A 69,640-nucleotide genomic window follows, 5' to 3' on the forward strand; every position below is an offset into this window, starting at 1 on the left:
TGGAGTGTTTTTTGGCACGCCACTCGTGTTAATGCAAATTGTGCTTGCCAAATATCTCCAAGGTTGCATGGGGACACTAATGGCTGTAGTTTACAATTCAAACACACAACTTTCCAAGGTGTAACTATGGTAAAATTGTCTTTGAGCTACAGCGGAGTACAGCATGTCCAAGCAGGCATCAATCTGCCTATCAAGTAGCAGCGTTTGTATTGAGTAGTGCAAGGCTCTGTTTTCCATTCTCCTCGTGCACTAAATACAGTATGAGGTCGGCTGTAGTGAGTGAGTCAGACACAATGTGGGTGTCATTACGGGCGGCAAAAGGTCTGATGAGACTTTGTTCCCAAGATAATGAATCATTTGATGTTTGGCTGCAGTGTCAGAAGTGGAGCTTACGTTTATCTTTACATAAAGATAACTCATCGAGGATTAGAAAGGTCTTGAAATCATGGTTAGAAGTGGCTTAGGTGTTGGTTTTCACTGTTGCTTACATGGGAAAAACTGACACAAGGGATCAAACTTAAGGATTGTGGAGCCCCATCACCTTGAGGTTTTCTACCTGGAGTAAGATTAAAAAAAAAAACTGTATATAAAACTTTCAAAAGTCATTGTATTTCAGCTTTAAAAATATGGAGAGGCAAAGGCAGGGAGGAAGAGAGAGCTGAGGGAAACAAACTGTGGGGGAAAAGACTGACGGCGACTGACGGAGTGTCAGTGAGTTCATTTGAAGGCATTTCTGCTTTATCAGAACAGAACGTACAGCTGAGAGAGAGCGAGAGACAGGAGAGATGGGAGAGGGGGTGACATGCAGGAAAGGTCGCGATCCGGAGTCAAACTGACAACATCACAAGTACGCTGTATGTGTGTTAGCCTGTTGAGCCACCAGACATAATGAATGGATTACAGTTAACCCCAATCAGAGCATACACTGGCTCTGATACCATGACCTCAGAATCAAAGGTCATGGAATTTCCCACCAGCTCAATGTGAGATCGTTCCATGTTTTCCTTGGTTTCACTGTTACTCAGATCAGTGCAAACATGCATGAGCTGCGTCTCCTCCAGTGATATAACTGTGAACGATCTGAGTGGGCATATTTTCGATCGAGCCTGTCTGAATCTGTGTGTGTCGCAAAGACATCCTTATTCCCTGCGACAGATTCAATCCGATGAAAAAAACAACAAAAAAAAACTCATACATCACCTCATTAACAGTGACTGGTTTATTTATATCCTCCACTCCTCCCGCCTTCTCTCCTATTTCTGTCATTGTGCAATCTTTTATTTTTAAAATGCCGATGACACTGGGCTGTGATCATCGATGACGCAGATGCAAGGGAAGAACCTGTCACCACGCACGTGGGCACACGTGCGCGCGCGCACACACACACACACACACACACACGCTTGATGCGATAGACTTGGTGGGCTTGCATGAAGTTTTCTGGGCTCGCTGTGGGTCACGATTTGTCGCAGCGCAGACACACAGTGAACCTGAGAGAGGCTGTTTGTGCCCAGGGTGGAGAACGGTTGAGTCCGCCGCCTCCGAAGCCAATAATTTGTCCCTGCTGGCTCAGGTTTAAACTGAGCCAGAACAACACAGTGACCGACTCCTGTCCAAACTGCCAAGAATCTCAGTATGACTCGAGACACCAGGCTGTCATTCGAGGCCCACACTGCAGCCACAAGCCTCAATCCTGCAGGTCTGCACTCTACAGCAGTGGTTCTCAACGTGGGGTCCGGGGACCACTTGAGGGGGTTCCAGGGGGTCCCTGGAAAATTGATGATTTGTTAAACTTCACCATTATTTCAGTTACAAGAAGTTAACACAATTAGAGAATGTAGTAGGATGACTATTTTGATCATAGTTCCACTGTTATCCTCTACCTACAGTACAGATAGTCATGGAATTCTGGACAAAATCATAACTAACAATAAAAATATTCTCAGATTTGGGTCCGAGAGACAAGATCTCATCAAATGGGGGTCTGTGGCCTTGATGTGTACTACATTTGGGGTCCTTGATATGAAAAAGGTTGAGAATCACTGCTCTACAGCATCCATCGAATCAGACGGACCCTTCCTCCTCTAACGCTCCCTCCAGCCCATCCAGAACGCTGATCAATTAACAACATGGACTCAGTTCCATAAACCAAAATGCAAACAAAATGAGCAGTGGGACAACAGCGGCTCAACAGGCGACATCAAATGCAAACTCTGAATCAGGCCTTTAAATATTACTTTCATGTTTATTGTACTTGGACATTTGCTATTGTGGGCCCCAACTTTCACAATACATGCATCCTCTTTAGCATTGTGCAGTAATTCAATGTAAAATACTTGATATTTTCAACTTAATATTTGCATGTTGTTTCTTAGAACATTTTCAAACCTTCATCTTTAATTGTAGAGATTATTGGACAAATGAAATAGTGAGCAGAATATAGTCCAGTATCTGATTAATTTGCAGTTTATAATACTGTAAAAAAAAAATGTTTATAATAAAAAATAGTCTATTGTGATTATAAAACACCATTTCTTTCTTTCACGGACAGGTTTAAAGCACATAGCTTGTATGCTAATGAAGAAAAAATGTCAAAGATAACACAAAAATCCTGGACTTATTGTGGTCTTTTTAGGTTAGGTTACTAAATTTCAAATGTATTTGCTAAACAAGTTTCCTGCAAGTAAATTACTTGATATATCACTGTCTTTCTCACAATAGTTGAAATATAAAAAAGGTTATTCAATTTGTACGGGCAAAAATAAAAACCAAGACCTTTAGTGAGTTAATTCCGTTCACTACACTACCCAAGTTGATATCAAAAGTTAATTTAATTTGGTGTGGGCCACTGCAACACTTGCATATTTCTATTTACAACTTTGCAAAAACCTTACAAAGTCATCACATTTGAGACTTGGCACTTCAGAAAAATACACAATTAACATAAAACCTAAATCTACCAGTAAAAAACACAGTGTGGGTAAGACATCTCCCTTTATAATCAAGTACATATAAACATTATATATGATACATTTCCACTGAAATACTGTTTTCTTTTTTATGGCACCAGATCCTGTTATTCAGCTACACAAGTACACTGAACACCTGAGGCTGCATATGCTGGCTACAACCAAAACAATCTAACAAGATGAGTTGACTGTTTGATAATGTTTGGCACAACGGAGAGATTAGCGGCTGACAGCTTCACTGTGAAGCCAGCAGATGGCAGAGCTGTACTGTCTGCTTTGACAGTGACATTGAACTGTGGATCTGAGCCAGCTCACAAAGAATTGTAGCGTCATGTTGGTTAAGCACACAAGACCTTTATACTGACAGTAGGGTTTCATAGGCCTGGTTTTGCTCAGTGCAAACCGCTGATAGTTCCTACTGAAACAAAATGGATTGATTATGGCATTATGGCATGATTCTGATCATTTCTGCTCCAAAACCTCCCTTATACTATTACTATACTATGTCAGTCCCTATACTGTTGGTCCTTTGTTCTCTTTGGTCAATAAGTTAAATGGAGATAACTGGCAGAGCTCCATAGTATCTGTCTATGATATTCAGGCTTGTACCATAAAGTCTGTTATCACTGACTGACCGCACTCTTCTTTGAACAACACAGGGCATTGGACCGCATAAACCACAGTACAATGGGTGGCGAATTGCACAAAACATACAAACTGCATAGCTACATGGCTTAAATTATGGCAAGAGATTACATAAAACAAGCTACATGAGGCATATTACAGGTAGAGTACAATTACAGCAGGCAGCATATGGAATTTCAGCTGTAAAAGACACTAGCCACAACTCATACTGGTCATTGCTTAAGCTGGGTTTCCCCAAAAGCATATAAGCACTGCGTCAATGTGTTTGGTTGTAATTCAGCCTTAGTGCTGAGATGCTTTAGGGAAAAGCTCAACTCCAGCTGAGACTCAGCACTTAGCAGAGTGTAAACAGGCTTGAACTCCATCGGATTATATATATATATATATATATATATATATATATATATATATATATTTGGTAAAAACGCATGTAAAACAAACAGATATATCCTGATAATAAACTGATGTATCCTTGTTGGAAATTGTATATTATGAACACATTCCATTTGGCAGTAAATATGTTTCCAGGGCAAAAAAATGTCAGGTGAACTCAAACTTAATTTGCAACAGGCGCTGAGTGTGGCAAATATGCTACAAGTGTACCGGACACAACCACACTGAACTGCGATCTGAAATGCGTTCACCAACATTTCACACTACAACAACTTCCCAATAAGGATACATCTGGCAACATATTCATATACCAGCATTTCTCAAAACTTTAGAGGTAATAATGTGCCTGGTGTTTTTTTTTTTGGCTTTTAAGTGTACTTTGTTGCTTCCCTTTACAGACTGTGGCTTTTAAGCGGAGGCAGTGGAGGCAGTGGAGGCAGCGGAGGCAGCGATGGCGTCCTTGCTCTTGGCTCGCTGCGCGGCCAGGCTTCGACAGTGCAGGTAGACGGAGAGGGGATGGATGAAGGCCAGCAGGCTGAGCAGCGTCAGGGCTACGTTCACCTGCAGACAGAGAGAGAGAGAGAGAGAGAGAGAGAGAGAGAGAGAGAGAGAGATGGAGGGAGAATGAAGCATTGAGAGGACAGTATGTGAATAGAGATGGTGAGAGAGGGAGGGAGCGGGGAGAGAAAGGAGAAAGAGTAGTGGTAAAAAAGGTTAAAAATGACCTTATGTGGGGTAAATGGCAGATTTGCAGTTGTATCGATCATATGATGTCCTCCTCCAGGAGTGGTAACAAAGGAAGGTCTGTGTACTCACGTATAGCGGGTCTCCTCCCAGCGCTCCTTTGACCAGGGCAAAGCAGGGGTACTGCAGCACAGAAAACACTGCAGACAGAGCCATGACCATGCCATACAGCTTCCCGAAGTGACATGATGGGAAACTACACACACACACACACACACACACACACACACACACAGACACATGCATACACATACACACACACACACACACACACACGCATACACAAAGGGAAGGGGAAAGGGAAAGCAAGAGGACAAAGGAGGTGAGGAGAAAGGAGAAAGGAGGAGGGATGATTAGATTACATTTAATATATTCAAATTGTTTCAAACGAAAGTCTCTTCATCAGGAAAATCAACAATTTAGTTGATCAAACACATCTTTTAACACTCTATTATAGTTTGGGTTAGGGTTTACCCTTATCTCACAATATTGTTTGGGCTTCCCCATTTACTTCCTCAAAATCCATACTCTTTTGATTTGTTAGATTAGCTGTAAATATCAGCCTTAAACATAAATGTATATCAAATATTAATTTTTGTTTCATCAACCAATCCCTTCCCAATCCAGACTATTTCTCTATTAAATACAGAGGATCTCAACAGAGACATAAACATTGCTACTGAATTAAGTTTTTCCCTGCAAGAACACAACATACATTCTTCTCTCCCTCTCTTTATCTCTTTGAATACACACACACACACACACACACACACACACACACATACACACACAGTTCCACTTGCTACCACACTCTCACTTCTGTTATTTCCCCTTACATGTTAATTATTTATTTGTTTTTGTGCCATTCTTCTCCCTGTTGAGTTTTAAAGTATTTTTTGTCATTGTCATTTCAATTTTTTTCTTTTGGTGTGAGACATTTTTACAGTATAAGCCCCTCTGTTTTTTGACTCCTCTGGACAGTTTGTATTTCTTTTCATTTTTTCTAGTGTTTTCATCATTTGTACAAATGAACTAGAAAACAAAGTGCTGTCTGTCTGCTGTGCTGTCATGTGTTGTCATGTGTCGTGTATGTTTGTCTGGTTGTTCGCTACTCACGCCACGCTGATGAAGGCCGCGTTGCCGCCGTAGAGGAAGGAGCGGTTGAGCACCTGCAGGATGAAGGTCAGGTACTGAAGGGGCAGCAAGGGGGTGGAGGCGCAAATGGAGAACAACACGCACTGCAGCGCCGTCAGGAACAGGGAAAGCACTGAGGCCCGCAGGTCTGCCTCGCGCTCGGTCTCTCCTACGTACACACAAATGCAAACACACAGATGTTCACCCACAGATAAGATAAGAAATAATGGTCAAGCGTGCAGCAGAGCCCTCTTCTCAGCCATGTGCCATCGAGGACCAAGAGGACTAATGTCGTACCTGGGGCACGGGGCTTCCCCTTGTGTCTGTCCATGATGAGGCCGTTCCAGGGAGCGCACAGCACCCCACACAGCTGGGTTATAGCAAATGCATTGGTGTACTGGCTCACTGCAGGGACACACACACACAAGCGTGGATGAGACGGTTAGAGCAAACAGAATATGGCACCAGCACCAGTTTAAACAAGTCTGCCACAACATTAGACAGTAGACTGTTGTTGTCAATGACTGACTTCATCACAAAGGCAGACAGATGGCTATTCTCTGTAGAGAAAATGAAAAGATTTTTCATTTTCATGCCTGCCACAGCCTGCGTTAAAAATAGGCATCATCATGTTAGATATTTTGGTTAGCCTCCAAGGAACTTTCCTTGCCAAGGGAGTGAAACCAGTGGCATTGGAAAGCTTATCTGGCACATAAAGCCAGCAGAGAGGACTAGTGGATACCCTTATATAGACGTCATGTAGCGTGCGTGTGTTTACCCAGCGAGGGCTCTCCCTGCGTCAGCCTCTGCAGCATGGGGTTGAGGGTGCCGATAAACAAGTAGTGTCTGAGCTGCATGACCGACAGCCACAGCAGGTGCCACAGAAAGAACCAGGACAGGAAACACTCGCGGAAACTTTTCTCTGAGGGTGCGCCGGGACGAAAAAAGAGAGGAGAGCGAAAAATGAGGGTAGAGAAACCTAGAAATTGAGTTGATAGCTCTCTAAATGGTATCTTTTAACATTATGTTTCAATCTGTGCCATAGTAAGTTATACACACACATGCAAACACACACACACACACACACACACACACGCACACACACACACACACACACACCTTGCTTTGGGGGGCTCTCCTTGTCGAGAGGTGTTTCCTCTGTAGTGTCGTCCTTCTGTGCGCTACCATTAGCCGCCACCTGTCCTGGACTGAATGTCTTTGATTTGCCACAGGTCATCCTGACGGGGCAAAGGTCACAGTGGGGTCAGACACAGATTGAGGGCATTGTGGGATCTATAGTCCAAGTTCTTTGATGATAATTTGCTTTATTATTGAGGTTTTAAAGCTCCAAGACTCTACAGTTTTATAGGATATGCCAAGAGAAATTGTCCTACATCATCCCTTTATTTGCTACTTTCGGCATGTTTTTGATCTCTGTGTGGTGGTGGTGTTTCCTACCCATATGTGTATCCGTCAGGCAGAGGGTAGGGGATGGTGGTTTTGGGCAGCAGGAAGAAGGTCCTGAACAGGTGAATGACGCCACAGGCGGACAGAAAGAGGAAGGAGGCGCGCAGAGAGACGCCCGACTCAAATAACAACTGCAGAGGAAGACGGGGAGGAGGCGGAGAGTGTCACCGTTAAACCAGGAAGTATCAATGTAACCTGTTGTTTTCATTCATCACCGCTGTGCTGAGGTGTGACTGTGTGTGTGTGTGTGTGTGTGTGTGTGTGAGTGTTTCTTACCTTGATGACGAGGAAGAGTGCCGAGGAGGAGTCAAAGGCTCCATTATACAGCGTGATGATGGTGGAGCGGCGTGAGCCAAACAGGTTCCCCACCTACAAGAGTGGCAAAATGAGAAAGTGTGTGTGCTTGTGTGTGTGTGTGCGGCTTTTCTTGCAATTCTGACTGGGCGATAATCTCTTCTGCATCCATCTTTCTGTCTATGGTAATATTTCTCTGCTGACGCATCCTTGCCAGGCCTTCAGTGTAAATAATGTTTTTGCTGAATTTACTTTTCTGGTGGGATAAAGGTTAAAACCACAAGTACGAACGCATTAAAACATCACAACATCGCCACAAGGTCTTTGTGTTTTCCTACCACAGGGTCATGAGCTTGGCCGGAGCCCAGCCCTGCAGTCAATACATGTGTGTTGAGTCCCAAGTGCTGACTCTTTGTCAGTGTGCATCTTGGTTGTGAAAAGGCCTGCGAGGACCCAAGGACAGCCCCGAACCTTTATCTGGTGGCCAGTAAAGTCACCAGTCTGATTTCAAAAGAGCAGTCCTGTTCTGCGGTGTACTTAGAAAAACTCTTGGAGCGGTGGTTCTAAAACAGTGTTCTCCAAATTTGAGTCATGGGACTGTTAAAACCTACTGGCTGACAGAGGTGGAAGGTGAGTAAGTACATTTGCTCAAGTACTGTACTGGTGTAACAGGTCCAAACCATGCATCACAAAACTTAAACAAAACTGACAGAATTTGACTGACACATTTCCTTAATTGGTTGTTTTTGCATGAAGAAAATCCATGTCAATATTTAACAGTTTAATCCAAATGGGTCACAACGTCATGTTCAAACTTGCGTGATGAAGTGAAGCCATTTTAAAGCCATTCCAATAGAAAGATGGAAAAGAAACTAATGGGATGATCATTTGCACTGCAGGAATTTCTCCACTGCAACTACGTGCTGCAAGCATCAGCTTGCAACTGATTTCCCAACATATGAACACGTGATAAATGTGTGTGTGTCTTTGTGTGCGTATGACTGCTTCGATACCTGCATGTTGGTGATCAGGAACAAGATGCCGCCCACTGCCAAGAAGGAGAGAGCAGGGAAGAGGAGGATGGACAGAGCTGATGGAGAAAGACAAAAAAGTGAGAAGAATGAGCATCAGTGGCTATGAGATTAATGTCTAGGACAATATAGGTCTGAGGCAGGACAAAAGGAACAGAGGGAGGAAGAGTTTTCACCTGCATTTGAGAAGGCCACAAACAAGGTACCCGTGGTGTAAAGGAATCTGGTGAGAGAGAGAAATTACAATCTTATCATGTCATCTCATCTTGGCATATTCTGAGCTAAACAATACCAAGCGCAAGAATGACGGTGAAGGCTTTGAAAGAGGACATGCTTGTCCTGTGCTTCCACTTCCCTCTGATTGACATTCCTCAAATTCCCTGAGTCGAGCTTGAACTTCATCCTCCCTCCTCCTCTCGTTCCTTCCCATGACCGGTGCCTGCCTGGCACTGTTTGGAAAGCCTTTAGCCTACTTTGAGTCCCTCTTCTTGGCCCTTCCCGTGCCAGAGGCTCCATCGCACCTCTCCACCCCTTATCTATTTGCATTCCTTGGCTTTCAATTTCCCCTCCACCCTCTCTTACTGGAAACATGTGGATGAGCTTAAGACCAGAGGCCGAATTTTGTTTTCGTGGATTAGGAAATCTCTGGGGATACAGACTGGGGAGGTGTGTGTGTGTGTGTGTGTGTGTGTGTGTGTGTGCTGTATATATCTGTGTGTGTTGGGGGGGTTGTGTTATGAAAGATAATAAATGTGAGGCGTAGGGAGGGCTAGTTAGTGACTGGATGTGAGCCATGTTGACCTTAGCTGACACTGCTAACCTCAACAACCCCAGACTCAGTACAACCCTTAATTCCCTGCCAAACACACACACACACACACCTCAACTTACCATAAGTGACCAGAAAGAAACAGTAGCATAAGCTTAAGTTATATTGTTGACATTACAAGCAGGCAACAGTAAGGAATGCAAACACTTTCTCTCAAACACTTTCTCTCTGCCCTTCTCCCACCCCCTGCCCTCTTTGTTTCTGACATTTCTTGTTTCTGTTGTCTGCATTGCTAAGTGTCAGTCCTTGGCAAATGATAAAACATAATGCGTCTCCATTCCTATGGTCTGCTGCCTCCCAGCTCTCAGCAACCGTTGCCTGGCCTCCTCTGTTCCTCTGGAAACCTCAGTAGCACGACACCCTCCAACAGAGCTGTCCTGACCTCGCTCTTCATGTTCTGTCTCTTCTCTTTGTCCTTGTCTAGTTGTCCTACTCGATTCACTGGAGCATACCACACATACTGTATGTATCCACACACACCCCACACGCACACACAGAACAGTTTTCTCCATTTTTTTTCCATGACACCTCTCTCCCTCCTCATGTGACTAAACATCTGTTACTGTGAGCCGGCAGACATGGGAACCCCTCGGAGGGAAATACCAGAATGGGACTGAGAGAAAACCGCAGGTGTATTGGAAAAAAGAAGACAAGATACTGAGCTACGATACAGCTGATGCCTCTTGGAATTTTAGTTTAGCCGCCGCAGGCAGGCAGAGCAGCGGTCCTGCAGGGAGAGGACAGAGGCTCATCTGTCTTCAGCTAAACTGTATTTGGTTTAGTAATAACTGCTGGCTGCTGCCTTCTACGACTCTTTGACACTTAATTCAGTTTCATTGCCATGAAATAGCATTACAAAACTGGAAGTTTCGGCCAAGCAATCCGACTGGTACTGTATAGCTGGTATTGCTATAACAAGGGAGCTAGTTAGCAAGTTTTCATGCTTTGTTTTTATTGTTATGAATGTATAGTACTTTGAGGAAAAGTTTTCAGTTAGTACACGTATTGCAACCACTGTATGACCACCCACAGAAATGGGTTATTATTGATAGATCAATCCTTGATCAAACCAGACTGGCTGCTTTAACACTTACTAATTAACTTGTTGATGAGAATGACTCACTTTTATAGACTTTTATGTAAATGTTTCATGTTTAGCCTTTTTATTACTTGTGCCTTTTTTTCTCTTTTTAATTCTTTTGGACCCTTCTGTTATTTATTTTTTTTGTTTTTGTCCTATTCATTCTCTTTTTATGTAAAGCATTTTGTAAACTTTGTTTTTAGATAAGTGCTATATAAATAAAGTTTATAGTAGTAAGCAATAACTTAGTATTTTTTTTGCGCATTTTAATTCATACATCCATGCACCCAAACATATATCCATCCATCCATCCATCCATCCATCCAGGGTGAGAACAGTAACTTTTCAATTTGTCAGCCACAGTAGCTGGTGGTTGAATATTTAAATCCCAAACAATGTCAGCTGGGAACTCCTGTCCCACAATGAATGGAAGTACTACCATGACCTTTATTCTAATGAAATCTTCCCACCCCCAGCTCTACTGAACACTGCACCGCATCTCTCCAGCCACGGCTTTACTCAAATTCTCTTTTATGTTTTTCCTTTGTTTTCTTCAGTGCTTATTTATGCATGTTGTATTAATGTGCAAGTTCCTGTGAGATTACAGATGCTGACGTCAGTGACATATAATCTCAGTTATATCATTATCGTTATATCATTATGTATCATCATAACAATATCATCGTTATATCACAAGTGTGTCATACCCCATCCTGCCCACTGGTCTAGTGTGAACATATTTACAAGTGAGACAAAAAATCTGTGAAATCCGTCGTTATGTGTGTGATCTGGGGATGTTTCCGCATCTGAATACCATGTTCGGCAAAGCACAAATAATACTTTTGACCCAAATATTTATTCCTTCAGAATTTTTTCAATATTATTTGGATGTTTTAATAGTAATCGCAGAGAAAGCATATTCAACCGAATATAACTTGACAGGTTTCTCTCACTGAACTCAGAAGAGAAGGAGGCAGAGTTTGAGAGAGACAGAGAGAGAGAAACAGAGACAGAGAGAGAGAGAGAGAGAGAGGGAGAGAGAGAGAGAGAGAGAGAGAGAGAGAGAGAGAGAGAGAGAGAGAGGGGCAGGTTGTTCACTTTATAGCATAAACTAGTTCATAATAAACTTCATGCAGTTCTTCCTAGCATACAGTATAAGTTCAGGATGGAGTTTTTTATAATTGTTTATGACAATGGTTGTATGGCTGTTTACGGATACATAACATCTAGGTTGTTGTTTTTATACTTCATCATTATTGATGTCATTGTAAAACCAAGACTTCAATGCTTTAATATCTCAACAAGAACAACGGAAATGATTACAAGAATGTGGGGGATTTTTAACATTTGAAATTTCTCCACCACATCCGCTTCTGGTTTAACTTCCTCCCACTCGAAAATTTACCCGAATACAAATACGAACAGTAGAAATGGTAGCATCTCTTAACACTCCTAGGGTGATTCAATGCGTTTTCAAAGAATATACAACTTAAACCGGATTTCCAGCCTGGACTGGTCCAGCCAGCTTTTCAACAACCAAGTAATCAAGGTGTGATCAGACTCACATTCCAAACAGCCGAGCCACAGTAGTGCCAAATCGGTCATACAGAAAACCATTAGGCAGCGTCAGGAAATTGTTCATGAAGGAGGCGATGGTGAAGACCAACGAGAACTGCTCATCCTGTCCACTGCAGTCTGTCAGAGAGAGAGAGAGAGAGAGACAGAGAGAGAGATTAAAAGAGGGGGCGATGGGGTAGAAAACGTGTGGTCAGTGAGGTGATGCTGAAGATCAGAGAGCTCCTCCTGCTCCCTCCTCGTCACCACTGGGGTCAACAAAGAGACAGCAGCAGGTGTGTGTGTGTGTGTGTGTGCGTGTGTGTTGTGTGCGTGCTCATGAGCATGAGAGAACTGTGTGTTTCAACAATTTCTGTGCTTTGAAAAATAACAAGCCTTCTGGATAATGAATGACTGTAAAATGTGACCAAGGCATGTGATGAACTCAGGCTCATTTATTTTACAGACGACCAATTTTACACCTGAAAAAGTTTGATGAAAGTGCACTTTTTTGAAAATAATTCATTGACCACTGTTATGTAATACGCCATTTTAAAGCTCTGAATACAAAGATCAGAAATATATGAAAAAACAAAAAATGTATCTCACTAGGTGCCTGATTTTTCATGTTGGCTCACAAATATGGACACTGCAGACCTTCGCTGGAGCCCAGAGGCCAGGTCAGAAGGTCCAGCATAAGGAATATGAGTATGTACATGTGTGTGTGTGGGCGTGTGTGTGTGTGTGTGTGTGTGTGTGAGCCCAAAAACAGATGTCTGTGATATCCTACCAGGGCTGAAATACATCTTCATTCCTCTCACATTCTCAGCGACCTGAGCTGAGTTTGATTTTAGAAACCAGGTGCTCAGAAAGACGCTGTTAAACATTTTGCTGCGTCTAAATAACTCTCTACAGACATTCGGAATGGGGGGTGAGGATGCCAAACTGACCTGTGATCAGCGTTCCATTGAGCTCCGTAGCGTTGACACACAGCGAGCTGAAGTAGCCCTCCGTCTTGAGGACGAAAACGAGCGAAGCCCATCCGAACACGGCCCCGGCAAAACACAGGCACTCCACCAGGCCCGTAGCAAAGGTGAGGCAGCGACGCAAGCCCAGCATGGTTCCACACACACACACACACACACACACACGCAAACACACACACAGACAATTCACAAACACTCTACGGATGATACTACTCCACACCTGCACACACACACATGCACACAGCTGGCTTTCCTCACTTTACCTGAAAAAAAAAAAGAAAATCTTAATGACTTTTGGAGAGGCTTTAGTGGCAACCATCCATCTTCCAGCCCAAAAGCAAAGAGATACTCATGTACATAAACCAAGAAAATGTTCTGTATGCTAGGGTTCACATTTTCCCCAACACACTCCGGTGGAAAATCTTAGAGTTGTACATTCAAGGCGGGAGCAAAACATGGAAACATCTGGGCAAAAAATGCACTGCTTGAATCCAAGCCACTCTTGGACTCTCTTGGACTCCTGGGTGAATTCAGAAGTTGCATAACACAGTAGTATTATCTTTGTTGAGATGACCCACTGGTCAGCTGTAAACTGATTTAAATGATTGTGTTGACTCCCATTTAGCCAACAGCAGAAGACAGTGAGCGTTAACAAAACAATGTCTTTGGTAAGCCGCAAAGAGAAGTGATACTGCAAGACAAAATGGACTGCAGTTAAGTTGCAGCATCTGCTAGATAAGAAGCCGTGGTTGAGACCCACCCTGAAATACTCACAGCTCAGCCTCTGACCAGTCTCCCCAGCTGCTCTCACCAACCACTCCACTCTCTCTCCTTTCACCCACTCTCCCTTTCTTTATATAGACCAGCTCTTCCTTCCTCTTCTCCTCCAGTTCCCTCCCCCTGATCCCTGTTTTTCTCCTGTCTCTCTCTCTCCAGTGTGCGGCGGAGAAAAACCCTCTCCTCGGGGTGGCAGTGGCTGCGGAGAGTAAACAATCCTGCGTTCCCCAGCTAGCCAGACACCAGCACAGCTAGAGCGGCAATTAACTTGAAAGCTATGGGATGTACTCCAGATGTGGGTGTTGGGAGTGCTGGCTAGCCTGGCTTAGCCAGAAATCACGTGTCATGTGACTCACTTAAGAAAAAAAGCACAGCATTTTGTAGAAGAGGAAAAATAATCTGCATTTTTATGTTTAGGGGGCTGCTCCGGGGTCAGATCAGATGCTATTGGCCTCATAATTCTTCTATAAACTATGTGAGGCAGATCAGCACAGAAACCCATGACTAACCACACTGCTGCAGGCTCTGTCTCTTGACATGATCAAATGCGAGGTCTGACTCTGTGGAGATCAATGAAAACACTAGCAGCAACCATGATCCCTTTCGCTTCTCTAATCAATGGCGACTTGATAAACTACACTAATCAGCAGGAGAGCCACAATAAAAACAAACAAGCCCAAGTCAAAATGAAGTACAACTGAATACAGCATCTCTGATTCATTTGAATGAGTTTGTTTGACTCTTCTAATTGTACTGTTTTATTTTATCTTACACAAATACAGATACACAGATACAAACACACTTTGCTGCTGCTGCAGTATCTTCGATTTTTGAAGATTTCTGTCAGTTTTCAGTATGAGTATGTTAGTAGTGGCTGGGAAATATTGCTGACATATTCTTCCGCTATGATATATATTCCTCACAACAAATATCATATATGTGCCAGTGCATCAAAAAAACACACATTTACGCACCCATTCACAAAATAGTTACAACAGCCATCCACAACAAAACAGCAACACTACAAGAGTAATTACAGAGGAACGGAATCAACAGAATCAGCAAAGAAACAAGATCAATATTCATATTCCCTAAATTGTGCGGGTCTTCCATGACCATAGGAACCATGCAAGGCCAACCATGATGGACTACATTATGGCTCCAGAGAGATTTTGACCAGTAGTCTTCATCTTTTTCACTGGACTACAAGATAAGACGGACCATGAGGGAGACGTGAAAACAATCCAGTGAAACCAAAGATTTAGTCCTATAGATATTTCCGTACTTGTAAGCTGTGTCACTTTGCATTTCATCTGCTGGGTTGTTGCTATGTAACTGTTGCTATGGCAAATGAGCATAGTGATACATCATGGCCCTGATATTCATTAAGGCCCCTAATCGGCATGCTGTTCAAGGATGGTTTGGTGATGATGTTGGTTTTCTTTCAGTGGGATCCAGCAGGCTGCTGGAGGTGGAGGGAGAGGTCGTTGGCGACTGGGGGCAGCGATGGAAGTGGCACCATGACTGGAACACCACAAGACCTCAAGACGGACCCTTTACATCATCACAAGACTCTCTTTACACATGCAGTTCAGCATGCCAACAAATTCATACACACTTCCTAAAAACGATGACTGAGAGTAAGCGCATGCACAGAAGCAACCCACCCACACACCAACCCACACACACGTACACACACATGACAGAGTGGCAGTGAGACTGAGGGTAAGGTGTGTGTGTAACCAGCGGTCAAACAGATTCTGGACTCATGCCAACAAGAAAACTGCCAAAATCAGCGGGTTTTATGACAGCCAACAGTCAGGTGCCATTATCTATCTATATCATTGAGAATAAATAGAGCCAAAATAACGACGAACCACGGGACGCTGTTTCTCCATCACACTTCCTGCTTGCACGCACTACTTCCTCTTTCCAGAGCAGCACAGGAAACAGAGAGGGAGTATGAGTGATGAAATCCCTCACATGGCCTATAGGGTCATTTGATGACAGGGAATCCCAAACAGTCAAAACATTTTTTCTAATGTTAACTGTGCCGACTGTCTTGCTTTTCTCAATGAGAAAGTGTTTTGATATGCATACGGTGATGTCATGCATCTTTCATGCAACTTGGTGTGAGATTAATTGAATTGTACTGGATTTCAATTCGATTCAAATGAACTGAATCGCCTGGCCTGTACCAGAAATCGATGTATCCTCTCAGACAGGGTTAAACACACAGACAGCTGGAGAGACCACCCGGTTAATGTTTAATAATGCAAAGGCAGACAAATTGCAAACTTGGAAAAATATTAGACCTCTGTCAATTGAAGCACTTTCATTAACACTACATGCTAGACAAGATTCCTCCACACACACACCCCCAACCCACCCCAGGTATTCAACCTGCCACTTAGGGTGAAAAAGAACTTTAGTCAAACAGAAAACACATAATTAAACTGCAGTAGGCCACCAAGCCCATAGTATGCACATGATTGCCTAATAATGGTAAGGCTCAGTATCACCAACATGTATGACCAAGTAGGATAGAAGAAAAGAGACAAAAAAAGAGAACTAGGATGATTAACGCCTGTTTGTGTAAGAAGAGATCAATGCTTCAAAACCTGAGGAGTATCATGCCCACTTTACGCAGCATGCATTAAATATTGTCACACGTCACAGCAGGAATAAATGATCATGTGTTCCGCTTGGTGCAATGCTTGGGCAGCCTACTGTATCTATAGTCTACAGATGTGCTGGGCTACTTCCTCCTGTATAACAGTCGTGGATCATGCAGCTGCACATGCAATCAGGAATTCTCCAATAAGCCTCTGATCTATTTTCGTCCTCTCCTATAGCTCGCTGCCTTTCCATAGCAGGATGTACACTTACGTGATGATATGCCCTCCTACCGTGTTCCCATTGTACATGCAGTGCTGTTTTTCAGATGTGATGGTGAAGACCCACCCGCTGCGCTCCGGTCGGCAGTAGCCGTGGTCGCTTCGTCCCCGGGCCGGCCGTCGCCTACCGGGTGGGCGGGGTATAGCGTGTTTTTCTGTACCGGGGGGAAACACACCGGCCTGTCTGGTGCGCTTATCTGTCTCAGCAGCATGTGTCTGCCTGCCGGTTTCTCCCCGCTTCTTGGCTGCAGGTCTCAGTGAGATGAAAGACGTTTCAAGCCTGTTTAATGTCAGAGTGAAATATAAGACCAATTTCGTCATTGTAAAAAATAAATAAATAAAATAAATAATAATAATAATAATAATAATAACAATAATAATAATAATAATAAACTAGTCCTATCAAAATACAATATTTCTCACAAGGAAAACAGTGAGAACAGAGAGAAGCTGACATTTGAGACATTAGACATTGAGTCCTAGTTAGCTCTATAACCCGAACTGAAGACTTGTATTGAGATAATCAAATTCAAGACATTGACCCCAAAGACACTGTTTACTGCAGGCAGGCTTGCTGTGCAAACATGTCTCCCGTGGACGCTTGTCATGTTCAGTGGCCAAAAAGAATAACCTCATGAAGTATTTTCTACACGCTATTTAAAGGGGAAGAGGTCCAAAAGTATATTTAGGTTGTGAATTGCAGTTCAGAAACATAATTCCTGATCTCTAGATTGTTCTAAATAAGACGGATTGTAAAAATGGGTTCGTTTACTGTAATAAGAAAAATCAAAACAATCTAAACAATTCATGACTTTACAAATAGGCTAAGTAGGCCTATATATAGTCCTACACTATCTGACTACCTCATTCTCATTGAGCAAAACTTGGGTCTGAAGCCCAGACCAGCAGGGATAGACCTGCATGTAGACCCAAAGACAGGCGGACTGCCACTACCTCTGGACATGAAAATGTCTGTCTATACTCTAAATGATGAAGGCATAAGAGCAATCATTTTATGACTTTGATTCAATTTACTCTCCAACCAGTAAATTAAGAAAAAACAGTAGAATGGAAGATTGAGGGGAAAAGTACATTAACTTACATTGAAGTTGAACCCTTGATTTTCACCAAACTACACAGGGAGATGAAACACCCGGGGCAAGACAACATATCTGATGGTTATGTTACAGTGAGGTTTGCCGTGTGTAAAGTGTGAGATCACTACTTTTGCACATTTGTGAATGTACAAAATCCACTCAGCTCTAATACTACACAAGCAATGAGAGATCAACCAGGATTGCAATGTGCAAACCAACACCCGCTTGGGTTCAGTCATGCATTGGATTCCCTCACAAAGTGAGAAAGAAAGGAACAATCACAGAGGGTGAAACTAATGAAACACCCCCTTACACAGATTCCACAGTTCAGATCAAAGTTGCTTTTGCTGCAAAATGCATACCTTTAGCCTACATTTAAATCTATCAAAACATGTAGAATGGTGGTTTTTGCTCCTTTTTGTACCCAAAGAACTGGAGAAATGCCATCTACAAATGAACCAAACCTTAACTACAACCTGAAAGCAGATTTGTACTGTTGGCCTACCTTACTCCTTAGAACAGACTGTCCTTTCCACTTCCATAAATTGAACAGCTCTAACCAGATCAACACAGCAAGAATCCAAACCAGCATATTCATGAGCAAATAGTCCAGGGGTGTTGGAGGGTGAACACCTGACTGTTTGAAATTGTATCTCACAGTAGCATACAGCACACCCTCAGCAACAATACATTGCAAACCGTTTGGACTACTTTTGGCTGACAGATTGAATTTCATGCATGTGGTCCTTGGCCTTGGCCTGGCCCAGTATCTTGTCTGCCCAGAGGCCTTTGCCCTTTCTGCCACAAAGGTAATAGAGCTTTCACTATCAGGGCCCCCACATTTTGCAACAGTCTACCTTTACATATTAAACCAGCAGAAGCCTTCCACTCATTGAAGTCTTTTTTAAAAACATACCTTTTATAAGTATGCACTTGATAGCGACTAATAAATATTCATTTTTATTCCATTTTATTGTGAGACTTGTGCATTGTATTTCTTCTATAGCCAACAGTTAACACGTTTTACAATTCATACTTTGTGTAAGTTACTCATAATGTAGGTTATTATGGATGTATTTCCTTTGCTTTTGATCTGCACCTCATAACATACTGTATAATAATAATAATGATAACAACAGTAGCCTAGCGTGTAGGCTTATATGAGAGCATATAGCCTACAGTCTAAATCACTAGCCCCAAGGACATGGCACTGTAAAATACTGACTAAGTATGTCCTAAATCACGTAGTACTAAATCACACGCTATCCATTCACGTGATGAATTAACATTCTAAAAGAGCAATTCTCCTCACACATCATTAAAATGTGAGATAGTTTCCCCTTTCGTTGGCTTGTAATACCTAAACGTATGACTGGGACAGTGGCGTGCGCGCTCCCGCAAGGTGCATGCATGTACAAAAAAGAAAGGTAAAGAAAAAGAAGGTATTGGTTGTTTAATTCATGGAAGGCTTTGGCACAGTTGTTGTTGCTGTTCTGTCAACCACTTGGTTTGTTTATAGTCTGTTTGCGCCCCCGTGTGGCCATTCATCAGTATTGCATGGCCTTGTAGTGAAAGTGCTGCTGCCAATCCTGCAAAACCACTTCAAGTGATAGACTAATTGTTCAGTCCTAACTTCAAGTCTGAAAAACAACTATGTTAGGCCTGTCTGGATGCCTGTCTTGTAACTTGTAACTATCTGCTGGCTCTGATTTCAGAGCCAGCAGATAGATAGATAGACGGAGTTGCTGTAATTTTGTGCATTAAGTAAGTAAGTAATTAACTTTATTTATATAGCACCTTTCGAGAGCAGAGACATCACAAAGTGCTTCACTGAGGAAATAAAGCATAAACATACATACAGACATAAAACACAATAAAAACAGACAAAAAAAAATACAATAAAAACAAAAGTAAATAGAAACTTACACAAAGGCAAGTCTAAACAAATGGGTCTTGAGCTGCTTTTTAAAGGTGTCCACAGTGTCCACAGATCTTAAGTCCAGAGGGAGAGAGTTCCAAAGTTTAGGAGCCACAACCTCAAAAGTACAGTCTCCTTTAGTTTTTAGCCTAGATCAAGGAACAACCAGCAAACCTTGATCAGAGGACCTTAGAGACCTGCTGGTGACATAGGGCTGCAGTAGATCTCTAATGTAGGCAGGTGCCTGACCATGCAGAGCTCTAAATTATTCAAAGTTAATTGGATTAGTTACATGTAGAAATATACCCACTGTAAATTGCTTTTGATCAATAGAAATGACACTCCAAACAATCATCTATCTGATTCATATTATTTCAAACTGTGCCTGTTGTTGTAGCAGAGGGGTTAAGCTGATGGACTGTAACTCCTCTGGGGTTTCCCATCACGGGTTCAGCTGCTAGTGATAGGTTTTTTTTTTTTTTATTGTTCAAGGTTATTTTTCATATGCATAGTACAAACATTGCAATAAAATGCTTACTTGTGGACCATCTTGACAGATAGTAAAAAGAAAAGTAGATAGCAAACATAAAAACACTAATATAAAGTAACAATATTCAAGCAAAATATTTACAATAACAGCAAAGGAAAAATATAGTATAGTATAGTACAAACTAAGTTGAGCAATATCCAGTACTTTTGTAATAATGAACTTTATTTGCGTAGCAGCTTTTCAAAAACATATACAAAGGTCTTTACAGAGGGGCAAAAAATGACAACACATGAAAACAGGAAAATAATAATCAATAATAAATGAATCAATAATAAATAAGAACAAAGAAATAAAAGATGTAAGACTTGCTACGGAAACCAATTTTATAGAAATGGGTCTTAAGGAGAGATTTAAAAGACTGAAGCGATTCAGCACTCATTTCACTCCTTCAACAATTCATGATCCCTCTTCAGTGTCATAACTGGCTGGAACTGTAGACTCTGTGGCGCAACGGTAGCGCGTCTGACTCCAGATCAGAAGGTTGCGTGTTCAAATCACGTCAGGGTCAAGTAACAGTGGCTTTCTCCTTTGGGTGGGCTACTGGTTAGACAAATCCATCCTTAAGCAAGCTACTGCATGATTGTTAATGATCATAGGAACATGAAAAATAATGTAATTATGATGCATTTGCTCTCTGTTTGAACTGGCATGGAAAGTTGCTGAATGCGCACTTCGCTGTGTGGGACAGATGTTAAAAAAATTATGACATCAGACCAGGAACCTGCCAGTTTTATGCATCTGGTCCAATGGTTGGAGCAGGAAACAACAGGGAAGAACAATTCACCACAACACATTATATTAAAGCAAGGCCTCCAAGACAGACTCTGCTGTGCTCATACACACACACACACACACACACACACACACACACACACACACACACACACACATACACACACACACACACACACACACACACATTCAGATAAGCCTAGCGAGGAACACACAATGGCATGGAGCACTTCACTCAAAATAAAGACAAGAATGTGTGATGATCCCTGAACGGTGGCAAAAATAACAACAGAGCTAATCACACAGCGGCCTATCCACGTTATCATTTGTCCCCGCCCTTACACACACACACACACACACACACACACACACACACACACACACACACACACACAGAGTAACGCATGCCTCCAACAACGCACACATTTGATGCTATTCATTAGTATCTTCTCAATAGCAAGCCTAGACCTCTCAGCTTCTCATTTGTTTTCTCATTTATTAGCATCATAAATACAGTCGTGCAACAGACGCACCTTTCAAGAAAGCTCTCTAATAGGGATGAGTGGTCGACTGATAGATGTGCTCCAGCGATTGGGTCGGGGAGGGTGGGAGTGGGAGAGACACACAAGAAGGCGCTGACATATTTATAGCCCCCAAGACTTGGGAGAGGAGGGAGGAGAAGAGAGGGGGGGAGTAGGAGAAGATAATGACAGGGAAGAGAGAGAGAGAGAGAGAGAGAGAGAGAGAGAGAGAGAAAGAGAGGGGGAATAAAGATAGCCATTTATTTTTAAAACCATCTGTTTTGCGTTGAATGAGTAGATACACTCTTTAGCCGGGGCGGCAAAGTTAAGAAGTTGGGGTATTCAAATCAGCAGTGTGTGTGTGTATATATATAGGCTATATAGGATCCAAGCCATTTGGGCACTCTACTCTAGGATATTATCCCAGGACTGTGAGGGGAGAGAGAGAGAGAGCGAGAGAGAGAGAGACAGGTAAAAGTAAAGACAGAGAGAGATAGTGAGAGACAAATGAGAGAGGGGGAGAGTGAAGGAGGAAGACAAATGGGATAGAGAAGAGATGTGAAGTTGTAGTGACTTATTGCACTGAGAGCCAGGGGAAACAGAGGGAAGAAGCCAATCAAAAGAAGACAGACAGGAGAGAGAGAGAGAGCCAGAGAGAGGGAGAGAGGGAGAGAGGACACACATCGACCCCAGAGGACTGAAGAGTGTTTCAGGTCTAAAGGCAGAACTCAAGGTAAGGCCTTTCTCCTCCCCTCCCACTACCTTAATCTGTCAAGGCATTACAAGGTGTGCGTGTGTGTGTGTGTTAACAGTGATTGTGTTATTGTCATTCACATTTAATGGAAAAGTCTCTTTGGTGTTTTGATGACGGACTTCAGAGTTAAGGGGTCCCAACCAATATCTTAAGAAATGCTGGCCTATAGTAAGAGATAAAGGGAGGGGGAGATTTTGTGTGTGTGTGTGTGTGTGTGTCTCGCTGTAGTATGTGAGCATAAGCATGTTCGTTGGACTGCGCACACACGTTGCCCATGTGTGTGTGTGTGTGTGTGTGTGTATAATGTGTATAGCCACGGTTTCCACAGCAGACGCAGCTGTCCGGCCTGTTGGACTGGGCCTGTGTCACTGTGGCTCTATTTCTGGACTCTGTGTTGTTCGAAAGGTCAGATAAAGTAGTTAGGAATCCTCACAAAGTGGACGGGGAGGGTACCCACTAACCAACACACACACTCACTCACACACGGACACCAGGCAGCGCTGACAGAGATACAGAGAGAGAGAGAGAGAGAGAGAGAGAGAGAGAGAGAGAGAGAGAGAGAGAGAGAGAGAGAGAGAGATAGAGAGAGAGAGAGGCAAACTTCTAGTAGTGAGAAGCAGCTGGTGAGTCGAATAGGGCTTCAGACTCTTGAACTGAATGAAAACTTCCTAAAGAAAACATAAGGGATCTTTAAGCGGTCCATGGTGCATTATTATTAAAAAAAGAGGGTGTCATAATTGAAAAGAAGTCTGATTATTAAACCTTTGATCCTGTGGACAGTTGGAGAAACAGACTTAAGACATTGCTGAGGATCATGGACGGAGAATCGCCCAGCCAGGAGCTTTCTGGGTCTATGGAGGCGACCAATCAGACTGACGACAACAACAACAACCAGGTGTGTGTGTGTGTGTGTGTGTGTTTGCATTAACATTAAATTACAGAGTAAAGGTTTTCACACTTGCAAAAACCCACAATGACTGATGTTATTTTCCGTACCAGGAATAGGCAGTAAGAGTATTTGTGGCGATGGCAGGTGTTGTGTTTGGAGCGAACACAGTAGGACAGGAGTCGCGGCTGTGGCTGCATGAGCTGAGCTACACCTGTTCTAGAGGCTGGCTGAAGAATGTAACACATACAGACGCACAAGTTATGAACGCACGCACACACACACACACACACACACACACACACACACACACACACGTGGAGTTCCCTACTATTCCCACTGATGAGTCACTGCTGCGAGGCCTGACCTGGCGTGACTGTTCCTCAAGTACAGTCACCGGTAAACAATCCAAATGGGCAAGAATCACTAGCATTAACTAATAAACATAATTATAATAATCTGTTATTGAGATGAAAATGTAGTATGCTATTTTGTGTATATATTTCAATAAAGGCTCCAAACTAACAGCTATCACTCCAAAAGCATGTGACTGATGACATTGTTTCATCCTCAGATTAATTTATAGAACTCATGATATAAGGACCTACAGTTTGTGATAGATAAATTTAGAGAGCCAAAAGGATTTCATTTTTTGCTTAATGTTGCATTGTTTGACTGGAATGAAGTAGATCTGTATTATAACTTAAGATGGGACTTAAAAATTGCAAAAAGGCTCATTTTCCATCTGAAAGTCCTATAGCCTCCGATCCAAATAAGTGAGATACTCAGCAAATCCCAGACTGAGCTTTAAATCTCACATTACACTCTGCAGTAGAGCACTATATTATCCCTGGAGGAAAGCCTGGTCACTAATTTTAGCGCGTCTTACATAAGTTTACGGTTCAAACAGAAGTTGTGTTCTTAACAGGATTGTCACAAGTTTCATTTCATCTCATTTGTTTGTATCTTTGAACACGTTTAGATTCGATTTGATGAAACTTTATTATCCCCATAGGGCAACAGGGTCATTGGAGCAGCAGAGAGAAGGATATAGATAAGTTGTTTAACTGATATAGGTTCTTTAAGGCCGGTATTGATACCAATCATTTTGGATTGAAGCTGCTGATAGCTGCTATTTTTTCAATATCTTTCAATTTGACCATTATCATGCCAAAACATTATAAGGATTTGTGGCAAAGTGGAAAGCCTGAAACAGCATTTAGACCATGGGACACTAAAACTCTCCATTGAAACCCAGACTAATGAATTAGGGTTAGTGGCCCATTCAGTGGTAGGGGAAACTTTGGGATGCATTACTGCCTTTAAATGAAGAATTCATTTACAAAAATGTATTAGTTAATAAAGTCTGCAAAGAAAATCTAATTTTATTTTAGCTTTTACAGACTGTTTTTATGTGACTGTGTGGTCAGGGAGGACATGACTGGCCAATATCCAATATTTAATAAAAGGCCAATATCATCTTGATATATCAGTCTAACTATTGAATATATACAGAGTACTGAAGATAATACAAGTATAACAAAATAACACAACATAACATAACATAGAAGCAAGTGTGCATCGTTAGCAGTTCACATTATCAGGAATCCAAATGGAATGACATATGTACAGAAATGTGTGCAGATGTGCTGATGTGCACTGTAACCTCTTCACATTATCAGATCATATTTACAGATAGATTTGATTAGCAAAACAAAATGCATAACTAAACTCTATTTCATGTTGCTTGTCCTACAGACAGAGGTGCCAGGGCCAGAGGAGAGTGGAGCCCCAGAGGGAGAGCCCTCGGTGGGGGAGAAGGTGGCAGGTGAGGGGGTGGAGGGGGAGGAGGAGACCAGAGGGGACACAGTACCAGAACAGGGAGAAGAGGAGGCCAGTACTGGAGATACAGACAAGCCCCAGACAGTGTCAAAGCATGATGAGGGCGATGCTGAAGAGGCTGGAAAAGATAAAGACAAAGCACCCACTGATGTCGACATGGCGGATCCCAAGAAGGAGAACGGAGAAAAAGAAGGGGAGGGAGAGAAGGAGGAAGACGAGAAAGGCAAGGTAGAAGAGGTCAAGAGTGGAGAGACTGGGAAAGAAGGAGAGGAGATGAAGGAGGACAATAAAGACAAAGAGGGAAAAGGGGAAAAGACAGAGAAGGGTAAAACAGAGGAGAAGACAAAAGGAGAGGAGAAAGAGAAAGATGCGAATGCAAAAGCTGCCAAGGGGGCAGATAACAAGAAAAAGCAAGCGAAAGAAGGGGGTGGAGAGGGGAAAGACAAAGGAAAGAGTAAAGAGGTAGAAAAGCAAGGGAAGACAAAAAGAAAAAGTGGTGCAAATCCCTCCTCCTCTACACCTCTTGCTGTGTCCCGGCCGAGGATGTCTGCCCGCTCTATTAGAGCGTCCGCTAGAAACGACATTATTGCCAAGTTCCAACAAGGTGCACCTGAGTAAGTTATTAAAAAATACATGCTGTACATCAAGTTTATCAGTCATCAGTTTATACTATATTATATTAGTGTATATAATGAAAATAGAATCTGGTACTATAGGGGTTTCATGAGGAGTTATGGAATATTGTGACATTTTTAGGACACCAATACCCCGCAACTTCAAAGTTCAGAGGTCATCTATGGCTGTGGCCACTGGGGCGTCAATCAAGCAGAAGATGCTCCAGTGGTGCCGCAACAAAACTCGCAACTATGAGGTGAGATCAGTACAGAATTCCTATCCAATTCCTATCCAGACTTGTTCTCTAGATTTGGGAGCAGAGACTTTGAAACTAGGTGTAGATTTGCTCTTAGTATTTCCACAGTTCACATCTTCTTCTTCTTCTCTTACCTTGACCTCTCAGGGCGTCAACATAGAGAACTTCTCGTCATCCTGGTGTGATGGGATGGCGTTCTGCGCCCTGATCCATCGTTTCTTCCCCGATGCCTTCGACTACTGCTCCCTGAATTCAGACGAGAGGGAGAAGAACTTCGCCCTGGCCTTCAAAACTGCAGAGTAAGGAGCACTTGCCTCTCTATCTCTCTCTCTCTATCTCATTCTTTCCCAGGCTTTCTGCATTTAACTAATTGTTATCTATCACTGGTATGTCTGGCTTCAACTTTCCTCATTTCTTTCTTCTGTCCCTCCACTACTTTCACCCCCGTCTATCCCAGGTCCCTGGCCGACTGCTGCCCCCTACTGGAGGTGTCTGATATGATCATGATGGGCGACAAACCGGACCCCATGTGCGTGTTCACCTATGTCCAGTCCCTCTGCCACAGCCTCTCCAAAATAGAGAAAGAACGGAAGGATAAAGAGAAGGAGGAGCAAGAAAAGGCCGCAAAGGAGGGAGGAGAGAAAGGAGAGAAGGCGGCGGGGGAGCTAACGACAGAGGAGGAGGAGGAGGGAGAGGAGGCTGTTGAGAACGGGATGGTAGATAGCCAGGAGGAGAGAGAGGGAGAGGGAGAGGGAGAGGATTCTGCGGAGAGAGAGGGAGCTGGGGAGGAGGAAGAGGCACTGAGGAGCCCCGGGATGGAGGGAGATGGAGACGGAGGAGTGGCAGTCACAGCAGAGGCCTAGAGAGATAATGGCAGCAAACAAAAAAGACTGAAAAGACCAAAAGGGAAAGGTTGCTGATAAGCTACTATAATGAGTAAGTCTTATAGTGTTGGATCATGGGCACAGTGTAAGAGTGTGGCACATTAGGTTGACTGTACTCAGATGCTGGCTGTGTAAAGAGTCAGATTGTCATGTGTGCACTACAATTTGTAAAGTTTGAAAGTGTATCTACTATGCTGTGATTTTTCCATTCACTGTTGTGTTGTTGTATAAGTTTGCTTTAAGCACATGAAATAGAAATGTTTGGTTCTTCCATTTGTTCTGTATTCATAGAGAATAATTAAAAGATGAATGAAAAGGATGCCTGTGTAACAAGTAAATCATTGTGTTTCGTGGGTTTGTCAGGGTATTTTTTTTTTGTCAGAGAGATTAATCTGCTCCCCAGGTTGTGAAGACTTTCATTCAAAACTAAGATATTACATTACATGACGTCATTTAGCAGACGCTTTTGCCCAAAGCGACTTACAAAAAGTTAGATATCCACCTTTTGAAAAAATTGACTTTAAAAAGATCACATGGATCAAAAAATAACTCCTTGTATTAAAGTAAATCTCACTGGAGAATATAACTTTATCAGGTTATCAGGTGTCTGTACCTTTGCCTACGAAAACTTGATACATTTTAGAGGATAGAATCTATTCTCTTCTGTTTCCTCAAAATGAATAAATAGAATCCATGTTGAGGCTATTCTTATTCTTGTTATTACCAACACTATTGCCAGTGTTGGTTTTGCTGTTGTTGCTCTTCTTCTTCTTTTGTACCTCTTATTATTGTTGCTACTAATGAAACAAAGTGAAAAGCCGTAAACCATGAAAACATCAACCCTGAAATCACGATGCTACTTTCTAGGAATTACGGTAATCGACGTCATGTCACCGGAAAGGCCATTGTGTACAGTCAGTAACGTTAGCTCCTTTTGTAAGCTAGCCCCTGGGTGGTGTCGCGCTTTTTTCCCTGCATAATTCTCGCCAAAACATGTCAACAAACATGCCGCCGGGCAGCCTGACCCTGGAGGCGCAGCTGCTGTCCATCATGGACGTCCTGGCGAAAGCGGCGGTTGCCGAAATCAGCCAACTGTTTTCAGAGAGCTCGGCAGCGCTGCGCCTGCAGATATCCCAGAGCCTGAAGGAAAACGAAGCGCTGAGGATGAGGATGAAGGTGATGAGGAGTGAGCTCTTCACCCTGAGGCTTCAAACCAGGACTAACGCATCTCGGCCGGCGAGTCGTTTCTCCCTGGCCAGGGCGAGTATCCCCAAACCTCGGCCTAAATCTCTAGGTAATGCTGAATTCCAGCACAGCACAGCACACAAGTTAATACTGAACTAAACACAGCTAACGCCCTCCCACATATCAGGCCAATTAGCAAACAAGTTACCATTGACACATTACAAATAGTGTAGTCGTATGCTGCCTTCAAGTGCCCCTCGTAAGCTCCTACTTCCGAGATGGGAAGTTGTAAAGACAACGTGTGACGCGTTCAATTGCTTTTGGTCGGAAAAAGTAACAAAATGGACACCATAACAAAAGCAGATTTCTTGGTGGCTAATGTGTAATCATGAATCAAGGGGCACAGTGCTGCTTTGTGCTGTGGTGGCAGAATGGAGAGGAAAGTATCCATGTTAGGCATGTAATTGTAGTAATTTATTAAAAACATTTTATTTCCATCGGGATTTCCGAAAGCACTTGAAGGTAGGGAAAGTACCCAGCTATTCATCTATCACTATCATCCTGACTGTTACATTCTGTCACTTGCTCACTACTAGTTTCTGTAAAGCCACCTGCGGCCCATAAGACTGTCGGGGATGCTGCTTCTATCACTATACCATCGGAGAACAAGACTTCCTCCACTGCTGCCAAAGAGGAGGTAAGTGCAGCACAGACGTTGGATAACAGGTGATTGCAATGTTTTGTGTGTACATGCATGTATACTCTTATCTTTATGTGTTAGTGTGCAGAAGTGGAGACCCCAGATGTCATCCTGATCAAGGATGAAGACGACATTGGAGGATGCAGGACTGTAGTAGGTGAGTCGGGCGTTGTTAATAAGAATAATGAGACAGTTTATTGAACCCGGCTCCTCAGTCAGTCACTGATTAGAGTTCTGTTTGCCTCCAAAATACAAATAAGCCAACATTGACTCATACACAGCTGACTTCATGTGACTTAAATGTGATTTGTGATGCTGTTATATGGTTTGTCTTTGCAGCAGGTCAGGATGACTTTGGGAACCACAGCTCGCAGGGTGGTGTCGCCACAGGGACTCCAAATTTAGAAGCCTCTGGTTCCTCCTGCATGACAAGTGACAATGAGGAGCTGCGAATCGTGAGCGTCCACGGCCGAGGGGAGGGGCCTCTGGAGGAGCATGACACCCTCTTCACTGCCTTTGAATTGCAGGCTCTCAGCTCCCTGTCCCCCGACCCCACCCTCACCCATGACAGTCTCCTGAGTTTCACCAGCGGCGCTAATGAGAGACTGCCGATGAGAGGGATGCAGGATAACGGCGTGGGGCTGGCGAGAAACGGCCACCCGGAAGGAAGAAACCATTCCACCCAAATGGCTTCGACGTCGCTCAACCCTGCGATAAAAACCCAGCTGGGAGCCGATGGTAAAGGGGGCCACCCCAGCCACATGGGCCAGTTTCCCCAGCAGCAGAACCCCATCTTCTCTCACGTCGTCAGCAAATCCCTGGACTGCAGCTTCTGCGGGGAGCGCTTCCTCAGCCGGGAAGACCTGATCGTGCACCGGGCGAGCCACACCGGGGAGTCGCCCGTCCCCTGCGCCTTGTGCGGCAAGTCGTTCGTCAACAAGACCACGCTGAGCATCCACATGCGCATCCACACCGGGGAGAAGCCGTACGTTTGCCCCCAGTGCGGCAAGCGCTTCACGCAGAACGGCAGCCTGAAGATCCACTTGAGGACTCACTCCGGGGAGAAGCCGTACACCTGCTCTCAGTGCACCGCCAGCTTCAACAACCCCAGCAACCTGCGCAGGCACATGATCACACACACCAACGGGCTGCTCTGACACTGTGCTCAGACAGCAATACAGTGATTTTAAGGGAAATCGTGGTATTTTCAATTTTTCAGCATGTTATCCCAACAGGTGTTGCGCCAAAATTTGTAGCCCTGAAAAATGTGCTTCCCCTGGCAGTGTGTCCTCCTTTGGTCCTTGGTGTGTGTTGTTGTTTTGCCACTGCACAAGGAATATTTTTGATTCTTTAAAGTAGCCGCCCTTTGCCTTGATGGAAAGGCAAAGGCTTTGGAAAGAAATTCATACGTAGGCATCAACTTCAGTATTTATATTTGTCTAAAAAACACATTTCAAGCATTTAAGCATACGCCTTTAGGCCAAAATGGCTTTAAGATAATGAAAAACATGGTACATTCAATCAAGTGTGTCCAAACTTTTGACTGGTAGTGTATAGCCTGACAACTTCCTAGTGGAATCAATGGACGCTTGTGGTTTGAGATAACGAGGCAACTTTTGTTCTTTGTTATCCCATGAAATGTTTTTAAAACTCTTTTACCATTTTTAAAAAGCTAGCAATAGGAAAACAATCCACAAAAAAATGCTTGATTTTATTATTGTCTTCCCTGACGTGAGACTGTGGTGAAGACACACTGTTGGGGTAAATACATGTTTCTTTGGTCAACAAATTTTGTCACAGCACCTGGCACTTGCCAAGCTTTTGGTGCAGAAATGTCTGCATCGGCACTTCTGGTAAACAGAAAAAAACCATTTCTCTGTTGAAACCAATGAATGCAGATAGCTTGTTAGCTTTCCATTAGCACTATCCATTTGTTGCAGTGAAGAATGCCAACAAAGCTAACATGTTTCTTAGGGTAGCTGAAGGACAATTATAGAAAAATGTGAAAAATAACAGACTAAAACCATCCATTTTAAAGGTTTTTGATTTGTAGAGCTACAAGCAATAGAGCAGTCTCACATCAAGCAATTAACTGACAGACGCATAGGCTAAACCTCAACCCTGGAATTATCATTCTGACCATTGCAATTGGTTTGAAATTGAAAATGTTTGGCTTATTGTATAGCGTACTCTTTGCTGAATTCTTCATTTCTCCTTATTTTTTTCTTTGTGTGTATGTGTGTGTGTGCGTGCGCACTTGTGAGTGCGTGTTATATTTAAAAAGCAAACTACCTCCTCCATCCTCTCTGTTGTAGTTCTTCTCTTGACCTCCTTTCCCTTTTTGTACTTCCTGGACAATTTCAGACTGGGCAATAATCAATTTTTGGGGAATTTTCTCCATGGATTTCTAGTCTCATCATGCAATTTTGAATAAATATATACTCTCTTTTTCACCAACTGATAATCACTTTGGTTTACTGAAATCTTTCAGGCTCTTACAGTTTGCACCTCTAGAGTGCAGCATTGTTGTTGTTTCCAGTGCTTATTGTGACACAGGTCTAACTTGACTCATGAGCATTGCTGGGGGACTCTTCAGGAAACTGGGGGAAATTCCTTGCATTGTTCCTCTTTCCACCCTCCCTACACTAATCTACTGTTTATCTGGGTTCCACTTGTTTGGCTTTGATTTCACCCAAATGGCTGAAATGCTCTAGAGAAAACGGTATAAAAAAACACAAGGAAACAAGAGGTATTAAAGAATTATATTGATTCCTGTTGTTGTATGTAAAAGCAGAAAAAAGTAAGAAAGAAAACAGGAGACATTCTTAGATGACTTAGATGTGTAGTCATGCAATGACCCGAAATAGGTTTCTGTGGTCATGCATGACTCACTCAAATCAAATGATTATGATGGATGCATTCAGTGCAAAGGGAAACAATACCACCAAATGATATTCTTATTGGGCAGCCACATGTGGAGGATGTGATGGTCACTAGTGGGTTTGTGTCAGTAGATTATCCGGTAGGTTTGAATGCCGTTATACTTCCCCAAGAAATGCTGCTTCCTTTTAGGCTATTGTTCTTAGACAATCAAATAAATGACATCAGTGTGTGTGAGTGAGTGAGAGAGGGAGCGACAGACGGAAATGGGAGGGGAGTAGGGGCGGGGACAGATAGCCCACATATTCTACACCACAGTTTAAAACCCACGACCCCCCTTCATGGGCGTACTTATATCAGTCACTGTATGTTTTAGTACGTTGTGACTACAATCTAGACGGAAGGGGGTTTATTTTCCAGTCCAGTTGATAGTCTTAGTCTGCTCCTGACTACTGAATGACTCACTGGACGTCTCGCAACTTGTGACACACCTGTATGAGAATAGGAATTCTGCTTGCGCCGTATTTACGGTAAAGCGCTTGTTGATCCCGCCCTCTCTTTGATAGAAAACTCGGTGATGTTGCTTCGTCTCTAACGAGCTTGACCGAGAACCCAGGAAAGGAGGGGAAAAGAGAGGAAAAACACACGAAAAGGAATACGTTGGAAGGGGTCGGTGCAGGCTACACAAATAGGTGAGTAAATTCTTACGTATTAGCACAGGGTTAATACAACGGAGCGATGTTTTACTGATAACTGGTGCACTGCAGCGTTGGCAAGGAGTGGTCACATCGACAGCAGTTCAGCACGACTTTCCAAAGCTAACGTTGGCTAAATAGTTAGCGTCGAAGCTAACATTACACTTAAAGTCCAAGCCCGGACTCCCGGTCTTGTTGCCTTCGGTAGGAAATCTGATAATTGATACATATACCCAACAGAGTACTTTACCCAGAGGGATAACTATTGCTGAAGCAGAAAACACCATGTAAATTAGCTAGAAAAGGCCGCTTAGCTGAATACACGCTATCACGCTAGCCCTCACAGCTAATCTGTGTGTTTGCTTTGCCTGGCAGCGCCACGGCAATGCTAACGTTAGCCTGGCGGTTCGCACTGTTTTCAGTCGGCTATATGGGTTATTGTGATGCTAGCTAGACAGCTAAAACAGGTCATACGGCTGCTGAGCAAGCAAGCCTGCTTGGTTGATTTGATCTCAAATAATTTAATTCATTTGAGCAGAGCGTACGCGCTACCCTAGGGTAACTTAATGCCCCATGTGTGAGTCTTTTGTTCTCATTTTTATACTAATGTCTTTTCTTGGCTGCTTCTATGTTGTCTAATGATGCTGTAGTGCCAACTCTGCTCGTCGCTACTGCCCCAGATAGCTATCTTACGTTAGCTAATCAATACACGAAAGTCTGTCTGGTTTTGCTAGATCAGGGAAATGCTAGCCCAGGTGGTAACGTTAGGCAGCTCCTGATGGTTCATCGCAGGGCTTGCCTGGAAATGTTTTGAATAAAGAGGGAATCAGCATTCATGACAAACTGGCAGGCGTGCTCTTTTACAATGAGGCTGCTGTACAACACTGAAATAGACCGTGTTTATTTCTCCATGTACATTTTTGTGCGTTGACCTAATTAGCGTTGCTGTGGTTTCATTTCGCTTTCTTAGTTTCTTTCCTTTGGGGAAAGTCTTTGTTTTCAGAACCGGAGAGGACAAGCACCTTATTGCGACGGCAGATAGAGGGTCAGATGAGATAACTGTTATCCAAAGTAATCAAAGTAATTGGAAACCTTTCCACTCGTTTGACAAGCTGGTCATAGCTTGTTTGTGTATTTGAGTCTGTTTGAGGGTGGTGGTCTTTAAGCTGTATTCTGTCAGACAGACAGGGTTGTCTGTCAGCTTGTGAACCTGTTGGGTAGGTCCTGTGTGAACTTGTTTTGGTAGGGAAAAGGCTGGGTGGGGATAACTGTCAACCTCTGCTGTGAACATGAACAAAAAAAACAGCATTTCCCTTGTAAACACTGTTTTCAATAGTGCTGTGTAGTTCAGTATCTTTCATGTAGGCCTAAGGACTAACCTACTTGGTGTTTATGTGCATATTAATCACTGGGTCAGGGATCTGTCTTCAGCTGATTTGTTATTCACTTGGAAGTGCTGCAGGTGCTACCACTAATAACAATGTGTGTGAGTGCGAACACGCATGTATCGGGCCTTCCTGACAACTTGTCTGCCAGTCGGTGTTTGATTGTTGATGCATGCTTCCAGGGCTGGCTGCAATTGTTTGTGTGCTCTTTAGAGGTGTGTAGGTTAATCCACAGCGGGCCTGTGTGTGTCTATGTATGTGCGTGCATGTTAATATGTGTGTATGTGTTAGGACGTAAGTGGATTAGTGGGCTAAAGCTTCAATCCCATTACAAGCCGCGCTCTGCTTAAACCAGTGCCAGTGGCATCACACTGGCTTATCAGCAAACTGCAGTGTCAGTTACCTCAAATTACATAAACAGATGTGCATTGTTACTGTGTGTGTTCTTTCAGTGTGTGTGTTTTTTGCCGCTGACGGCAGGTGTAGTGTGAGTTTCATTAAGTTCACAAAGGCTGTATTGTTGGTTTCGTGTGTGTATGATCACAGATGTCTTCTGACGGGGTCGAGTGAGTCATGCTGAATGATGGTTGCAGAATTCAGATGTAGCGATGTGACTCGTGGTGCGGCAGGACAAGCTCAGATGTTAGAGCGGTGTGTGTGTGTTGTTGACCTAAAGGCATTCTGCTTGACATTTTGATCGTTTGTTGCTGTTGCTGCAGGGACAACAGAACATACCCCTTTTCTTTGTACTGTAAAATGCTCACTTGGCCACTCACTCCTTGAGAGATTAGAGAAAAACGACTGTGTTTTGCGGCTGATGGCGTATTATATACACGCTCTTACACAAATCCTAAATCCATGTAGTGTAGTGGATGAACGGTTGGGAGCAGTGATTCGTGGCAAAAGATGAGTGGTTCAATCCAGGAATTTCCCCAATTTCTCAGTAATTTCACTTTCTTTTCCTGCTAAAAATGTTTTTTGCTGATATTCTCTTTCTTGAGCTGTCTTTTCCTCAGGTGCTCTACACATAACATTTTTTTCCCAGGGACAAAGGGACAGGAGAGCAGGCTGATTCCACTGTGAAGACTGGTGGTACACCGTCTTTCTTAATTTAAAAAAAAAAAAAAAAAAGCGTATTAGCAAAAAGATTAAACTGTGATGATTTAGCCATGCAGAAGTTTGTCAAGATAGTTTCTGAGATGGTAGAAAAAGCAGAACGGAGAACAGTAGATGGAAAAGAGTATTGGTTAAAGGGGAAGTGGTTTGTGGTCGTATGATCAGCATATTGATAATGGGGGATTTTCACCGCAACACAATCATTCTGTTAATGGAGGAAGACGGCCATCAGTGGGTGGTTTACCAATACATCCTACAGGGGAAACCAGCAGAGTTTTGTCATGATTTATTTATCTGAGGTTGTGTAGTCTGTTGAGGAAAGTGGTTGTTAGCGAGCAAAGGTAGCCCCCCCGTCCCATTTACTCATCTCCGATGGAGAATCCATAACATCCTGTTTCTCAGGAAGTGGCTAGAAGGGGAAGAGGGAGCAGGAATGGGACGGCAGCGATGTTTTCATTGTTCAGCGAAACCCACAGCTGACTTCCGAAAAGGCGTCAAGGCCAAAACTAGCAACTGTGAGAGAGGGAGACGGGTGGAGGACAGGGTGCTACAGGAGTTGGGCGTGAAGTGTATATAGGGACCCCCCCCCCGAACACACACATCATCACAAATGTGCATGTGGACCCACGCAGCGCCCCAATCTCTCTCGCCCTCCATCTCTTTCACACTTGCGCTCACTTGCACAAACTTCTCATTGTTCCACCAACCTCCCGGACTGACAGCTGCAAATTCCCTCCACAGACTGAGGTTAAAACACAAACACACACATGCGTGTGTGTGCGCACAGCATCACATTCCCAAGTACACTGGCCAAGAAATAGCCTATCACTCACAGTTTATAATCCATCTTGTATCAATGACAGCTAAGCTCATTACTGAAATAAGATAGTGTGTAGAATGATAATTATACTTATAATTATTTGGTGTGTTTGAGAGAGGACGAAGAGCGAGATGGTGTTTATATGTGGGATCAAATTATGGAATGATGCCAGATATGGAGAGATTTTGTTGTTGTGTAGCTATGTGTTTCTTTGCATTTGGGTCATTGTGACCGGTAAGCGTGCCTTGAAATGCCCCCACGATATGGTTTACACAGAGTGCTAAATGATTAGTATGTCCTGCAGAGGTCTTTTTACAGTGAATGAGTGGGTGGGCTGCTGTGGTGAATTGGCCAGAGACAATGCCAGGAATGCAAGTCAAGATCTGCTTTTATCTTTAATTCAGCACTCCTTTCCTTATCTATTCCCCCTCCTCTCCCCCAGCTCTCCCTCTCCCTCCCCTTCTGTCTTTTTTTGTTGCCCATCTTTCTCCTTGTTTTATTTGTTTGCTTGTCTCTCTCTCTCTCTCTCTCTCTCTCTCTCTCTCTCTCTCTCTCTCTCTCTCTCTCTCTCTCTCTCTCTCTCTCTCTCTCTCTCTCTCTCTCTCTCTCTCTCTCTCTCTCTGTCTGTCTGTAGTGGATAATATCAGTCCTGTCGTGGCTTTGACCATATATGGGCATGTGTGCTACAGGACAGCAGTTTGTGGTTTGCTCAGGTGGGAGGTTATGGCTCCGGGGCGCCACAGCAATTATGCAAAGAATAGTGTGTGTGTGTGTGCGTGATGTCACCAGTATGTGACGTCATGATTTCCTGCCAATCACGGCTTCAGTTCCTAAAACATTGAAAGCTTCAGCGAAAAATCCCTTTGTCTTGTGAAATGCATTTAAGCCGCTCCTCATTTTCTCATCAGTCCATCCTCCTTCCCTCCCTTTTTTCCCACACTGGGCACACCCCTATCCATGAATAATTTTCTGAGGTAAGCAGAGTCATACATCTGTGTGTGTGTGTGTGTGTGTGTGTGTGTGTGTGTGTATTAGTCAGTAGACAGACAGGAACAGAGCGTTTTAAAGGGTGTAGCAATATGGAAAGGTGATGTTGCCATTACCCCCCACACATGTGCTCATGGTGATGTTTCTCTATCTCTCTCTCTCTCGCTCTGTCTCTTTCTCTCTGTCTCTCTCCCTCCCCCGCCCATGTGCTCAACCATCTGCAGGTGAAACTGAGTCATTTGCTCACCCTCTCTCCTCTCGAACTCAACACTGTTATGCTCTTCACCTTATTTGCACTTGTTAACACTCTACCTTTTCATGCACACACACACACACACACACACACCTGCTGCCAGAAGTGTAAATGCAGGTCCTTGTTTGTTACCCAAATCTCTGTGCGCTCACAATTTTCAGACGTAGAAGTGTGTGTGCATGCATGTTGGCAAGACAGTGAGAGACATTGAGAAACCGAGACAGAGGCACAGTGAAATTTGGTAACCCCTCCTCTGCCTTGTCCAACCGGTCACGCAGGTGTGTGTGTGTGTGTGTGTGTGTGTGTGTGTGTGTGTGTGTGTGTGTGTGTGTGTGTGTGTGTGTGTGTGTGTGTGTGTGTGTGTGTGTGTGTGTGTGTGTGTGTGTGTGTGTGTGTGTGTGTGTGTGTGTGTGTGTGTGTGGCAGTGCCTGGGTACAGTAACCTTTTTAAAGCCAGGACTGACTGGGGAGCCTGGCTGCTGCAAAGGGTTTTATCAGCAGATAAGAGCTAGGAATTACACATCTGAGTCTCCACTTGTTTGGCTTTGATTTAACAACGGCTCTCTCTGTCTCTCTCTCTCTCAGAGCGCACTACAGAAAGAAAACAGAGAGGGAGAGAAAAAGGGACAAAAAGGCAGACAAGTAGGGAGAGCAAGGCAAGCAGAGGTAGATGAAGACTGATTAGAGGGGAAAGGCTGAAAGGAAAAAGAGAGCAAGAGGGAGAGCTAATGCTGGAGAAAAAAAAGATGAGTTGATAGGAGGACATATGGCTCTTGGGAGTTGTGTCTTTCTCTATCTCCACCACTCTCTTTCTCTTTATGCTGACAGTGTATGTTCTCTGGCCCAGAAAGAGCTGCACGTTGGTCAGCCTCCCGCAGCTAGCTACTGCACGCAGGCCAAATGTTGAGTAAATATAGGGTGTGTCTGTAGGCTGGGGCTACCGCATGTCTCTGTGTCTGTGTCTCAGTGTGTTTGTGTGTTCACAGAACAAACACAACCCCGTTGACACATTTGTACGGTATTCTCACTATGTTGCTGTTTTTCAAACAGAGGTGTCTTCAGCCTCCACTAAAACATTCTCCTGCTCTCCTTTTTATTGTCTTTCCCCCACCTCTGTCTCTCTCTGCAGTCCATTCCTCCCTGTCGATCCCCCTGTTTCTGGCCTCGGTGGTTTGGTGACCTTCTACCCATGAGCCCTTGCAACTAGAGCTCAACCTCTGACCTTGGCGTGATCTCTCACCTCTTCTACCAAGCCACGCCCACAGGTGAAGGTGTGTATTTCTGATTGTCTGTGTTGAGCTCTGCAGTATGTTTGGGCTGGTGAGTGAATCGTGCTTTTTGCTGTAAGTGTGCAGAGAAGCGTGCAGTTCTCCCTGTGTGGATTGGTGTTCGTGTATTGGTGTTCATCTTCCTGCAGAAAGTATAGCGGTGTGTGTGTGTGTGCATGTGAAACAGGGCTTTTTCTCTTGCTGGGGTCTAACATATCTGTAATGCCATATATTATGCCGTCGATGGACAGATAAAATTACTGCAGTAAATTTGAATTATAACACAGTCATGGTGGTTGACTGTGGTTAAATTCTATTTAGACCAGGCCTTTGAAGAAAATGAAACCATGTAAAAACCCAGTGTTTTTTGGGGGGGGAATTTTTAGTTTCCACCAAAACCTTCTCTCTACAGTGCTGACTATATTTTTGTTGTCAGTGGAACAGATGTGCTGTTGTGCGATCCTGACAGGGCTGACAGCTTAGCATGTTTTTAGCGCTCTTTTAGCAAAAGAGTGACTCTTTTCGCACTAGTTCTCCACAGCTTCATAACATCAGCATCAGCGTAGCCACGAGCAGCACTTCTCACAAGCGTTTGTTTAGCACTGCCAGCTAAAAATAAGACTTAAAATTAATTGGAACAAACATTTTAGTTGTCAAGTACCTTCAGTTTAGCCCCTTACTCCTTAATCCAAGTTTCCAAGAAGACATCCATCTTTGTCACAGCCACCAAACAAAATCTCTGTCAGCAGATATGAGATATGGTTAATTTTCCTCCCCCATTAATGTTATCAGACCCAAAAATCCTGCATCAGCCGGGATCTGCTTCCTGCTACACTCTGTATGGAGGTGCGTGTGTGTTGGACACCCTCTTCCTGTGCTGTAGTGTGTATGAGGCTGCGCGTGTGTGTGTGTGTAACGCCCCCACTCTCTCCCCTTGGGGCCGTGTAGTGTGTATGGAGCAGTGTGAGAGCGCAGCGGCTCTGCTGGAGTCGGTCAGGGAGCAGGAGGTGCAGTTTGAACAGCTGACCCGGGCGCTGGAGGAGGAGAGGAGGAGAGTGGGCCTCCCCGCCACCAGCCCCTCGGCCCTGGGTCGCCCCCTCCCTCACACACAGGTAACGCCCCCCAACCGCCCCCGGCATCCCCGTCGAACGTCTCTTGTAGGCGTCTGCAGTCTCCCATCCTGTGCCTCAACATGACCTAGCTAATGCTGTTAACGCCTACACTGCCTCAGCGTCCCATCCCAAAATGCTTAGACAGATACACGCAGCTGTTGTCCATCACCCCCCCATTCCAATCCTCCTTCCAGTGAATTCACTTATCATTTTCTCTCCCATGACATCCATTCCTCTATTGCTGAATTCATCCATCATTCCCCCCCTCCTTGCCTCCATCCAGCCTCCTCTCCACCAGCGCTCAGCGTGTGTGTGTGCCTGCGTGCGTACGTGTGCGTGTCATCATTATATGTCCGTCTTCATCTATCTCTTGTATGTCCATGTGTCTTTCATCTCTCATCTGGAAATGTGCCGTCACATAGTTTCACCACTTTTAACATGCCAGGAGATGGTCATCATCACATCATCACACACTTGCCGCATACCTTCACTGCCACTCACCGGATGCGCACACACACGCACACAGCTCACCACTATCACCACAACATACCGTTTGTCAGCCCCTGTCATGGAATCTCAGTTATTTTCCTCTTTGTCGCAGCATGTTGTGTTATGGAATGAGGCGATCTGTCGTGCATGCGTTGCATAGCCCTGCGTCCACCCTGTATCTTAAATGAAAGGATTTTGTCATTAAAACAATTAATTAATGTATTTGTTACCCTCTTGATGCCACTGCTATGATGCAAATGTTATGTTTTCCCTTGCATGCGAGTCCCTTATTGTATGTTGATATTGCATGCTCCACAGTTAAATGATTGTATATAAATACTTGTTTTTGTAATGCTCCTGCCACATTATTTCAGTTTTATAGTGTATGTATATTTTTGCCATGTAGCTGAATTCATCTATCCATCGAGAGCAAGGCTAGATGTGAAATTATTCTGGAGTTAAAGATCAATTTACCTGTCAATGAGAGGTTTAAGACTCCCTCTCTGCTGCTTTGTTTACAGCTGGGTTATTTGGTTGGACGAGGCCCTGCTGTCGCCTCCTTGTCTAGTTTTACAGTCTCCACTGAAAGTCTTGTGACTCAGTGCGTGGTAAGCTAGGCTCACCCCTAGGCTCAGGTGACTGTAGACTTGTTGGAGAAGGCAGAGCTTGCCTGTGAGGCTCTCTGGTAATGTGAAGGGCATTGTAGCCGTCAGGGATTGACATGGCTAACTTGTGAGTCCTCCAACTAATCTAACACTTTGACTGGGTAGAACAGTTCAAAATCTGTCCATAAATATTTTTGTCCTCCTCCAAGGATTTCCTGACATTGAGATTTTATGTTTTGTCTAATTGAGCCTGTTTGATTGGGCTTGAAAGTGACTTTGGGATGATTTTCTTAGTAAGAGGCAGCTTGATGATGAAGGCTAAGAGACTGGGAAGACGTATCAATTTACGTTTGTAAACCATTTTCCTGTCGAATTAGCATTTTTTTGGCCTTGGCCAACTGTCCATGTTTTATTTCTGCTTATCATGTAAAAAAGCCTGCCCATCCCAGCTGTGAGCACCGCTTCAAAAGCATGACAGAGTAAAACTACAGTGTGCACTCCCCATTGTTTTTGAATTACAGCTCTGCCCCCTTGTGCACATAATATACACTGCAGTAAATCACACTACCACATATTTTGGCAGGGCTCATAATATTGGTTTTATTTGTGTTAGTAGTGACACATCTCCCTGAAACAATTTCTAATCTGGCGTTGTAGAATGGTTACTGGAACGCATTTCCAAAGTAGCCCAATTATGTGGTGACTCAGCTTGAGGCTAGTGCTAATAATTGAGTCATTCATATTACATGAAGCAAGTGATAATTAACAGTGTCCAAGTTATACGGAGTGACACTCATTGATTATCTGACAGATTGGAGAGAGTGGAAGCAGGGTGTGAGGAGGAATGGCTGCATTCCAAAATGTCCTTCCTCATGTCTGGCGGTGATTCACAGACCATAAATATGCAGAGGTGGTTTGGTTTGGTCAGCGCTGAATGTGCTTTAGTAGCAGTAATGTTATCTGGGGGGGTGGGGGGTTGTAAGATGAGGCTAGACTGCTTGCTGCAATTCCACTCAAGTTTCAGTAAAATTGTTGGTGGCATGTATAGACTATCATTTCAAATGTTTACATTGTGTTGTTCACAGTTCTGTCTCTCTCTCCCACCCCAGAACGGGCGTTTAGGGGATGCAGACATAGAACGACTGAAACTGACAGACGGATACATAAACGGGACACAGGTGTGTGTCTGTGTGTGTTTCATCATGTGAACCTCATATAACTTTAACTATTTGCAATGTATCTATACAAAATGCCAGTGCGTTGTGTGTAAAAATATTAATGTGTGGCGTTGGTGTGTGTGTTACAGTACAGAATGGTAGACCCTGCACACGGCGCTCTAGATGAGAGCTACACACCAGAAGACGACTCCCAGGAAGCACACTCAGTCTTCTCTGACGAAGGAACCACACGGCGGCCAGACAATGGGGTAGGGAGATGGGATACACACACATCAACAGACTTTTATAAATGCCTACCAAGGCTTGGTTCAAAACTGACTTGCACAGTCTACTCAGCTTAAGCATTTTTTGTTGCTTTTATTGAGACAGAAAGCAGAGACAATCAGAGAGTAGGGGAGCCCCTGAAGAGAAAGTTGTGGTGGGATTCAGTCCTAGACCAGAGTCAGGGAACTTAACCAGTCGATTATCTCTGGGCACAAACGTTATTTATCTTAATACATTTCCCCTCCATCTCCTGTCCATCAGATGAAGAAACCAGTTGTCTCACGCACAGTCCTGCCCCCTGACTCTGTGTCCATTGACGGAGGCTTGTCGGTGTCCGGCATGGGTGGGTACAGTGCCACGCTGGACCGTCCCTACAGGCCGGGAGTAGGAGGAGACTACCCCACCGCCACCGTGCCCAGAAACTACCACTACGGCCCTGCAGGGGGTTACGATGACTACCGGGGAGGCCCGCCATCAGAGACATACACTAGCCTGAGCAGAGGCACACGCATGGACGAACGCTACAGGTACAGGACCCCTGCTTGGACTGGTACCATGAATAGGACTTATATCTGGACATATTTTATCATGATTGGGATTTAGTATTGGCTATATTTCCAGAAATTGATCATCTTTAACTGCAGTACACTCTAATAAGCCACACAGTAATCATGGGTTTTGGATTTAATCATCAACATCAACAACATCAAGCTAAACACTAATTCCCTGTTCTGGCTTTATTGACAATTAAGCGTTGACTTAGTTTAGCAACAGCCATCAATTCTTGTGTTCTTAACCCTCATCCATCTTTCTCTTCCTTCCCCAGGCCAGTTGATGGCTACAGGACTCTGGACTCTGGCTACCGGGCCCCAAGCCGTCAGCAGATAGACCCCTATGCAGCGCAGCCCCAGGTGGGCCGGGGGATGAGGGCCATGGGCTCAGCCATGGAAATGCGGTATGGCCACGGCCACTACGGCATGGAGGATGACCAGCGTAGTTTGGGATATGATGTGGATGTGGACTACGGCATGGGACCTCCGCCCATGCACCCCGGGGGCTACGGTACCATGCCACGCTTGGGGCCTGGCCCCGGGGGCATGGACAGACGCAGACTCAGGTAAAACATAAAGGCATTTCTTTGCTAAAGTATCACACACTTTTTTTATGCAGACAGACTATGTATGTATCTAATAGGCTTTACTTGACCCTGGCTAAAGTCTACACCAGGTGATTTCACTGATTACCACACCCTCAACAGAGAGGAGGAACTAATCGGTGAAATCACGTGGTGTAGTCTTTAGTCAAGGTCAAGTCCAATGTTCCCTCTAAACCGGTGGTGTCCAGTTCTGTGGTTGGAATGAAAACCTGCAGACTCTGCCCTGCATGGCACGACTGCCTGCCACTGACCTAGACAGAAATATATTTGAAAATGGCATCAAATATTTGAAGCGCTGTAGGTTCAATCCAATTTAACTTTATATTCACTGGCCACAGCCTCAAAAATGGGCAAATGATATGCAAGAATAATTACTTTTTATCTCCTAGATAACATTCAGACTTGGTTATACCTATCCTGAGTCGTAAGCTGTAGCTTGGGACACGGACACACATACCAGACACCTAGAGCTAACGAACAGCATAACTCCTGCTAGAGACATACTCAGTAATTATGTCCATGTCTACATATTTACCTCCTTTACAATGTATAGGAGCTGTGAGGACACTTTGGATGGCGATATGGGAGGAGTTGACCCATACGCATGGGGTGTTCCCATGACGATGGAGAGGGGAAGCATGGCTTCATTGGACAGCACACTGAGGAAGGGCCCTCCCACCTCCTGGAGACAGCCTGAGCTGCCAGAGGTGATTGCCATGTTGAACTACCGTCTGGACCCTGTCAAGACCAACGCTGCCGCCTTCCTCCAGCATCTCACCTTCAAAAACGACAAGGTAAAACACTCATGCGCACACAAAGGCCACATTCAAACACAAAATTACCGCTTCACAAATATTTCCGGCGTTGTATGCCGCTTACTATAAAATAAAACTTGTGTGTCCAGGTTAAGTCAGAGGTGCGTCGCCTGAAGGGCATCCCAGCCTTGGTGTCCCTACTGGACCACCCCAAGAAGGAGGTGCACCACTCTGCCTGCGGAGCGCTAAAGAACATCTCTTTCGGACGAGACCAAGACAACAAGATCGCCATCAAGAACTGTGATGGAGTGCCAGCTCTGGTCAGGTTACTGAGGAAGACCCACGACCAGGACCTCACTGACACTATCACAGGTAATACTGCTCGCATGGTGCTTGTACAGATCGGTTGTATGATATTCCTTATTACTTTAGACAGCTAGAAATTCATCTTTTTAAATTTTTTTTATAGTTTGTAGCCTTTTTGATCTCAATTATTACTTCAAAGTTTGAACACACACCCAGGATATATTCTTACAAACACACTCATATGACTTGCGATAGTAATAGCAAGGATGCATACTAATACCTGCATCAGATATTAGTATCTCTAGGGGACTACTGGATTAATAAACGAAGGCTTGGAGGTATCTAAAGGCTTGTATTTCTGGTAACCTTGTTGTATGCAGAGTCAGAAATGGTTTGGTTCATACACTCCGCTGTAATACAAGAGCAGAGTGTTCATAATTACATTTTGACTGCCAACAGTTCTCGCAGGACACCACATCTACCCCACATTTTCCCTGCAGGAGGAGAGCAAAATGAATCTTGGGAGTTGTATCAAATGACAAATCTGAATATACAAAAAAGATTGATGATGGAGAAAACAATGAGAAGATCAAATCTGAGAACTGACCTTTTGAGAGCCGTGACATAATTCATTCCTTGGGTTGATTTATTCTTTTAAGGGCCACACAGTCTATTCTACTGCAATGCAGATCACGGTTACAAACTGTGATACTGATGACATTTATTACATCATCCCAGGCACCTTGTGGAACCTTTCATCCCACGACTCGGTAAAGATGGAGATTGTGGACCACGCCCTGCACGCCCTGGCTGACGAGGTGATGGTGCCCCACTCCGGCTGGGAGCGAGGGAGCAACGGAGCAGAGGAAAGCTGCAAACCACGCCACCTGGAGTGGGAGACCGCCCTGACCAACACTGCTGGCTGCCTTAGGTACCTGAGTGATGGAAGGAGGGACTTTTAGAAGAGGAAGACAAGCATGCGATTTTGTATTTAACTTCTCCCTCCCTCCAACAGGAACGTGAGCTCAGAACGCAGCGAGGCCAGACGAAAGCTGAGAGAATGCACAGGATTGGTTGATTCACTCATGTACATCGTCCAGTCACAGATCAACCGCAAAGATGTGGATAATAAGGTAACTGCTCACTGCTAATTTCACTCAATTGATTACAACTTTTCACATTGAAGATGACGAATTTTATCTTTATCGTGTGAGGCCAATGCATCTTTCTTTGACCCTCTGCTCTTGTCTCCTTTCTATCCCTCCCTTCAGTTGGTGGAGAACAGCGTTTGCCTGTTGAGGAATCTCTCCTATCAGGTTCACCGCGAGGTTCCCGGCTGTGAACGCTACGCAGAGGCCACACCCCTCAACCAGGGCCCTGCCCCGGGCTCCAACAAGGGTGGCTGCTTCGGCTCTCGAAAGGGCAAAGGTCAGTGTCAGGCTGCCTTTAAGGGTCAAAAGGTCACTCTGTGTGTGTGATTTGCCACTGAAAGGTGGACGGTTGCTGGTGGGTTTGAGCTTGTTGGTGGCGGGAGCACCTGTCGCTGTTTTTCTCACTCTACCACTCTTTCCCTCCTTTTCTTCTTTTTCCTCTCTCTTCTCCCTTTCTTCCTCCCACCCTTCTTCCCTCCCTCCTTTTTATTCTCTGCTGTGTTTAGATGAGTGGTTTGCCAAAGGTAAGATTCTCCTCTTGGTGTCCTAGTTAACTCTGATGTATTCCAACTGTTTTTGAGCTATTGACCACTCACCGTCTATCATCAACCAGTGTATTAACACAGAATAATACTTCACTAGACAAATCTGGATGTCTAATGCTGTTGAATTCACGTCCAATATACAGGCATGTTCACCTGATGTCACGCAAATGAGATTGCATGGTCACTGCTTGTACCACTGGCTGCATGGTCATATTTTACATATTTTAACCTAGACAGTGTACCGAAATAGAGGACTGAGGAGGTTTGAATGCACTCCTTGGCCAACTTTTTTTTGACCTAGTTTTTTTGTCAACTCAACCTGTCCATTTCTCTCCTTTTATTCTTTTTCTGTCTGCAGGAAAGAAGGATGGAGACGATGGGAGTGCAGACCTAATTGACATTCCAAAGAGGACAACACCTGCCAAAGGTATGTGTGGCTCGCTTTGGCTCCAAGCCATTAATCACAGAGCAGTTTGTAGGACAGCCACACTTACAAGACCATGTACAAATTCCCCCCTGTCATGCCCTGTTTAGCACTTTCTCTCACCTTGTCACTCTCTCTTTAATCCCGACTGTTTCCGCTCTCTAAATGAAGAGATTATACACGATGAGGGCTGATTAACAGGACTCTTCTCTAAAAGGAAACTTATAAAGGGCAGCTAATCATAAAGTCCCAGTGCTTCATTAAAGTGATTTGTCCCATTTTCAAACTCAAAAGATAGTCTTGATTCCTTTCTAAGTGGACCTGATTTTATATTTTTTTATCTGTTGCAAGATAAAATGTCTGCAGGAGGCTATTAAAATGTACACTACTAGACCAAGGGTTGTCTCAGTCACATGGATTAGTGGAGTTAAGTCTTGATTTAATCCTAAAATTCTCACTATGCAGGGTTCAACTGCTTGAAATGTTTTATTTTGTCTATGTGTAGACTAAATCTGTATTCTAAGTTAATACTCCCATGTGTCCCCTGCCTCAGGTTATGAGCTGCTGTTCCAGCCGGAGGTGGTTCGTGTTTACACCTCCCTGCTCAGAGAGAGCCAGAACCCCTCGGTGCTGGAGGCTGCCGCCGGCGCCATCCAGAACCTGTGTGCCGGCCGATGGACTGTAAGTGTTCTGCTTAACTAGGACGCTGTTACTATGGATCTCTTCTATGAAAAAGTCTACACCACAAGTCATTAGTAGTGTGATGCTCACAGGAGACGTCTTAGTCTTATTCTCAATCTGAATGACCTCCAGCATTTTGGATCTGTTGGAGTAGAGCAGTAGGCTTTTATTTCTGCAGAGTCAACTGTGACGCTATCTGTCTTATGAAGTTACTGGAATGTAACTACTGTCACTGATAGATAAGATGATATTCCTGACTCGCTCTCTCTCTGCCTGCTCTCCAGTATGGTCGGTATATCCGGGCCACCGTGCGTCTGGAGAAGGGTCTCCCCATGATGGCGGAGCTGCTGGCCCATGGCAACGACCGCGTGGTTCGGGCCATGTCCGGAGCCTTGAGGAACCTCGCCATCGACAACCGCAACAGAGAACTGCTTGGTAAGATTGTGGGTTTGAAGGCAATTAAAGACAATGTAACAATATATTTCCAGGTACAGTGTACTCACTTGCTTCTCTGCGTTTCCCCTGCAGGGAAGCATGCAGTGCCCCACCTAGTGGCCGACCTGCCTGGAGGCCAGAGCCAGTCTGGGCGCGCTCTATCAGAGGAGACTGTGGTGTCCGTACTGAGCACGCTCACCGAGGTGCTAGGTAACAGTCTGGAGGCAGCAAAGACCCTCCGAGCCTCGCAGGGCATTGAGAGACTGGTGCTCATCAACAAGGACGGGTAAGTGTGTGTGTGTGTGTGTGTGTGTGTGTGTGTGTGTGTGCTTAAGCGAGGAAAGAATACAGGAGGAAAATGGTGCTTTTAATGTTTTCTTTGGGAAATATAAACAAGTACAGATTCTGTACAGTCTCATGGTGCATTCGCATCTATTATTAGACTATCTTAATGTAATTTCAGCGCTCTGGCTCCCGAGTTGATTAGCGGTCTTCATCTCTTCTATAGAGAATACAGTAACTTTAGGCTACTTGACTTGCTACTAGTTAATGTTGGCAACAGAACCGTGACCAAAAATAACTTATAGTGTATTACAAACGCATATAGAAGCACTGCTTATACAACAATGTGCTTTATTACAAAATGCCAGAGTATGTGCTGTTTTACGATCATAAATATTCAGCTATATATATCACCTGGACAGGACACCTGCACGAACACCTGCATGGACTGCTGTAACTAATAGATGAAAAACCCAGTTCTCCTCTCCTGAAATGTCATCTAAACTAATTTGCATACAAAGAGGATTATGGGGTTTTTGTGAAAAATGGCATAGAGGAGTGAGGTGTCTGGCTTTTTCTGACTGGCCTGACTTGGCTCTTGTTAGCCCATACACATATCCAAGTTTGTACACGTCTCCATGTATTCTCCAGCAAGCGTTCGGACCGCGAGGTGCGGGGGGCGGGCCAGGTGCTGCAGCTGGTTTGGGGCCACAAGGAGCTGCGCCGGCCCCTTGAGAAAGACGGCTGGAAGAAGACAGACTTCATGGTCAACCTCACTGCCGGCACCACCACCAACGGCCCCAGCAGCCGAGCCAACGGCACCTATGAAGACAGCACCCTACCACTGCTGGACAGAGGTGAGTGTATGAGAAATCATTTATGGTTTCAAGAAAAAACTTAGTACTTTTTGGCAGTGTTTAAGTTCTACATTTGGTAAAATTGTTAGACAGGATATTTTGCAGAAGGCACAAATGAGGTAAAGTTGCTCTGTAAAATTATTAACTTAATTCAAGTTAATAAAAGTGAGTTTTCAGAGGTGATTCAAAAGGAGCCACAGATTTAGACTAGACTAATTTTGTTGCATAATAAGCTAGTTCACAAAGTCTATTCTATGTGTTTTCTATCAATAACTATCATTTGGTTGTGCATCTAACTTCTATGTGTGGTAACTCTGTTTTTGTTTCATTCTAGGGGAAAAGAGGGACATGATTCCACTAAATGACCTAGGCCCTGGTTAGTACATCCATAGATTATAACAACATTGCTTGTTATAAAGCCAAATTAACTGGACTTGTGGGTCTTTTTTAGATGACATCTAGGATGATTTTCCTTTTTCCTCGTCTTTTTCTCTCAGAAGCCTACTCTACACTGGACCAGAGGGAGAGGAGACACACTCTGGATGAGACCACAGACACTTTACAGGTACATCTTTATATCCACACACACACACACACACACACACACACACACACACACACACACACACACACACACATTCACATGCTGGGTTGTTGACTGAACTGTACTAACCCTCCATCTCCTGCACTGCTCTGAAAGTTCCTCACTTTTACCTTTCCATCGACAGCCTTTGAAACCTCACAATTATTGACAATTTTCTCTTCTCACTCTCACTGCCTCTCCCTTTACTTTCTTTCTCTGTCTCTCTCTCTGGTTGTCTCTCAGCGAGGGGTGTATGGGGGCAGAAAGGGCTCCCTGCCCCTCTTGGACTCCTACGATGGTTAGCCCTCCCCCCTCCCCTCTACCCCCCTCTGCATGTAACAGCATGGTATGTTCAACTGACCTCTTGTCCTGCATGGACTCTATAGAGCTCTCTTCCTTTGTCTCTTACAACTTAAAACCCTCAGTGGAACTTGGTCTATGGCTAACATGGTGTATTGAACACTGATTGAGGTCTACTGGTACTGACACTAAAGTATATGATGCCCTAATGTGATGTGTACATGCTGGTATAGTATGCTGCAAGGTCCTCCTTGTGGATTGTGGTCCATACAGTATTATTACTGGAGATTAACACCAGGATCATAATAACATTTTCAACCCTCAGGATAATGATATTGTGTGAGCAGTAGTGTTGTCACGATACCAGAATTTAAACTTTGATACTAATGCTAATTTTAATGGCAAAAACTTTGATACTACTACGATGCCTTGGCAAAGAAGAAGAAAGATCAAGTAATATCACAGAACAACAGTCACTGAGATGTTTCGCTAAGTTACTTGTGTTACCAAACTTGACTTGGACAGCTTTAAAGATTTTTTTGGGGCATTTTGTCTTTATTTTGGTTAGTTGACAGTAGAGATAAGACAGGAAAGATTAGGAGAGAGAGGCGGGGATGACATGTGACAAAGGTCCCAGGCCGGATTCGAACACAGGACGTCACAGTTATGTGGTCTTAGCCACGCCTTAGCCCACTGAGCTACCAGGACGCCCCGACTTTGTCGCAACTGGGGTGTCCATCTTTGGCGGCTCAGTGAGTAAAATAGTACAATGAGTCACTCCTGGCACCGGTTTTGTCAACCAGTTTGGACTGTGATTCTGTTCAAGATGTGGTTCACTGTTTGTCGGCGCCATTTCATCAGATGTTAGAATCTGTTGAATTTTGCACTGACTTGCGCAGTCCACTATCAAGACTAGTAGTCAGACTGTCTATTACAATGTTTCCTCTTCTTTTAAAGCTACAATCTGCAATTTGTGCTCAAGTGCATCATCTCGCAGCTGTACAGAGATTTGCAACATGTGCCCCAGAATGTGAATGGGTTTTATTTTTTGTTGTTCTTTTCCTGTGTTCAGGTTTCTTAGTTGTAGATGGAGGATCAGTAGATGTAGAGTCTGACAGTCCCGGGTCAGACCTCATTACCGCTAAAGTTGTCTTTTTAGATGGTCGGCTGCCAACTTCAGCTTATCCAGCTCTAATCCAGCTCCACACTCTGCCACTGTAGGCGTCCTGCCACCACCCTTACTTATCACTGTTGCGTTTCGCCCCCACCCTCTCCACACAATGTTTACAAAACAAGCACAGGAGAGGGGCGATGCAGTGTCAATGAGGGCACAGTTTCATTCAATTGCGGATTGTGGCTTTTAACTATTCCAATCTGCACATATATGCTCGCTTGAGGTGACATTGACATGGAATTTAAGCTTGCAGAACCCATTTAGTTAAAGTATACGTTTAGAAAATGCAATATTTAAGTCAATCATTTGCAAGGTACCGAAGTAATATTGAACTTTATTGAAGTTATCGTGACAGCACTAGTGTGCAGCGTGCCATACTTATACCACAGAGTCAGTCGTTGTGTTGTCTCCATGTTTATTGTGTACGCTCCCCATGGTTTTGTTTGTGTGCTTTTATTCTGACTTCTTTTTAATCGACATATCGCACTCTCTCCTCTTCCAGAAAAACTGATAGTGTGCATCACCCAGAGCGGGCCTTCCTTGCCCTACCACTGCTACTGAGGAGAGAAGACCAGAGATGCACAGACTCTCTCTCTCCTTCTCGCCCCCCTCTCCCTCCCTCTCTCTCTCACTCCCTCTGTCCTTCCATCACAAGAAAAATGGGATTAGAAGACGAGGGTCGGCATCCAAAGAAAGTGATTGTGTTGCAATCATAAGTGATACACAACACACACACACAGATACATACACACACACACCTACTTTTTACAAATCCATTGTAGCATCAGAAGTATATTCTGTTTTTAAATTATAATTCTTCTCTAAATGGCAATCACCTTTGTTGACAATCATCAGTTATTTTCCGGTGTTGTCATCCTGCTTATTTTGCTATTGTCCATTTTGGTAAATTTTGTCATGGTAAACATGTTGCTGCCAACACCTGCATCCTAACATTAATTTGTATGTAGACTTCTCTGTAGGGTATATACTGTATATAAAAAGAAAATGGGATGACTGCATTTTTTTTTTTTTTTAAAGTTTCGGTTCCTTAATTTAAATCGTCCCTTTACTGGGATTGGCGCGATGGGAGGTTGGGACGGGCCGACGGGCCGATGGCACGCGGCCGCCCTGTAGATTGAGAATGTTATTGTTTATATAGGAGTTATTTTCATGTCTCTAGAGTTATTTTCTCTTGGTTGGGGATGGGCACAGATGTAGGCCAGAAGCGGGCAGGTGTGTGTATATTTGTCATACGATGAACCTGTGGTGCGTGTGTGAGGCGAAAATGAATACGGACCTTGGAGTGAGTGTGTGTGCACGTGATTGTGTGTCAAGGACGGGACCCATAAGACCACACATTGTTTAATTTTTAATTCATATTGTGTGCGTTTTTGTTTTTTTTTCCTATTCCTGTGACAAACCATTTTTTTCATTTGTTAGTTATTATGTACCAACTGCCTCTCTTTGTGTTTGATACTTTAATTTCCAACAGTTTTGTTTTTTTCTCCCCCAGTGAAAGAAATCACGATTTGAGCTGCTGTGTTTTAACTCCTGTGTCTGGAAATGTTTTTAGTTACAAGACACTCCCATGAGTGAATATGGACATTGAACTGTGTGCTTTTAAGTACAACACGTCAAACCTGATACTAAAATGTGAGTGCCGCTACTCTGGGAAACACACGACTAGACCACTAACAAATTTCAACACTCTACTTCAGAAACGGAAAGCATTCCTGGCTCTACTGTAATAGAACCACACTAGACGCAGCCTGCACAAGGGTTTGGTCTTCAGATAGTGATGAACACTTCAGAAAGGACTCCTTCAGAAAGAACCTGTGGAATCATCTCCTCTTTACTACCGATCTCTATAACAGTATTGCTGGTCTAAAAAAAACATTCACAACTCTCTGTTTTATTGCAATGTAGCCTGTCATGTGTACATTGGGATTTGTGTTGTGCAGTTTTACGAAAAAAGACACATTTGGGAGGTTTCTTCACTCAGAGGAGACTCGAGTTTTGGACAGACAGGGAGAGATACTGACGTATGACTTAGGAGTGTAGAGGAGGGGAACAAAAAGCACATTTTGGTATATATGGTCCATTTGTTTTTCTCTTTGTACTTTTGATTTTTCACTTTGTGTCTGGTTTGTTTGTTCCTTTATTTGGGGGTTGGTATGTGTGGGAGTGGTGGGTGAGAGCATTATGCAATCTGTTCTACTTTTTAGTCCCAGTTTTAACGCTAATTTGTTTTAATGGCAAAAGAGACCAATCATCTTTGTTTTTTATTCTCCACACACAGTATATCTGTAATATTGCCTATCCATGTAAAATTATGATGTACCATTCATACCTGCCTTGGCTCTGAAAAGTTGCTTTTTTTTCAGTAAAAGTATGTTAACTGGCAATACTGTTTTTTATAAATAAAGAGCTTTTCTTAGACAAGATTTGACAATGTGGCTTTGAACTTGTGTGCACAGGCTATGTGTGATTGATGTGATTCTTTGTGTGTGTGTGTGTGTGTGTGTGTGTGTGTGTGTGTGGTGAGCAAGGACTGCTGTATCTGGATAAACACGTCTAACTAAAGAGATGCAGTCTGTCCATCTGTGTAATTTGATCCCCTTCTCCCTCAAACAAATCCCATACGCACACACTTGACACCTTGACAAGTATTCACTCTCTAACATTTGTGTGGTCCGTTGAGCTTTATTTTGATGCACCGATTATCAAGGCTTGTTATCCGTGTATTCCTCTGCGTCGCCAAAGCTTTTGGAATGCTCACGGCAAACATTTGTCTCCAAACTTAAGACCCCAAACTGTCAGCCGAATCCTGCCTTGCTCTCATGCTTACATTAAGCCTTTTGACAGGCAAACACGACTCTCGGCCACATTGGAGCACAGCTAAAAACCGAGTGCTGACATGCTCAGCTTCTCGACTATCATATCATCTATAATTACAGGCTGACACACATGCTGGGAGATGATACTGGTATGTAAACATATGGGTGAGAGGGGGGAGAGCGTGCATTTTGGTGTGTGTTTATGTTTGTGAGCCTCCAACCCTGCCGTGTCCCCAAAGGAAGGGGACAGGGCAGGGTTGTTTGGGGACTCGAGAGTCTCAGTGTCCCCCATACATGTGTGTCAGTATCCCAGACATCCAACCACTTCAGACTGTGTAATTGAAATGCAGCTGCCGGATCACGAGGGCTTTGCAACTGTATCCAAGTGTGCAAGTGTGTTTTTATTAAGACGTTATGATCCATATGTGTGTGTGTGTGTGTGTGTCAGATTATGACCCCTAAGAAATCACACAATTTCATTGATGGGGAACTTTATATGTTATTGACTCTGTAACTTAAGATGTTAGCAACAAAAGGATTGTAATGAGAAGCTACAGGGTTGCCTGTATGGTAGAGAGTGGTGGGTGACAATTAGATCTGAGGATGGATACTAACAATTTGCTAGAAAATTTGCCTGACCAAATGTTACAAAATGTGTGGTTCAGAAGAGGCCAGGAGTGTCACTGCCACACAAAATTTCTAGGGCACAAACTACATACTAGAGATTTAGGAAAGAGCTTATATGTCTATGTAACCTCATTTTAAGTAGACCTTTAAGGGCCTGTAACAATTTTGATGGATAATGTTTTTTCAAGCTTTTCTCCAAAACATTTCTGGACAGCTATTAATCAAGATATTTCCAAAGTCTCCTAGATATTCAGAAGATTTGAGACTATTTCCAGTCATTTTAGCTCAACCTAAAACAACTTAAATACATAGCTGAGCATGCACAAGCTTTTCCAGGGATGGGACACAATGTAATACACATTTTCCCACTCTTCATACTACTTCAACTAGTGAAGTGTCCAAGGCATAGGCTTGTATATAGGCTCATAAAAAATCCTATATCTGTAACTGCCATAACCTAAGAAATCCAGGTCCATCATGCTTACCAGTTATAATTAGAGGTGTAAAAACTTGACAGAAACACAAAACTAGATTTGTCCTGTTGAAGAGCATACATGTACATGTGTGTCAGAGAGCGCATTCTCCTCAGTGCATGAGTGACAAGTATGTGTACACGAGTGTGTGTGTAATGTTGTTAATTAGTACAGCTGGTGCACACATGTCCCCTTGCTTAAACTTGAGACCAGACACCACCAACTGCAGCATGCTCTCCCTCCCTCTCTCCCTCCCTCCCTCTCTCCTGTCACTTGGTACCATATCTATTTAGGGCTCCCTCGCTCTCCCTCATTCTCACTCTGCCTCTCTCTCAAGCTCAAATAGGATCAGCGTCATGTAACTCCTTGGTACACAGGCACATGAGAGCTGAGAAAACAGCGGGGAGGATCGAAGACCAAAGGAATACAGCACATGCCCGGAGAGGCATGTTTGTTGTAAAGAACTCAGCGCTCTCCAAGATCCATCGCCACCAGCAAGCCAGACCCAGACGTAAAGGACTCCACCAGGTGTGTTCACATGTGGTGTAAGGTAGGCAGAACGTACCAGTGCTGGATTCTGTGTTGCCTGTGAGAAGAGACATGACAGAGACGGAGTTTGTCCTCATGACCCTGGGATTCCTGGGAGAGTGAAAGTGAGTGAAGACAGCCAAAGGAACCACTTGGGCCAGTCCTAAGTCTTGCCTCGTTTCCCACGATGGATTCATCCGGCGCTCCCTCTCCGCTCTCTCCAAACTCAGAGGAGGATTCCCCCTGTCACACCCCGACCCCCGGCTCCTCCCGCCGCACCACCCACACGGGGAAGCAGAGCGGGCTGGGCTACGGCCTGGGGGTGGCCTGGCACCAGCTGAGGCCCTTCATCCCCTTCTTCCTCATCAGCTCCCTGGTGGTGGCCCTGGTCTACCTGCTGCAGAAGATCATCTACGGCGGGCCCTTCACGGACCCGCTCTTCTTCGTCAAGTTCAACGAGCGCTGGCCCAGGCCCGATCCAAACCGCCCGGCCTCTCCGGCCCCTACCAAGCTGTTCAGCCCCATCCCCTCCTTCACAGAGCAAGACCTCTTTGACCTGCACACAGACAATGGGACTATTTGAACTGTTTAGTTACAGAATGGATATCCACTCTGCCTCAAAGAGGCGCCATCTGACTGGTTTTCCTTTTCCCTGTGGATTTGAGAGCCGGGACTCCCAGGGGGTTATGCCAGGACTCAGTGCTATTAAAAGGGAACGGACTGATACTTGACTGTGAGCCTAAATTGTGTTGATTGGTTATATAATTGTGTCCCTTACCTGTCCCATTTAAAAGACTCCAGGGCTAGTTATAGGCTACAGGTTGGCAAACCACAATAACATGTAAGACTGGGCCAAGACTATAATTAGATTTTTGACAATGCTCTAATTTCTTAATCTAGTTTGCCTCTACTGTTTTTTTGGGACAGTTTTATCCAAGCAGCTTGTTTTTGATTTAGAAGTAGACTATAACTACATAGTAAGCACAATTGTCCACACTGAAGTAAATAACCCAGAAAGTTGTGACAAAGATAAATTAGTGCAAAGTTTATGAATAAAGTTTTACTTTAAAGGAATATGTCTGCCTGGGCTGTAGAGTTAAGTACCGAAAATATGATATGTTTTAGAAAATAAATAACTCACTAGTTAATAACTGGCCTGTCTTCTATTCTGTAAAAGTGGATGTTAATCCTCGTGCAAACAGTCTCCTCCTGTAATTCTGCCTCACACAGACAGCAAAACCACAGCTAGATACCATACTGGAAATTAAAAATAATCCAATGAACTCTTTGCCCCCACTTCTGCCCCATACATAACACTGCTCCTATAGCGAGGTACAGACCTGAAACAAGTCATTGTTTTACTCAAAAACCACAAAAGGCAGACCATTTTTTCTGGACTTTTATAATGCTTTTGGTTTGCATGTAATTTATTTGGTCAGAATAAACCTTTACTGTTTTTAACAAATGTGCAGCAGAAGGCCATATCTTGCAACTTTCCCATTAACACCACACTAAGAGTTTTTTTTCCCCCCACTGCAGATCACAACACTGTTCGTGGCACTTGGAAACAGAGGAGAAGAGTGACAGAGTGAAGCCTCTTTGCTTTTTCCTCCTAATCCAAACCAAAGGCCTTGACCTTAACTGTCCAGATAATTCACATCTTATCCCAGCCTATGGAAACCCTTGTCTTCCACACTAGACTAGCAGGGGCAGGAAATCATCTCACACAACCATACAGCTGCCTAAAATTACATTAGACATAACCATAACTACGCCTGCGTGAAACAGCACTTGATAAAGCAAATTGTTTTTGCTCATCTAAAGACATGTCCTGGCCTCACAACGCAACCAGTAGCTTATTAAGACTTTAAACATTACATTGCTTGGCTAAATCAAATAGGCCTCTCACAGGGAAAAAGTATATTGAACTGAATGTGAGACACTCTCATTAGCTACAGTATGTTGGCTATATATAGTAGCCTATATACAGTAAATTAACCTTACTATCAGTTTACTCTGACATTAAATGGGTTAATGTGGCATGTAAACATCTTACTCCTTTCACCATCTGTGCAAACTCACAAGGGATTATGGATAAATCAACATCAACATATCACATATATGGGATTATCATGTCTTTCCCACGTATATTGCTCAGTAAAATGGGGAGGTAATTAATGGTATTAATTGAATAATATTCTGCTAATTGGTATAGCCATAGCAACAAAGATACTCAATCAAAGGTCAAAGGTCATGTAAACAAGAGTGTGACCATCAGCCAGGTCACTTAAACGTAACCACTGACTCTCAGGAGTGACACCTCTCGCTTTGCCTGGATAATTTCTTCCCAGTGCTCTGTAATGCCAGCATGTCTCAGCTCTTTGATGACAGCTTGCTCCCCCTGGCGGCAAAGCGACACACTGCAGTTTACTTCGCCGGTGACCACGTTGACCTGTGGGTGACCTCACCAAACTGACACGGGAATGCCCACACACACTGTCAAATTAAAGTTTCAAAGGGGAAAATACTATCCTTTAACGTTACTTTGACGAATGCAGACAATTTTAAAGTGTATTTGTGCGGCATATTCAAAGCTCTAACTTATTTTTTTTTTCTTTGACGTGGGAACGGATTTATAGAGAGGTTGTGAATCGCCAGCGGTGAGTCTCGGTGTGTCCGTCACCTGTCTGTGTTTGTCTGGAGACTCAGCACTCAAATTAGCCCACATTTTACTGGGAAACACACTTTGTAAAATCAACGAGTGATGTTCATGACATGTTAACTAACAGGTGGTCTGTCATGAGCAGCTTACACCTTTTACACTTGTCGGTCAAGAGTCTTGTGTGTCGCTATTCAAGGCTAACCCTGCATGTTGGCTGGCTAGTAACGTTAGTGATGCTAACTTGCACTTAACACTACAGAGCAGGGCTTCTGGTGCTTTTTCATGTCAACCAACCATAAATAAATAGGTGTTAAGCCCTGATTTTGTCCCAGATGGACCCCCATTTGAGGAGGTTGTTATTGTTGATTTGATTGGATTAGTGCAGAGTTTATACTGTAGGTTGGGGAAATAAACTTCTGATCACAATAGTCATGTTTACTCATCCTTATGTTTTGTTCTGTCAATGAGCTAACCTCTAATAAATGAAATCCTGATTAAATTTAAACTTATTGTACTTGGCACCCCTGGAGGTCTCAGGCCCCCACTTTGAGAACCACTGCTTCAACACATTACACAGGTTTCCAGTGAACCACATACTTCATGTATGTTGAGTTTTGCCATTTGGTTCCCCTTGCATTAAACTCAACAATATCTTCATTCCCAAGCCCTGAATTAACCTTACATTGATTCCTCATTAAAGCATGATGCTTTCCTGCATTGTAGCTAGCTAGAATTCAGCAAGCTTATGGTAATGAATATTTGCATCCAACTTGCTATGCTAATTCTCATCACTCTTGTTTCAACCTCCCACCAACCTTTTATTCACCCCACCCACACCCACACACCAATGCCAATCTCCTCTTCTCTGCTCCTCCTGTTAAGTGGATGGGGAGATGTGGCGTTACCAAAGACCCGGGTTTGGAGCCCTCCTGCTGGCTGAGCTGCAGAGACAGCAGCAGTGCAGCCTGTTCTGTGACACTGTGCTCCGGGCAGACGGTACGGACACACACACACACAAAAATAAACAGATAGAAAGTACCTTGAATGCAAAAAGTATGTTTATTAATGCTCCACATAAGTGCACAAATGAACAAAAGTGCATGAGTGAGCAAGGGACAAACACAAACAAGGCTTATATACATGCAGCGATGCAAAGCATTTCAAGCACAAAGCTCTTCCTCGGCAGCATAGATACATGCACACACACACACGCACACACACACATACACAAAAGCTTAATTACATACTCATTACATTGTGAGCTTTACAGTTTGTTCTTTTGCTGAGTTTGTCTTAATTATTATTCTGATTCTGAGGTATCTGTGGTAACAGGCAACATGTAAATCCTTAGATTTTTTTTTGCTAATACATATAGGGTGTCATACTGTAGATTCATGTTGTTATGGAAACCATTATCATTCTCCTCTCCTCTCCTCTCCCGTCCCGTCCCGTCCCGTCCCGTCCCGTCCCGTCCCGTCCCTGTCCCGTAGGTGTATCAGTGCCAGCACATAGCAGCGTCCTCTCGGCTCTCAGCCCCAAGCTCTCCTCCGCTCTGTCCTCTTCCCCTCCGCCTCCAGCTGGACAGAGACATCTACTGGAGTTTAAGACAGTTGGGTCCTGCACTCTGCTCCAGATGGTGAGACTGCTGTACTGTGGAGAGATGGTGGGTGAGGGAGAGAGGGAGAGGCAAGAGGCCGTCTCTGCCGCAGCCAAGCTGGGCGTCCACGGGCTTGTGGAGGTCAGAAAAAGGGATGGTGAAGATGGAGAGGAGGAAGGAGGCCAGCAGAGAGAAGTGGGAGTGCAGACAGAGCCACTGAAGCGTGAGGAGAATGGGGTGAGATGGGGCAAATGGAGGAGAGAGGTGAGAGACGGGAGCACTCTCCTGTGGAAAGAGGCACTGTCGGTCGGTGAAAGAGACACATGGACTCAAACGGAAGAGCTGGAGATGAGCGCCGCTCGCCCTCCTCACCCAGCAGCCTCTTTTCAGACCGTTGATGTGACTGCTATCCAAAGCTCAGCAGAGCCAGACTCCCACCTGCTCCCCCATCACATCCCCTATGTTCCTGTCTCCCTCCTCTATCCACCAGATGGAGACCAAGCCTCAGCGCACCACCGTCCCTCCTCTGTTCTCATGGCCCCGACAGAGGAATCCACTGCAGCTGGACACACACCCGTCTTTGTCCTCCCCCCGTCCTACTCCTCTGTCATCCTTCCATCCCTCCCTTCCAGCCACGTATCCGCAGCAGCTTCTAGCCAAGTGACCCAAGTCCTTCCCCCGTTTGCTGCTGACCCTCAGAGCTGGTGGGCGGGCACGGCCGATGGAGGGGAGGGGGAGGGGTTTGAGCAGTTTCAGGGCAACATCCCGGGATTCATCAGCCACTTCCTGAACCCAGGCCAAGAGGAGGGTTCAGGCCGCAGGAGGCGCGCAGGGAGACAACGGGGAGGCGGAGCAGGAGGGGCCAGGAGGGCGGGGACGGGAGAGAGAAGAGCCAGGAGACCCCGAGCGAGAACAGGAGGGGGGGGGAGGGGGAGGGGAGCGGCGCGGATAGCAGGAGCTGGGGGTGCGGTGGTGAGGTGGGGGGTGCAGGCCTCCAGGACGGGTAAGGGGGGAGGAACCGTGAGCAGGAAGCTCTACCTGAAGACCAGAGAGCTTCTGCAGCCAATCAAGATCTGTCTGAAGAGAAGGGGGCGTGGCAAAGGGTGGGAGGTCAGCCGAGACGGAGAGGCGCTGCCACCCGGTGAGGGGGCAGGAGGTCAGACGCAGCGTGGCAGGAAGAGAAACGCAACGCAACAGCTTACCCAGGTGAGGACCGCTCTCTCACTGCTCTCTCCTTTATGGTGTATTTGTGACACGGCCATGGCAAATCAGCAGTTTTTCAAGCTAAATGGGAGAACAAGATCTGATCTATGAGTGCTTAAGTCAGAGGAAAAATGAGGAAGTTTCATCTTGTGGGATCTCTATACTGAGAAACAACTGAGAAATTGCCCACTAATGTTTTTTCACAAGCACATCTACATCCCTTTAGATCTGCTGAAGTCACTTTGTGACTGTAGGGTTTTTACTAGGTCCTCGTTGAACTGTGCCTGTCTGAAACCTACCTGTGGTATTTCATAGGCCGGCTCATGGCCCCTGTGTATGTCAATGGATGCAGTTGCTCTGCCTCAAGCAAACTGTAGAACACTCTCTTAAAAGAAGTAAAAGGCGGCACTCCATTGATCAAAACCGTCACCTCAAATCTTCATTGCACTAATCCTCCACTAATCATTCAGCAAGAAAAAATAATCTGGCCACAACATGCTGACACGTTTCAGCTGACAACTGGGAGCCTTCATCAACAAAACTAATCAGCTTTATTGAAATTTTATTGAAACTCCTTTGCTAATTTCAATTGCAATGCCTAAACTTCAATAATAATTACAACTACATTATAACCCACACTAATCTTGTATATTGACTAACACAAGAACTCAAAACCAACAATAATTATACCAGTTAACTACTGTATAACCTGTTAATATGATGGACATCTATTCATGCAATGTAGGACAACAAGTGGTCAGTAAAAAAACTGTCCCAAAAAAAACAAAAACAAAAACTGCTCTCCACAAGTTTAATAATTTAATAAACTTACTGTAGGCCGACCTCATAAATCTCAACTGATCCTGACATTATGAAATAAGACAGTGTTTCTCAATCCTGCTCCTCAGCACCCATAGCCCAGCAGTTTTTCATTCTAGCCATCTAGCCAGGGACTGATTTACACCTGGGACACCAGGTGAATGCAATTAACTGCAATTAACTAGCTGGTATGATAGAAAACCAGCAGTACTTTGGGTCTCGAGGACCAGGACTGAGAACCACTGAAATAAAATGACCCCCTATCTGACACAAACTTAATGGACTACTGCTATCAGTGCATACAATAAATAACTCCTCACATAGACAAATGTTTGATAAATCATCATGATACATTGTATCTGTATCACGAAAGCCTTAAAAGAGTTAGAAAAATATACAGTAAAATATTAAGAAAATAGCCCAGAAATGCTAAATCGAATACTTTATGTAATGCTCTGCTATTTAAACAAATTACAAACTATTAAGCTTTTTACAACCTCAACAAATCTTGTTGCTTAATATGCACAATTAGTTAGGTAGTTAGTTTTAGATTGACCCACACAACCACTCAAGCACACTTAATCACACATCCACACACTTTTTTTTTTTACTAATCTTACAGTAATCATTACATTTCAATTGCTATATAATATAAATACATTTTGTTCTCTTTTCCCAACCTATTAATCTCATCACTCAGGAGTCATGATGTTATCCAAGACTGTAAACAAATGACTTGGAATATATTTCTACTCTTCATCATCTCAGTAATTGTTGCTAAAAGATTAGAGGTGTTGTCTGTATCCATGATTGTCTTAGAAAAATGCTTACACGTTACATTTGACCCAAGTCTGCAAAGACATGTTCTGCACTTATTCTTAGTAATGACTATGTTTATAATTTGCACTTGTGACTTGTATGTGAACGCAATGCTTTTGTTCACTGAAGGTAAATTGCTGTAACCATACAACAAAGTCCACTGTTCTCCTCTGTTCCAGGACGGTGTCCCGGTCACTAAGACTCAGAGGGTTAGGGCCAAATCAGTTTCCTACTCTTCTCCCCCCTTGCCACTCTACAACATGCAAACCTATGAACTTCCATTGAACCCGCCTGTCCCCAGCGCTTCCATCCAACCTTCTCCGTCTCCCAACCTGCTCTCACCCCCAGCCTCCTACGTGGCCCCGACACCGGCCCTCCTCCACACGACTTCCCTCCCTCCTCGGGGCCCCCCGCCCCAGGAGGACCAGTCTGAGCAGTTTGAACGTCTACTGGAGGAGGTCATGATGGGCCTCGACATCTTACCGAACAACAGCAACAGCGCTCTGCATCCTCATCCTCATCATCATCCTCCAGCCCCCAGTGGCACCAGTTGTACCTATCCCTCCTCTGGAAATGCTTTCGTCCAAACAGAACAAGGGCAACGTTGCTGTACCACTGACCTCCAGGAAGCAGGTTCGGATCTCCATGGTTCCATAGAGACTGTTGCTGTGGCGACAAGGGCTGATGGTTCCAGTTCTGTAAAGGGTGAGGTGCTCATTCAGCAGCCGCAGGAAGAGGGAGAACTCAGCAAGATACTGGACCACTTCCTCAGGTCCTTTGAGCAACAGGTTGCCACTTGTAGTGCTGGTGTAGAGATGGATGGGCAGAGCTACACGCAGGCTAGCCAGCCGCAGCCCTACACCGTCCTCAGGGAATACAACGAAACCCCGACCCAGACCACAACCCCTCACACCTCTCATGCAGAGCACACACACTCGCCCCATCCCCCACAGGCTGTCACACCTCGTGCGCATACACCCAACCCAGCCGTATACACTCAAACTCCTCCTTTACTTTCGCCTCTAACAAACACTGCACAGGCCCCTCCAGTCAGTGCTGCTCGGCCCCGCAGCCGCCATATGGTTGTAAACAAGAGGGAGGAAAAAGAGGACAGGATCCTGACAAGAAGCCAATGGAGAGAGAGAATGGGCAGTCCAGAAGAAGCATCAGCTGTCAAACTGACCGAACTGCTAGAGAGAGAAAAATCGCACCCCAAATCCCCACCAAGCCATACGCAGCCATGCAAGGCTTCTACCACTGGTGCTGTTTCTAGTGTTCCTACTAGTTCTCTTGAAACTACGTTTCCCCACGAACAGCCCAAGGCACCCGGGGAAGTCAGAAGACCAAGCAGACAGCTCTCCAAGAGAAGAAAGTCACGGAGACGATTTTCGGTGAGGAAGCCTGTGGGCACAAGTGACACAAAGACCGATAGCGTATGTGACGAAGGAGGCAAGGTTGCACAGTGGCCACAGCAGATGCCTGTGGTGACACTGGAGAGGAGCGTCCCACTGCCAGGGGCGGAGACTGACGTTACATCCCAGGAGTTCAAGTGTCCGAGTCTGGAAGCCAAGGTGAGAAACTCCTCTACCTACTCTCTACTGTTGTCTGCTGTCATTTTTGCACATTACAGTCAAGCAAAAGAGTTATTTATGTATGACAATGACGATAATTCATATTAATACGGAGGGGAGAAACTGGATTGCACCAGCCACTAAATTGCACCAGAATGTATTAAAAATGCTAAAAGTGTCAATAATTTGTCTTTGTGATATACTGTGTTTAACAGAGTCCCACAAAAACCGAGACTGCGAAGACTAGCCCACCATCAGCGAAATACCCACTAAAGAGCTTGCCAGATAAAGACCATCCAGTCAAGAGGATCAGGAAGAGCTACCCAATCAGGAGTCGGATTAAGGAAGCGCATATCACGGTGAGCATTAACCTTTTTCACAATTGGATCTGAGTGCTTATACAGGTGAAAATAAAAGTGTGTAGCATACTGAGTTGTTAAGTTATTACAGATTGGAGATGCCGAGGACCAGCTGAAGAAAAGGCGATGCGAGAGTTCGAGGGCCACAGTGTCCCCATCTCTGCCGCAACCTGTGCAGCACTGTGGCAGGGATGAAGAAAGAGAGACAAACGGTGATAGACAAAAAGCCAAGAGGGTTTGCCTTGAGCACGTGGCACCGACAACTTCTGAACCACGCGCACCCTGCTCTGCATCCGCACCCTCTGTCTCCAAACCCAAAATCAAACTCGAAGAGACAGATCAGAATGGGGACGAGAGGGGGAATTTGACGGATGAAGAGGAGAGCGGCAGTGAGGACTTGATCGTCGTAGATGGGGCCTCTGATGAGACCAGCAGCCTGGAGGAAGGTGAAGGCGACCGCCGAGAAGCAAAGCCTGCCATGTCACCGCCTTCACACCCAGCCGTAGAGGTCAATCCGGGGTCAACGGGAAGCTGGGAAAAAGAAGAAGAGGAGGAGGAAGTGGATGTGGTCGGAGGGTCCAGCCCCTTCCCTGAACCTCTGCCCATCAGCTGGACAGACGTGTCAGAATCTGAGGAAGAGGAAGAGGAGATTGATGTCATTGGAGGAGAGGTGGACTATGCTTCGTCAGCCAGCCTGCTGTCCTCTCTACTGTGACGAAGGTGAGTTTGTTTAAGGAAAAATCCACACTCAGATACTCTTACACTGTTATATATCATCAGCCTGTGATGTTCAGTGCATTAAAATATTGTTAAAGTGTTTAGGGTGGATTTTTCCTTTAATGGTACATACACATGCATAGAGGACATTTGAGCAAAATAACATACAACATACTCAGCTGTAAGAGTATCATGAATAATATGTAGGTTCATCAGAAATGTTTGTGGGTGTTGTTTTCCTAACTGTCTTCTGTCTTCTTTTCTGTTTGCCTCCACATGCAGGCAGACTGACAAACAGGTGAGTCAGGGATTTCCTCTCTCCTCTGCTCAGGAAGAGAAGAGCTTAGTGCAAGATATCAGCCATTTGTTCAGACCCAAACGGAAAGACTGTTTCACATGGTGAAGAAAAAGATGTATCCTTCTACATGAAGAAGCTATTGTGAGTTTAATCATCAACACAAACAGGACTGATGTGCAATTATTGAGTTGAGTCTAAAGAATGAACAGTTTTCAAACTGTGAAAGGTGAGAATGGTATTCTTCATTTTTCTCGACTTCTGGGAAATTATTGACAACTGTTAAGTTGTTGCTGTTATGTAAAGAATAGTTAAGTTATTACTGCCAAGTTCAGTAATTTGAGACTGTTAAGCAAATATGTTCAGCTTTGACCTCAAACTTTGTTTTAACTGACCAGTGTTGACAACAACACCAGCCCACCGACCAGAGACAAGTTAGGGTTGGGAAGAGATTTACTGCAAAAATCAGGTTTAAGTATACTGTCACTGGAATCAAGAGTTTTCTTAGTTGTAAATATGACTATGACTGATACATATTATCAGCCGCTTTTTCTAAATGTTCCACTCTAGAAAACTTTTTTTTACTGTAATGTTATGTTTGGTATTTGTTACTGTGTTTGTTCATAGCACTTTCAGTCTAAGTATCCGATTTCTAGATTAAAGATTTTCCTCCCACTTCCTTGTGTTGAATCAGTTGTGTTGTTTAGACTGTTAATAATGTAATCTAAACTATATGTACAATTATGGTTTTGTAGTGACTCCTCTCCACAGACAGATCAGGCTCGTCATCAAGGGTGTAGGTTTCATTCAAACTTTGATGGGGACACTCTGGATCAAACTCTGGACAGAAAATCACACTGATATACTGTTGGCATAGCCGTAGCCTAAATGCAACTGTTTTCCCTCACTTCTGCAAGATCGAAACAAAATATACAAAATAACATTATGAAAAATATGAAAATTTGAAAAAATATTATAAAATTAATTAAAATAAAATCAATTATTATTGGTCAAGGTGAAATGCGTTGTTAATCTGGACCCCTGATCTGAAGGTCAAACAATCAAATTATGAACCATGGAAGTGGAATTTGTTGCATTTAAAGAAGGTTCAAACAATTCAGAGAAGGGGTCCATTTTTTTTTTTTTAAAGGGGAAAGGGTGTTTGTGCTTGTGACCAAAACCAACCAGAAAATATGCTTTCCTTCTAAAAATATAGAGTGAATAAAAACAGAATATATGCTTTTAAGACAAATAATTGGACATATTCCCCATCTCCCCCCAAATCTACACCTATGCTTTCCCCTGTTACAGTGCATGCAGCCTGCTTACTTTAGTTTGGCAGACAGATCTTGTTATCACAGATCAACCATGTGACTGTAGTAACATCTTTGGATTCATAAACACACTTAAGGGAAAGTGGACTACCTCCTTTCCTCCTTGTTTGTTGTATTTCTCATTTATTTAAACATGAGGAACTCAGAAGGCTAGAAAAACACTCAAAACCAGGAATTTCCAGCCATGCACTCTCAGGCTCTGAAGGCAACACATGCACTTAGCACACCTATAAATAATAGAACAAGAGCATGTGAAGTGAACATGAGTTTATTAGTTATCAACCCGTGGATCAACCTCCTACACACAACAACAACAAAACACATCTGAGCTGCACCACAACGCTCTCAGCCACGCTGCATGCTGCACCGAGGAGAGCGAGTGCAACTGGGGGAGGCGTTCTCGGACGTGGCGCCATTTTGGAGCCACCTCTCCCCCTCCGATTGGGTTCCGGCACCCTGAAGGGGGAAGCGCTATTCCCAGCCCAGCTTAGGTGAGAGTACAGCACAGGTGTGTGTGTGTGCGTGTGTGTGTGCATAGGTGCTTCTAACCAAGTAAAAAGACACTTGTGTGAGTGTCAGTCATGTCGGCGCGTGTTTGTGTGTGTGTGGAGTGTGTGTTTCCCTGTGCTTTAACAGTGCGATATTGTCTCTTATCACACTTTTCGGAGCGGCTGTGAGTCAGTAGTGATGGTAGTGAGTCGGGTCGGGGCGGCTGTTGCGGCTCAGGTCAGGGGGGGGGGGGGGGGGGGGGGGAGAGAAGGGATGGAGAGAGAGTAAGAGAGAGAGAGGGAGAGAAAGAGAGAGGATGAGGTTGTGGGGTAAAGGGGAGGAGGGAGTCCGGGGGAGTTGCTGTCCGGGGGCCGTGGCTCTCACCAGGGCCTCAGTCTCAGCCTTTCCCCCTCTCAGTGCTGGATGCGTCTGATGGACTGGATCTGGGGGGTCTGGCAGTGGGAGCCCCAGTTCCTCCAGTGCTGGTAGTCTCCGCTGTGTCTCTCACACTCCATGATGTACTGCTGGCCCCTGTAGCCAGGGTACTGGTAGCACACAAAGCTGTGGGAAGGGGCCACACGGGTTAGTGGGACTTATTTTAGGAGTTACATGAGTTATTGTGGCAAGTGTGATGGATTAAAGGATTTGTGTTTACAGCTTTATTCGTCTGTGTGAGATAAGAATAAGACAAATAGAGTGTGCTGAAAATAATACAACAAGTAATTATAGCAAAAGAACATATTGAGAAGTATCCAGCAGATAAATGAATAAAGATAAAGTGTCTTTGTTGACAGATTTACAGGTTTGAAGCGGATAGTCAAGTCAAGGCTGCACACATTATCAGGCGCACAGATGGAAGAACAGCCAATCCAGACAGGCAAATATATATAGATCCACAGAGGGAACAGTAACTTACGCGCCACACTGCACATGCATGGAGCCCACTTCAGGCATCATCCAGCCCATGGCCTGCAGGGAGGGGTAGTCGTCACACAGCTCCACACTGCGGCCCATGAAGTTCTCCCTCTCGAAAATCATCATACGGCTGCTGGTGTGGGACTGGAGGAGAGGCGGAGAGAGCGGTGGATCGTCAACAAAGAGACGTTTTTCATTCCTAGCTATGAAAGCATACACACTCTTGGACACTGTCTCCTGTTCTGTCTGTCTTCTCTATTTCTTTCTCGCTCTCTCTCTCTCACACAGGTAAAAAGAGACGGGGGTGTACTCACGGCACAGTAGATGGGGCGCAGGGACATGAGGCGCTCCACGTGGTAGGAGAGGGAGCCGCTGTAGGCGTCCCAGTGGGGGTACTCACCCCTCTCCAGGATGAACTGCTGGCCCTGGAAGTCATGGTGCTCGAAACCCACCCAGCTTTACAGAGAGAGAGAGAGAAGAGAGAGAGAGGACGGGAGGAAGACAGAGGGTTTTACATGTTGATCCACAGACATCACTTTATATCCATTTGAAGAGTTTCGTTCCAAAATGAGATATATGCCATTTTAATATAAGCAGTGCCTGGTCTTACAAAATAATGGCTAGAGGGATTGCAACTAAATTAGAGATATTGAACGATGAACCTCAATGGTTTTGTTCCCAAAATGGGATGCATAGCATTTTGGAAATGAACACACCATTTTTTTTTTTTTTACCAAGCTTAAAAACTAACTATGTTAAATACCATGCAGGTAATACACTGAATGTACAAAATATTAGGGACGTTTTTTTCAAAGCTTAAAAATCCTTCTCTAACTCATCTGCTTCTCTTTATCTACATCTCCTGCTTTGTGGTTGGTATAGATTTAATAAGGAAAATCAATAATGATAATGCCTTCATGCCTGCATTCAAGAAAAGAGCAAGCCTCCCTGATATTTTGTACATTCTGTGTACCTGGTACCATTTTGTCACTACTTACGATCCACTCTCCACCCTGATGGAGCGGATGTTGTCCAGGCCGCACTCCTGGATGTTGCAGCACTCGGAGGTGAACTCCTGGCACTTGCCCTGGAAATGCTCCTGCTCAAACACAGTCACCTGGAGAGACAGAGCGAGGCAGGAGGAGGGGAAGAAGAATTAGGAGGAATAAAAGAAGGAGCAGGAATATTGAGGTGGCATAGTTCCTTCTTTACCTCTGAGTATCAAGCAGGGATACACAGAAAACGTAAATGTAAGCCATGGTATAAATGTTCTCCTCCTACACAGGCTCATCCAATTTTGGAATGATATGTTCACAATATGGGGAGTGTGTTGCTGGGTGTGCAGTCAGGAGTGTGTGTGTTTACCTTGAAGAAAGGAGCCATGCCCATCCCCGAGTTGATCAGTGGCTGCATCATTGGGGACCTTGTAGTTCTGTACATCTTTCCTCCTGAGGGGGCAAGTGAGGGAGGAGGGAAGGGGGGAGGGAAGGAGGCAAGGAGGTAGGGGAGTGGAGAGAAAATATCCTTTAGACACTGTGCAAACACCTCAGCAATATTCTTATTTTGCATGATTTAAAAAAAAAAAGAAAGTATAAAATATGACAGTGTTCAACTTCATGCCAATCAAAGCTATAAGAGGAACCTCACATAAACCTCAAACTATTAGGCATCATGCATGGAGCCATAAGACTTTTTTCCAAATTCATAAAAATCTGCCATGAAAACAAAACAAAAAAACAGTGGGGGCTGGTCTAAGTGCATTTAATTTATTGATTAAAAAAAATAGCTTTAATATCTCACTAATAAAGTGAAATTTGACATCACAGAAACAAATCTATTAACAATCAATGTGTTGTACAGGTGGTTCAGAATATTTCGTGCTTTTGTTGATTTTCAATTGCAAGCGTTAAAGCTCCTTGAGTAAGCCCAAGCCCAGCAGCATCTGTCTAGCCTA

At 44.2% G+C, this 69,640-nt stretch overlaps 5 protein-coding genes and 1 non-coding gene across 16 annotated transcripts; 4 read left to right on the forward strand and 2 right to left on the reverse strand.

Annotated features, from left to right (window-relative positions):
- Nucleotides 1–2,225: 2,225 nt before the first annotated feature.
- slc43a3b (solute carrier family 43 member 3b) lies at nt 2,226–16,927 on the reverse strand. Of its 6 annotated transcripts, none has more exons than XM_078289215.1 (13): nt 16,869–16,927; nt 13,092–13,390; nt 12,153–12,282; nt 8,854–8,900; nt 8,660–8,736; nt 7,629–7,721; nt 7,344–7,483; nt 7,005–7,123; nt 6,664–6,807; nt 6,183–6,290; nt 5,868–6,054; nt 4,824–4,947; nt 2,226–4,568 (listed from the first exon to the last, which is right to left on the reverse strand). In XM_078289215.1, exons 2-13 carry the CDS (start codon nt 13,258–13,260, stop codon nt 4,416–4,418), a joined length of 1,491 nt encoding a protein of 496 aa, XP_078145341.1. In that variant the 5' UTR covers nt 13,261–13,390; nt 16,869–16,927; the 3' UTR covers nt 2,226–4,415. The 6 variants fall into 6 exon arrangements, with proteins under 6 accessions (XP_078145341.1, XP_071773105.2, XP_078145340.1 ...); XM_071917004.2 differs by having other exon boundaries at nt 16,814–16,913; XM_078289214.1 differs by lacking the exon at nt 16,869–16,927 and adding an exon at nt 16,794–16,839.
- A 3,875-nt stretch (nt 16,928–20,802) lies between these two features.
- trnaw-cca (transfer RNA tryptophan (anticodon CCA)) lies at nt 20,803–20,874 on the forward strand. Its single transcript has one exon. It is a non-coding gene; the product is annotated as a tRNA-Trp (tRNA).
- A 1,420-nt stretch (nt 20,875–22,294) lies between these two features.
- Nucleotides 22,295–27,129, forward strand: smtnl1 (smoothelin-like 1). The gene is made up of 6 exons (XM_071916803.2): nt 22,295–22,352; nt 23,154–23,268; nt 25,018–25,715; nt 25,858–25,972; nt 26,120–26,271; nt 26,430–27,129. The coding sequence occupies exons 2-6, from the start codon at nt 23,188–23,190 to the stop codon at nt 26,833–26,835; spliced, it is 1,452 nt and encodes a 483-aa protein (XP_071772904.2). The 5' UTR covers nt 22,295–22,352; nt 23,154–23,187; the 3' UTR covers nt 26,836–27,129.
- A 715-nt stretch (nt 27,130–27,844) lies between these two features.
- Nucleotides 27,845–31,166, forward strand: LOC139925820 (uncharacterized). The gene is made up of 4 exons (XM_078289231.1): nt 27,845–28,150; nt 28,638–28,738; nt 28,823–28,898; nt 29,081–31,166. Exons 1-4 carry the CDS (start codon nt 27,850–27,852, stop codon nt 29,896–29,898), a joined length of 1,296 nt encoding a protein of 431 aa, XP_078145357.1. The 5' UTR covers nt 27,845–27,849; the 3' UTR covers nt 29,899–31,166.
- Nucleotides 31,167–31,971: 805 nt separating this feature from the next.
- LOC139925264 (catenin delta-1-like) lies at nt 31,972–52,883 on the forward strand. Of its 6 annotated transcripts, XM_071916557.2 has the most exons (22): nt 31,972–32,313; nt 38,006–38,147; nt 39,093–39,256; nt 41,460–41,528; nt 41,657–41,776; nt 42,054–42,319; nt 42,619–42,909; nt 43,502–43,742; nt 43,853–44,075; nt 44,748–44,940; nt 45,025–45,142; nt 45,281–45,437; nt 45,667–45,684; nt 46,064–46,132; nt 46,683–46,810; nt 47,095–47,245; nt 47,339–47,531; nt 48,179–48,384; nt 48,719–48,760; nt 48,882–48,949; nt 49,211–49,313; nt 50,944–52,883. In XM_071916557.2, exons 3-21 carry the CDS (start codon nt 39,098–39,100, stop codon nt 49,268–49,270), a joined length of 2,772 nt encoding a protein of 923 aa, XP_071772658.1. In that variant the 5' UTR covers nt 31,972–32,313; nt 38,006–38,147; nt 39,093–39,097; the 3' UTR covers nt 49,271–49,313; nt 50,944–52,883. The 6 variants fall into 6 exon arrangements, with proteins under 6 accessions (XP_071772658.1, XP_078145057.1, XP_078145056.1 ...); XM_078288931.1 differs by lacking the exon at nt 49,211–49,313; XM_078288930.1 differs by lacking the exon at nt 45,667–45,684.
- A 14,301-nt stretch (nt 52,884–67,184) lies between these two features.
- On the reverse strand, nt 67,185–69,126 carry cryba1l1 (crystallin, beta A1, like 1). Its single transcript, XM_071916614.1, has 5 exons — nt 69,052–69,126; nt 68,685–68,803; nt 68,001–68,142; nt 67,688–67,830; nt 67,185–67,332 (listed from the first exon to the last, which is right to left on the reverse strand). Exons 1-5 carry the CDS (start codon nt 69,124–69,126, stop codon nt 67,185–67,187), a joined length of 627 nt encoding a protein of 208 aa, XP_071772715.1.
- Between the last annotated feature and the right edge of the window lie 514 nt (nt 69,127–69,640).

This window comes from Centroberyx gerrardi, chromosome 16, assembly GCF_048128805.1.
Source record: "Centroberyx gerrardi isolate f3 chromosome 16, fCenGer3.hap1.cur.20231027, whole genome shotgun sequence".
In the NCBI taxonomy this organism is placed as follows: Eukaryota; Metazoa; Chordata; class Actinopteri; order Beryciformes; family Berycidae; genus Centroberyx; species Centroberyx gerrardi.

Coding starts and splice junctions, on each gene's coding strand:
- slc43a3b (XM_078289215.1), bottom strand. CDS start 13,260: ATGCTGGGCTTGCGTCGCTGCCTCACCTTTGCTACGGGCCTGGTGGAG. Junction 7,722..8,659: donor TCCTGATCACCAACATGCAG/GTATCGAAGCAG, acceptor CCACTCTTGTAG/GTGGGGAACCTGTTTGGCTC. Junction 7,124..7,343: donor CCTGACGGATACACATATGG/GTAGGAAACACC, acceptor TTGCCCCGTCAG/GATGACCTGTGGCAAATCAA.
- smtnl1 (XM_071916803.2), top strand. CDS start 23,188: ATGGACGGAGAATCGCCCAGCCAGGAGCTTTCTGGGTCTATGGAGGCG. Junction 25,973..26,119: donor ACAAAACTCGCAACTATGAG/GTGAGATCAGTA, acceptor TTGACCTCTCAG/GGCGTCAACATAGAGAACTT. Junction 26,272..26,429: donor CTGGCCTTCAAAACTGCAGA/GTAAGGAGCACT, acceptor CGTCTATCCCAG/GTCCCTGGCCGACTGCTGCC.
- LOC139925820 (XM_078289231.1), top strand. CDS start 27,850: ATGTCAACAAACATGCCGCCGGGCAGCCTGACCCTGGAGGCGCAGCTG. Junction 28,151..28,637: donor ACCTCGGCCTAAATCTCTAG/GTAATGCTGAAT, acceptor GCTCACTACTAG/TTTCTGTAAAGCCACCTGCG. Junction 28,739..28,822: donor CCACTGCTGCCAAAGAGGAG/GTAAGTGCAGCA, acceptor TTTATGTGTTAG/TGTGCAGAAGTGGAGACCCC.
- LOC139925264 (XM_071916557.2), top strand. CDS start 39,098: ATGGAGCAGTGTGAGAGCGCAGCGGCTCTGCTGGAGTCGGTCAGGGAG. Junction 41,529..41,656: donor GATACATAAACGGGACACAG/GTGTGTGTCTGT, acceptor TGTGTGTTACAG/TACAGAATGGTAGACCCTGC. Junction 45,143..45,280: donor GCAAAGATGTGGATAATAAG/GTAACTGCTCAC, acceptor CCCTCCCTTCAG/TTGGTGGAGAACAGCGTTTG.
- cryba1l1 (XM_071916614.1), bottom strand. CDS start 69,126: ATGTACAGAACTACAAGGTCCCCAATGATGCAGCCACTGATCAACTCG. Junction 67,831..68,000: donor TGCGCCCCATCTACTGTGCC/GTGAGTACACCC, acceptor CCTCTCCTCCAG/TCCCACACCAGCAGCCGTAT. Junction 67,333..67,687: donor ATGCATGTGCAGTGTGGCGC/GTAAGTTACTGT, acceptor CCCTTCCCACAG/CTTTGTGTGCTACCAGTACC.